The sequence below is a fragment of the Oncorhynchus mykiss genome, chromosome 18 (assembly GCF_013265735.2).
Source record: "Oncorhynchus mykiss isolate Arlee chromosome 18, USDA_OmykA_1.1, whole genome shotgun sequence".
Lineage (NCBI taxonomy): Eukaryota > Metazoa > Chordata > Actinopteri > Salmoniformes > Salmonidae > Oncorhynchus > Oncorhynchus mykiss.
This window is the reverse complement of record NC_048582.1, coordinates 65754554-65826340: the sequence shown is the minus strand read 5'-3', so window position 1 is coordinate 65826340 and position 71787 is coordinate 65754554. Positions and strand designations below refer to the sequence as shown.

General features: G+C 43.9%; 4 protein-coding genes across 6 annotated transcripts; 2 read left to right on the top strand and 2 right to left on the bottom strand.

Annotated features, from left to right (window-relative positions):
- Positions 1 to 14710: 14710 nt before the first annotated feature.
- tmem200b (transmembrane protein 200B) lies at positions 14711 to 26318 on the bottom strand. The gene is made up of 2 exons (XM_036953550.1): positions 25931 to 26318; positions 14711 to 16729 (listed from the first exon to the last, which is right to left on the bottom strand). Exon 2 carries the CDS (start codon positions 16695 to 16697, stop codon positions 15342 to 15344), a length of 1356 nt encoding a protein of 451 aa, XP_036809445.1. The 5' UTR covers positions 16698 to 16729; positions 25931 to 26318; the 3' UTR covers positions 14711 to 15341.
- A 1338-nt stretch (positions 26319 to 27656) lies between these two features.
- LOC110496708 (serine/arginine-rich splicing factor 4) lies at positions 27657 to 45897 on the bottom strand. 3 transcript variants are annotated; one of them, XM_036953552.1, is made up of 6 exons: positions 45762 to 45897; positions 33513 to 33728; positions 31127 to 31239; positions 29764 to 29975; positions 29162 to 29233; positions 27657 to 28716 (listed from the first exon to the last, which is right to left on the bottom strand). In XM_036953552.1, the coding sequence occupies exons 2-6, from the start codon at positions 33667 to 33669 to the stop codon at positions 28170 to 28172; spliced, it is 1101 nt and encodes a 366-aa protein (XP_036809447.1). In that variant the 5' UTR covers positions 33670 to 33728; positions 45762 to 45897; the 3' UTR covers positions 27657 to 28169. The 3 variants fall into 3 exon arrangements, with proteins under 3 accessions (XP_036809447.1, XP_036809448.1, XP_036809446.1); XM_036953553.1 differs by lacking the exon at positions 45762 to 45897 and adding an exon at positions 42065 to 42291 and having other exon boundaries at positions 31127 to 31209; positions 33562 to 33728; XM_036953551.1 differs by lacking the exon at positions 45762 to 45897 and adding an exon at positions 42065 to 42289.
- xkr8.3 (XK, Kell blood group complex subunit-related family, member 8, tandem duplicate 3) lies at positions 45319 to 55426 on the top strand. Its single transcript, XM_021572744.2, has 3 exons — positions 45319 to 46016; positions 47132 to 47319; positions 52336 to 55426. The coding sequence occupies exons 1-3, from the start codon at positions 45694 to 45696 to the stop codon at positions 53082 to 53084; spliced, it is 1260 nt and encodes a 419-aa protein (XP_021428419.1). The 5' UTR covers positions 45319 to 45693; the 3' UTR covers positions 53085 to 55426.
- A 2926-nt stretch (positions 55427 to 58352) lies between these two features.
- On the top strand, positions 58353 to 71220 carry LOC110496706 (XK-related protein 8). Its single transcript, XM_021572743.2, has 3 exons — positions 58353 to 58826; positions 67612 to 67802; positions 69688 to 71220. Exons 1-3 carry the CDS (start codon positions 58507 to 58509, stop codon positions 70416 to 70418), a joined length of 1242 nt encoding a protein of 413 aa, XP_021428418.2. The 5' UTR covers positions 58353 to 58506; the 3' UTR covers positions 70419 to 71220.
- Positions 71221 to 71787: the final 567 nt, after the last annotated feature.

Here is a 71787-nt window from a genome sequence, read left to right as displayed (position 1 = left end):
TAATGCCGCCTACAGCTTCTCGGGCATTATCACTTACAATTCCCAGCATGCACCAAACACTCCCAGCATGCAGAGAGAGAGAGATAGTGAAATAGAGTGGGAAGGGAGTATACTGTAATATATTTCTGCCAAGGAAATCCATCTGTGTAAAACAAATAAAAGAGGTAAAATACTATGATAGAGCCATAATCTCTCCCGTCTCAAAGAACAGGAAAAATACCCCTGCGAGGGAACTTCTTACTATTGATCTTTGACACTAGGTTTTTCTTCAGAGGGTGAATCTCAAACCTCCTGTGTGCTTCAAGTGATGGGATTGACTGTTGACATAACCAAAGTTCTAGTAGGTTCTATTTGTTCTGTTTTTTTTGTCATGCCGTTATCTAAGGAGTCAGGAGTCACACTCCTCTCCGTGAGCCAAGTAAACGGCTGACAAGGCTCCCCTGCAACCCTACGCGTGGGCACGCATCATCAAAGAGCGCCAGCAGGCTGTCATACAAGTCAAATCATCAGTCAGAGCAGAGGGGAACAGCTGCATGGTGCATTATACTCATGGAGGATTGTCACTGCTGAAAGGTCACAGAGACTTGAGAAAGACTGCAACAAGAACGCCTAAATAAATTCAGAATGCCAACCAGGACAAAACATGAATAAAACATATATATATATATATATTTAACTAAATGGGAGTTGTGATGATATACGTTTACCAGTGGCTGTTTCATTAATGTCTTGGATAGGGTTAGGAAATCTTGGTTAAGGTTCATAACAGAACAACTACAAACACTGATGAACACAAATGAATACTGGTCATGGCTTTTTACCTTGTTGTAGTGCAGCATAGTAGAAGGGTGGGCGAAGGACATGTGTATAACTAATGGTACTATGACCTCTTAAGTCCTAAAAGCTACCCTTTTACTGAGGCATAATGATTGGTTCTTCCATGAACAGAGTGATCGACAGCTAGGGGAGGAAGGAGAAATGTGTTGTGGACAATCAACAATACCACAACCATTATTAGATAGAATCATTATTATTCCATTATCACCATTATCACATTGAATCATTATTATACCATTATTATCAGTAAACCATGCTCTATTTGTGAGCGTAAAGAATTACTCTGGAATCTACAACTCAATCATATTTAACCAATAAGTCCTTTACCTCAGTTGCATCCCCACATGCTGTTGTATAATTGGAAAATCACATTAAAATCGCATAATAGGAAATAAATAGCAGCATATCACCTAGGCTACCTTATAGACTGGGACAATGGCCCCACTGGGCTATATTAGAGACTGGGATAATGGCCGCACTGGGCAACCTTAGGGAATGGGATAATGGCCCTACTGGGCTACCTTAGAGACAGGGATAATGGCCCTACTGGGATACATTAGGGACTGGGAAAATGGCCTTACTGGGCTATATTAGAGACTGGGATAATGGCCCCACTGGGCTACCTCAGAGACTGGGATAATGGCCCCACTGGGATACATTAGGGACAGGGAAAATGGCCTTACTGGGCTACCTTAGAGACTGGGATAATGGCCCCAATGGGCTACCTCAGAGACTGGGATAATGGCCCCACTGGGCTACCTCAGAGACTGGGATAATGGCCCCACTGGGCTACCTTAGAGACTGGGATAATGGCCCCACTGGGCTACCTTAGAGACTGGGATAATGGCCCTATTGGGCTACATTAGAGACTGGGATAATGTCTTTACTGGGCTATATTAGAGACTGGGATAATGGCCCCACTGGGCTACGTCAGAGACTGGGATAATGGCCCCACTGGGATACATTAGGGACAGGGAAAATGGCCTTACTGGGCTACCTTAGAGACTGGGATAATGGCCCCAATGGGCTACCTCAGAGACTGGGATAATGGCCCCACTGGGCTACCTCAGAGACTGGGATAATGGCCCCACTGGGCTACCTTAGAGACTGGGATAATGGCCCCACTGGGCTACCTTAGAGACTGGGATAATGGACCTATTGGGCTACATTAGAGACTGGGATAATGTCTTTACTGGGCTATATTAGAGACTGGGATAATGGCCCCACTGGGCTACGTCAGAGACTGGGATAATGTCTTTACTGGGCTATATTAGAGACTGGGATAATGGCCCCACTGGGCTACCTCAGAGACTGGGATAATGGCCCCACTGGGCTACCTTAAAGACTGGGATAATGGCCGCACTGGGCTACCTTAGGGACTGGGATAATGGCCCTACTGGGCTACCTTAGAGACAGGGATAATGGCCCTACTGGGATGCATTAGGGACTGGGAAAAGGGCCTTACTGGGCTATATTAGAGACTGGGATAATGGCCCCACTGGGCTACCTCAGAGACTGGGATAATGGCCCCACTGGGCTACCTCAGAGACTGGGATAATGGCCCCACTGGGCTACCTCAGAGACTGGGATAATGGCCGCACTGGGCTACATTAGAGACTGGGATAATGGCCCCATTGGGCTACCTTAGAGACTGGGATAATGGCCCCACTGGGCTACATTAGATACTGGGATAATGGCCCCACTGGGCTACCTCAGAGACTGGGATAATGGCTCCACTGGGCTACCTTAGAGACTGGGATAATGGCCCCACTGGGCTACCTCAGAGACTGGGATAATGGCCCCACTGGGCTACCTTAGAGACTGGGATAATGGCCCTACTGCTCTACATTAGAGACTGGGATAATGTCTTTACTGGGCTATATTAGAGACTGGGATAATGGCCCCACTGGGCTACCTCAGAGACTGGGATAATGGCCCCACTGGGCTACCTTAAAGACTGGGATAATGGCCGCACTGGGCTACATTAGAGACTGGGATAATGGCCACATTGGGATACATGGCCGCACTGGGCTACATTAGAGACTGGGATAATGGCCCCATTGGGCTACCTTAGAGACTGGGATAATGGCCCCACTGGGCTACATTAGATACTGGGATAATGGCCCCACTGGGCTACCTCAGAGACTGGGATAATGGCTCCACTGGGCTACCTTAGAGACTGGGATAATGGCCCCACTGGGCTACCTTAGAGACTGGGATAATGGCCCCACTGGGCTACCTTAGAGACTGGGATAATGGCCCTACTGGGCTACATTAGAGACTGGGATAATGTCTTTACTGGGCTGTATTAGAGACTGGGATAATGGCCCCACTGGGCTACCTCAGAGACTAGGATAATGGCCCCACTGGGCTACCTTAAAGACTGGGATAATGGCCGCACTGGGCTACATTAGAGACTGGGATAATGGCCACATTGGGCTACATTAGAGACTTAGATAATGGCCCCACTGGGCTACCTTAGAGACTGGAATAATGGCCCCACTGGGCTACATTAGAGACTGGGATAATGGACCCACTGGGCTACTTTAGCGACTGGGATAATGGCCCCAATGGGCTACATTAGAGACTGGGATAATGGCCCCACTGGGCTACCTTAAGAGACTGGGATAATGGCCCCACTGGGCTACTTTAGCGACTGGGATAATGGCCCCAATGGGCTACATTAGAGACTGGAGACAGGGATAATGGCCCTACTGGGATACATTAGGGACTGGGAAAAGGGCCTTACTGGGCTATATTAGAGACTGGGATAATGGCCCCACTGGGCTACCTCAGAGACTGGGATAATGGCCCCACTGGGCTACCTCAGAGACTGGGATAATGGCCCCACTGGGCTACCTCAGAGACTGGGATAATGGCCGCACTGGGCTACATTAGAGACTGGGATAATGGCCCCATTGGGCTACCTTAGAGACTGGGATAATGGCCCCACTGGGCTACCTTAGAGACTGGGATAATGGCCCTACTGGGCTACATTAGAGACTGGGATAATGTCTTTACTGGGCTATATTAGAGACTGGGATAATGGCCCCACTGGGCTACCTCAGAGACTGGGATAATGGCCCCACTGGGCTACCTTAAAGACTGGGATAATGGCCGCACTGGGCTACATTAGAGACTGGGATAATGGCCACATTGGGCTACCTTAGAGACTGGGATAATGGCCCTACTGGGCTACATTAGAGACTGGGATAATGTCTTTACTGGGCTATATTAGAGACTGGGATAATGGCCCCACTGGGCTACCTCAGAGACTGGGATAATGGCCCCACTGGGCTACCTTAAAGACTGGGATAATGGCCGCACTGGGCTACATTAGAGACTGGGATAATGGCCACATTGGGCTACATTAGAGACTTAGATAATGGCCCCACTGGGCTACCTTAGAGACTGGGATAATGGCCCCACTGGGCTACATTAGAGACTGGGATAATGGCCCCACTGGGCTACCTTAAGAGACTGGGATAATGGACCCACTGGGCTACTTTAGCGACTGGGATAATGGCCCCAATGGGCTACATTAGAGACTGGGATAATGGCCCCACTGGGCTACCTTAAGAGACTGGGATAATGGCCCCACTGGGCTACTTTAGCGACTGGGATAATGGCCCCAATGGGCTACATTAGAGACTGGGAAAATGGCCCCACTGGGCTACCTTAGAGACTGGGATAATGGCCCCACTGGGCTACCTTAGAGACTGGGATAATGGCCACACTGGGCTATATTAGAGACTGGGATAATGGCCCCACTGGGCTACTTTAGCGACTGGGATAATGGCCCCAATGGGCTACATTAGAGACTGGGAAAATGGCCCCACTGGGCAACCTTAGAGACTGGGATAATGGCCCTACTGGGCTACATTAGAGACTGGGATAATAACCTTACTGGGCTATATTAGAGACTGGGATAATGGCCCTACTCGGCTACATTAGAGACTGGGATAATGTCTTTACTGGGCTATATTAGAGACTGGGATAATGGCTCCACTGGGCTACCTTAGAGACTGGGATAATGGCCCCACTGGGCTACCTTAGAGACTGGGATAATGGCCCCACTGGGCTACCTTAGAGACTGGGATAATTGCCCCACTGGGCTACCTTAAAAACGGGGATAATGGCCGCACTGGGCTACATTAGAGACTGGGATAATGGCCCCACTGGGCTACCTTAGAGACTGGGATAATGGCCCCACTGGGCTACCTTAAAAACTGGGATAATGGCCGCACTGGGCTACATTAGAGACTGGGATAATGGCCCCATTGGGCTACATTAGAGACTGGGATAATGGCCCCACTGGGCTACCTTAGAGACTGGGATAATGGCCCCACTGGGCAACCTTAGAGACTGGGATAATGGCCCTACTGGGCTACATTAGAGACTGGGATAATAACCTGACTGGGCTATATAAGAGACTGGGATAATGGCCCTACTGGGCTACATTAGAGACTGGGATAATGTCTTTACTGGGCTATATTAGAGACTGGGATAATGGCTCCACTGGGCTACCTTAGAGACTGGGATAATGGCCCTACTGGGCTACATTAGAGACTGGGATCATGTCTTTACTGGGCTACATTAGAGACTGGGATAATGGCCCCACTGGGCTACCTTAAAAACTGGGATAATGGCCGCACTGGGCTACATTAGAGACTGGGATAATGGCCCCACTGGGCTACCTTAGAGACTGGGATAATGGCCCCACTGGGCTACCTTAAAAACTGGGATAATGGCCGCACTGGGCTACATTAGAGACTGGGATAATGACCTTACTAGGCTATATTAGAGACTGGGATAATGGCCCCACTGGGCTACCTTAGAGACTGGGATAATGGCCCCACTGGGCTACATTAGAGACTGGGATAATGGCCCTACTGGGCTACATTAGAGACTGGGATAATGGCCCTACTGGGCTACATTAGAGACTGGGATAATGACCTTACTGGGCTATATTAGAGACTGGGTTAATGGCCCCATTGGGCTACATTAGAGACTTAGATAATGGCCCCACTGGGCTACCTTAGAGACTGGGATAATGGCCCCACTGGGCTACATTAGAGACTGGGATAATGGCCCCACTTGGCTACCTTAAGAGACTGTGATAATGGCCCCACTGGGCTACTTTAGCGACTGGGATAATGGCCCCAATGGGCTACATTAGAGACTGGGATAATGGCCCCACTGGGCTACCTTAGAGACTGGGATAATGGCCCCACTGGGCTACCTTAGAGACTGGGATAATGGCCCTACTGGGCTACATTAGAGACTGGGATAATGACCTTACTGGGCTATATTAAAGACTGGGATAATGGCCCCACTGGGCTACATTAGAGACTGGGATAATGGCCCTACTGGGCTACATTAGAGACTGGGATAATGTCTTTACTGGGCTACATTAGAGACTGGGATAATAGCCCCACTGAGCTACCTTAGAGACTGGGATAATGGCCCTACTGGGCTACATTAGAGACTGGGATAATGACATTACTAGGCTATATTAGAGACTGGGATAATGGCCCCAGTGGGCTACATTAGAGACTGGGATAATGCCCCCACTGGGCTACCTTAGAGACTGGGATAATGGCCCCAATAGGCTACATCAGAGACTGGGATAATGGCCTTACTGGGCTATATTAGAGACTGGGATAATGGCCCCACTGGGCTACATTAGAGACTGGGATAATGGCCCCACTGGGCTACCTTAAGAGAACTGGATAATGGCCCCACTGGGCTACTTTAGCGACTGGGATAATGGCCCCATTGGGCTACATTAGAGACTTAGATAATGGCCCCACTGGGCTACCTTAGAGACTGGGATAATGGCCCCACTGGGCTACATTAGAGACTGGGATAATGGCCCCACTGGGCTACCTTAGAGACTGGGATAATGGCCCTACTGGGCTACATTAGAGACTGGGATAATGACCTTACTGGGCTATATTAGAGACTGGGATAATGGCCCCACTGGGCTATATTAGAGACTGAGATAATGGCCCTACTGGGTACATTAGAGACTGGGATCATGTCTTTACTGGGCTACATTAGAGACTGGGATAATGGCCCCACTGAGCTACCTTAGAGACTGGGATAATGGCCCTACTGGGCTACATTAGAGACTGGGATAATGACCTTACTGGGCTATATTAGAGACTGGGATAATGGCCCCACTGGGCTACATTAGAGACTGAGATAATGGCCCTACTGGGCTACATTAGAGACTGGGATCATGTCTTTACTGGGCTACATTAGAGACTGGGATAATGGCCCCACTGGGCTACCTTAGAGACTGGGATAATGGCCCCACTGGGCTACATTAGAGACTGGGATAATGGCCCCATTGGGCTACATTAGAGACTGGGATAATGGCCCCATTGGGCTACATTAGAGACTGGGATCATGTCTTTACTGGGCTACATTAGAGACTGGGATAATGGCCCCACTGAGCTACCTTAGAGACTGGGATAATGGCCCTACTGGGCTACATTAGAGACTGGGATAATGACCTTACTGGGCTATATTAGAGACTGGGATAATGGCCCCACTGGGCTACATTAGAGACTGAGATAATGGCCCTACTGGGCTACATTAGAGACTGGGATCATGTCTTTACTGGGCTACATTAGAGACTGGGATAATGGCCCCACTGGGCTACCTTAGAGACTGGGATAATGGCCCCACTGGGCTACCTTAAATACTGGGATAATGGCCGCACTGGGCTACATTAGAGACTGGGATAATGGCCCCATTGGGCTACATTAGAGACTGGGATAATGGCCCTACTGGGCTACATTAGAGACTGGGATAACGGCCCCACTGGGTGAGTAGTGCATTATATAGGGAATAGGGTGAGTAGTGCATTATATTGGGAATAGGGTGAGTAGTGCATTATATTGGGAATAGGGTGAGTAGTGCTTATATTGGGAATAGGGTGAGTAGTGCTTATATTGGGAATAGGGTGAGTAGTGCTTATATTGGGAATAGGGTGAGTAGTGCTTATATAGGGAATAGGGTGAGTAGTGCATTATATTGGGAATAGGGTGAGTAGTGCATTATATTGGGAATAGGGTGAGTAGTGCATTATATTGGTAATAGGGTGAGTAGTGCATTATATTGGGAATAGGGTGAGTAGTGCTTATATTGGGAATAGGGTGAGTAGTGCTTATATTGGGAATAGGGTGAGTAGTGCTTATATAGGGAATAGGGTGAGTAGTGCATTATATAGGGCCTTCAAACTCAACTCCGGATCTCCAAGACAGTTTCACTGCATTATTTCATTGTTCCCCTCTAATCAGGGACTGATTTAGACCTGGGACACTCTACCATGCACTCTGAAAGCTCCTTTTTAAATGAACCTCCCCTGGGACACACCACAGTGTCATTCTCATCCCTGACTGTTGCTTTTCTCCACTCCTTTGGTAAATTAGTATCCCTTGAAACCATTGTGTTGTGTTCACACCTGGATCCCATTGAGTCCTGCATGCAGGCCAACGAGGCTGTGCCTCTGGGAGTGACTGCAGTAAAACACAATTACAACCAGCTTTAAGCCGTTTACTCAGCTCCCTGCCTCCCTTACACACACACAGAGACACACACACACACCACACTATACTACACTAATTGCGAGGATCTGTTGGGTTGAGTTGGGCGACATGTCCTCCCCACCCATCAGCATTTAATGTCTTAAAGTTAATAATGAGTTCTACCTAAGTTAATACTGAGTTCTAACTGTAAGTTAATACTGAGTTCTAACTAAGTTAATACTGAGTTCTAACTGTAAGTTAATACTGAGTTCTAACTGTAAGTTAATACTGAGTTCTAACTAAGTTAATACTGAGTTCTAACTGTAAGTTAATACTGAGTTCTAACTAAGTTAATTCTGAGTTCTAACTAAGTTAATTCTGAGTTCTAACTGTAAGTTAATACTGAGTTCAAACTGTAAGTTAATACTGAGTTCTACCTAAGTTAATACTGAATACTGTAAGTTAATACTGAGTTCTAACTGTAAATTAATCCTGAGTTCTACCTAAGTTAATACTGAGTTCAAACTGTAAGTTAATACTGAGTTCTACCTAAGTTAATACTGAGTTCTAACTGTAAGTTAATACTGAGTTCTAACTGTAAGTTAATTCTGAGTTCTAACTGTAAGTTAATACTGAGTTCTAACTGTAAGTTAATTCTGAGTTCTAACTGTAAGTTAATACTGAGTTCTAACTGTAACTTAATACTGAGTTCTAACTGTAAGTTAATACTGAGTTCTAACTAAGTTAAAACCTGTTGTGACTATCCATCCCGTGTCCGGGATCGTTGTCATCATCTGACACTAATTAGCATAACGCAACGGACATAAATATTACTAGAAAATATTCCTATTCATGAAATCACAAGTGAAATATATTGAAACACAGCTTAGCCTTTTGTTAATCACCCTGTCATCTCAGATGTTGAAAATATGCTTTACAGCCAAAGCAAGACAAGCATTTGTGTAAGTTTATTGATAGCCTAGCATAGCATTATGTCCAGCTAGCAGTAGGCACCTTGGTCACGAAAATCAGAAAAGCAATCAGAATTAAATCGTTTATCTTTGATGAGCTTCGGATGTTTTCACTCACGAGACTCCCAGTTAGATATCAAATGTTCCTTTTTTCCAAAAATATTATTTTTGTAGGCGAAATAGCTCCCGTTTGGCTGAGAAATCGACCGGAAATTGGAAATTGCGGTCACGAAAACACCGAAAAATATTCAAAATTAGCTCCATAATATCGACAGAAACATGGCAAACGTTGTTTATAATCAATCCTCAAGGTGTTTTTCAAATATCTATTCGATAATATATCCAGTAGAACCGAGAGGAAAAATGGCTACCTCTGTATTTTACGCAAGAATCCCTCTGAGAGCCATCAGGTGACCACTTGCGCAATATAGTCGCTTACGCTCATTCTTCAACATAAATGCATGAAACTACGTCAAAATGCTGTAGACACCTTGGGGAATACATAGAAAAAGGAATCTGGTTGATAGCCCATTCACTGCTCAATAGGGACGCATCGGAACGCAGAGCTTTCAAAACATGAGTCACTTCCGGATTGGATTTTTCTCAGGCTTTCGCCTGCAATATCAGTTCTGTTATACTCACAGACAATATTCTTTACAGTTTTGAAAACTTTAGAGTGTTTTCTATCCTAAGCGGTCAATTATATGCATATTCTAGCATCTTGTCCTGACAAAATAGCCCGTTTACATTGGGAACTTTATTTTTCCAAAAATGAAAATACTGCCCCCTAGTTACAAGATTAATACTGAGTTCTAACTGTAGGTTAATAAAGTGACAATGCCTGAGAAGCCGGTGTTTGGAGGATATATTGGCACGGGTGTTATTAGGCCCGAGACGAAGTCAAGCCAATCTATCCTCCAAAGACTGGCTTCGCGGGCATTATCACTTGTATACAACGGGTTACCAACATATTCAAATAATGATTTATATATTTTCATTAAAAACGTAATTTTGATTCATTTATTCATACTATTTCATCCTTCCACAAGATCAAATCTAGTGTTTCTGCTCAAGCTGGCAAGTTGTTCGTTCTAGCGATTTGGTTGCCAGAGATGTGACCCAGTCATTAAGTCTTTTTGTTCTGTATCTATGGGCGCGACCATACTGCCATACTGCCTGGCAACGTTCTTATCCCTTGCTTGCTAGCTAGCCAACTACGGCTAATTTAGAAAGTGCAGCCAGAATAACAACAAAGTGGCTGCATTTGCGTTTGTTTAAGCTGTTTTCTAGTGACGTTTATTTGGATACATACATATCAATGAGCTAATGAGGCGCGATTTCACCTGGCATAGAAAATGTGCTCTCTCGTCAGGACACTGTTGTTCAGAGGAGCTAGTCAACAACACAGCTAACACAATCACTTCAAACTGAAGCTGGAAAGACTGCAAACTAGCTGCACTTCGTTTTGTTTGACCTGTTTTCTATTCATATTTCTTTGTGTATATCCATACAAATGATGCTGATTCATGATTTCGACTGGCTGAGAAAAGCTATCTGCCTGTCTGTCTCATCTCGACTGCTGACAATTTCATTACTATGCTACAGCTGGAGATCGAATTTGAATATAGAAACGATGTTGCAAATGTCGGAGAAACAGACAGCAAGGTTTATACAAATCTCCGCTGTTGAAAACTAAATGTTAGTCTAAAAGAAATGTGAGATAATGTCTAGATGCTTTTTATAGTGGAGATCAAGTTTATAAATTGCCTGGCTGGGCTGATGAGATAGTGGATTGTGTAGTCAGACGGAACAGAGTAAATAGGCATTTTAACGTCATAGATTTAGCCGGTGGTACCAAGTGGAATAGACACCGTCTGGAATGCGGTTTTAACCAATCAGCATTCAGGATTAGACCCACCGTTGTATAACACTGAGTTATAACTGTAGTACTTGAGTAACGATCGCTTTATTCTAAAAGACCTTAGAAAGTACTCAACAACACGATCGCATTATTCTAAAAGACCTTAGAAACTCCTACACACATTTCAGTGTTCTTTCTAAAATCACAAAACTCTGATCACCCACAGGGTTACATAAATTGCTGTAGTTTCCTCTAGCATGATAAATGGATAATACTAACGAGAGAAAGACTGAGGACTTTGGAGAGCATCGTCTGTGACTAATCAGCTGGAAAGGTGATAGACCGATGCCTCGGTTTGCTGTTGATCTTTAACCCCTAACATCATGCAGACAGCCAGAGAGACCTGGGTTACATCCAAATGGCACCCTAATCCCTACATAGTGCGCTACTTTTGATATAGGGATTAGGGAGTCATTTGGGACACAGCCTGGATAATCTCTGCTAGCCAGATGCTAATGCATCAGAGGTAGTACTTGGGCAGTACCTTGTGCCAATGGAAGACCATTTATATGCATTTTCACCGGACAAATCATATTATGGACGGTTTGCAATTTTCTCACTGGCATTGAACCGAATGTAAATTCTTCCAACTGGACTGACAGACAGTTTAGCAGATAGAAATGTGGAATGTGGCCTAGCACAATGTGGGCCAGCACAAAGTGGGCCAGCACAATGTGGGCCAGCACAATGGCTTGTTGGTGGTGTAATCACCGTGCCCCCCTAACCCCTCCCACATTATGTCATCCTCCACCTAGTTGTGATTTTGGCAGGAGAAGGCCCGTGGGTCTTGCCTGCTGGCTTTATGAGCTGTTAGAGTCGCAGAAGCCATCTTGTAAACAGCCAATTAAATGAGAAAAGATCACGAGAGACTGCATACCTACCCGGAATAAACCATCAAATCTAATAAGGGGAGAAAAAGTTGGCCTGGGAGAGAGGCTCTGCTGAGGATAATTACAGCTGGGGAATTTCTCCTTCCTCCCCCCCTCAGGAGGACTGCTCCAATATGAGGCTGTGATGTGGGGACAGATCTGATCTACACAGACACACAGAGGAACTTGTGGTTTTGTAGATGTACTGTAGGTGAGTGTTATCTAATTCAAGGTCATAGGATGTCCTCTGTCGAAGTCTTTAGCATAGATTAGAATAATAGTAGTGGAGAAAGTAGATAGGAAAGTGCTTGTGATACGAGAGATTCCAAAATTCTGTTCAGACTTCCATTTTGTTCCATTTGAATGCCTTGTGTCGTGGTAAACCCATGCTGATTGGCTCTGGTGACAACTAGGAGGCTCATTGGTTCACATCCCAGCAGAACGTCCTCAAGCTGGGAGGAACAATGAGACGCGAAGCCCCTGTCGAGTGAGGAATAGGGTCATCAGTTTGGCACACACAAATAATGATACCATATAAATACCCCATCGGAAGGTTGTAACCTTGCCAAGGTGAACCAATGAAACCACTGACAACACAAGGAAGGGTTTTTGTTGTTGCTTTGCCTTATATTTGTAACACAGGCATAGTATGTGGGTCTACGGGGTCAGACACAGACAATAATTGTTCTGTCAGACCTACTGATATTGCTTGGTAATACATTTAGAACACAAATTGTCACACTGACATGGCATACAAAACAGGCAACACTGACGAGAGAGAGAGAGAGAAAGAGAGAGAGAGAGAGAGAGACAGAGAGAGAGAGACAGAGAGAGACAGACACAGAGAGAGAGAGAGAGACAGAGAGCGAGAGAGACAGAGAGACAGAGAGACAGAGAGAGAGAGAGAGACAGACAGAGAGAGACAGAGAGAGAGAGAGAGAGAGAGATAGAGAGACAGAGAGAGAGAGAGAGACTGTGGCATTGAAAATACAATGGAGCCTTCTCTCCACATCAGCCTGTGTGTGTGTGTGGTGTGTGTGTGTCTTGTCCTAAGGGAACCAGACATGTCTTAATCACGTAGCCCCACACACCCCAACTGCATGCTAAAACATTGATAATTTCATTCCACTAAATCAAACAGACTGAGACAGTGCTGTCCTCCATTCCCTCACCTCTATTGGACGAAGAAAGGGGTGACCCCCCTCCTCGTAAACATTAGGGTCCGCGTCCCAAATGGAACCCTAGTCCTTATATAGAACACTACATAGGGAATAGGGTGTCATTTGGGACGAACACAAGATGCACTCTGAGAAGGAAGCAGTGAGAGAATCAACAGGCCGGTAGACAGGAGGGAGGGCTTTCTCCTCACCGCTGATTCCCACTGGTGAATTACCTGGGGATGCATCTCAAACAGCACCCTATTCCCTATGCCAGGACTCCCCAACCCTGTTCCTGGAGAGTTACCGTCCAGTAGGTTTTAACTCCAACCCTGTTCCTGGAGAGTTACCATCCAGTAGGTTTTAACTCCAACCCTGTTCCTGGAGAGTTACCCTCCTGTAGGTTTTAACTCCAACCCTATTCCCTATGCCAGGACTCCCCAACCCTGTTCCTGGAGAGTTACCATCCAGTAGGTTCTAACTCCAACCCTGTTCCTGGAGAGATACCCTCTTGTAGTGAAATCCTACCGGATGGTAACTCTCCAGGAACAAGGTTGTAGTTAAAACCTACTGGATGGTAACTCTCCAGGAACAGGGTTGGAGTTAAAACCTACTGGATGGTAACTCTCCAGGAACAGGGTTGTAGTGAAATCCTACTGGATGGTAACTCTCCAGGAACAGGGTTGGGGAGTCCTGGTATAGGGAATAGGGTTGGAGTTAAAACCTACAGGAAGGAGGGTAACTCTCCAGGAACAGGGTTGGAGTTAAAACCTACTGGATGGTAACTCTCCAGGAACAGGGTTGGAGTTAAAACCTACTGGATGGTAACTCTCCAGGAACAGGGTTGGAGTTAAAACCTACTGGAGGGTATCTCTCCAGGAACAGGGTTGTAGTTAAAACCTACTGGATGGTAACTCTCTAGGAACAGGGTTGGAGAGCCCTGCCCTATACAGACCACTACTTTTGACCAGAGCCCTATGAGTGCAGGTCAAGAGTAGTGCACTATATAGGGAATAGGGTGTAATTTGGGACACAACCTTGGTAATAACCAGGAGAAGGACAGCAAACGGACAACATAGTACGTGAAGGGATTTATTACCCATTCATAAGCCCTACATTACCCATTCATAAGCCCTACATAACCCATTCATAAGCCCTACATAACCCATTCATAAGCCCTACATAACCCATTCATAAGCCCTACATAACCCATTAACAAGCACTACATAATACTTAATCAATGCTTATGTACTGTTTATGAATGTGTAATGAAGTCTTTATGTAGGTAACCTTCAAATAAAGTGTTATCAACCTATCATTAACTATGTGTTTATCTGCTCCACAGCCAATTAAAGCATTATTCTGCATAACTATGTAGATGTAGATTACACATGACATCTCTATCATCATGCACTTGTTTTGGTCTATGGAACATGTGTTTTATTTTACTAGCTGTTATCAGAAGCACATCTGAGGCTCGCCGACAGATTTGAGTAGTTTGGTTTTTAACTAGATTACACAGTGAAGACAGTCCCTCGTTAGAATGCGTTTTCCACCTCCAACATTCGGATGTGCTTGTTGTGTCCTGGAAACAAGCAACGCCTTGGCAATGAAAGACAAATTGATTCCTTCAGTGTTGCCAAGTGTCAAGGCCTAACTGCCACCCAGTAAACAGACTGGGAAATGTCTTTGACAGTATGGAGTATTGTTCCCCTCTTGAAACAGAACGTCTGCCAAGCCGATCCAATTGGTCTGCAGTCCTCCGACACTTGTGTTTATATATCCACGCCACGGGAAGTCCGAGTAACAAGGTTTCTAAAAGGTTTGTATCTTCAGATGTGGAAGCTGCTCGACGCCGTGGAGAGGAATTCGGTGTCGTACAATAAAAGAGTTTCTCGGTTTCAGGAGTCAGTGAAAACAGAGTTATAATCCAACGGAAAAAGCTCCTACTCCTGGTCGTCGATATATCAGCATCCGTGAGGATCTTTCTTCATAAGCTGCTTTTAACAAACAGACAGAGGACCCTGATATGGGGCCCTTACTGGGTCTCATTGGAAAGGCCCTGAGCCGAAACTCTTATCCCACTGAGAACACTGCTGCTCCAACTGGTCTAGCAGTCTGTCCACCGAGTCCTCCTTATTGTCCAGCTTCAGGTACCTGCGGGCACAGCCCAGGTCTAACCGGGGCCAGCTGCGATGCTTCTGTTCCTCTACGGGGGTGAGCTCCGGGGTCTCCACACATCCAACCATGTTCACACACACGTCCAAGCTGCGTTCCCTCCGCGGGGGCTTGTGCTGCACTATCTGTGGGTCCGCCCCAGGTCCCCCGGGTCGCATGGCCCCTTCCTGTAGACGTATTACAGTCTGGGGCCCGTGGGGGCCTGGGTTAGTCCTGTAGCTAAGACTGTAGGAGCGCCTGGGAAGCATGGCTGTGACCTCCGACCTCTCCCAGTCGTCCCCTCCCAGAGTGGACATGGAGCTGGCTGACACCAGACAGTTGTGGAGCTTAAAGAGGTGAGCGGGCTGGGGGTCTGGGCTGGAGCCCCCTACGCCTGGCTCACCACCGCCCCACAGCGTGTTGAAGTCCGTCTTGCTGGAGTTGCAGGAGTTGGAATGGGAGGAGTGGAGGGAAGGGGTGGAGGCTGACTCCTGGTGGTGTAGAGCCTCCGTCTGTACGGTGGCCTGCTGGTACGTATAGTCAGCCCTCTCCTCCTCCTCCCTGCTGTCTCTGGTCGTCTGCAGCAGGGGCTCTGAGCTGGCCAGCTGCTGCAGACAGAGGATGTTAAGGTGGGTGGCAGGCAGACTGCTCACCCACTGGTAGTGTTTGGCCATGGAGTTGGCTGCTGACATGTCTGAGAGGTCGGCCGAGGGCACGGCCGCCGACACCGAACAGATGACGCTCTGCATCTGGGCCAGCAGCATCTGGGTCTCCCTGTCGCGGTTCTCGTACAGCACCGTGTTGGCACAGATGAGGATGAACAGCCCCACGCCCATGATGACTGGTCCCAGGAGCTTCATCCGCTCACTGTGGATCAGACTGGCCGTGGTCAGGAGTCTCTTAGCCCCCAGGTTCCAACCGGATGACTGGGGCTCAGAGACACCCTTACCTCTACCTCCTGCTGCTCTGTCCACAGAACCAGAGCCTTGTTGTCCAAGTCCAAGGAGCTGTGATGATCGGTGGGACCGGTAGGGCCAGTACCCAGCCACTGCCAGAGCCGTGCCCACCACCACCACAATGACCCCCAGCACTAGGAAGGCTCCTGGCACAGAGCGGATCCGCAGCTTGCCTTGGATCAGGCCATCCTTCTTCTTCCGGCCCCGCAGGCTGAAACCAGACATCCGTTGGCGTGGGGAAGGAGAGCTTGGCGTTGGGCCCCCGGGGGCCCCTGCCTTCTGGGTCTTCATGGTGCGACTCGGTCCAGCGCCCTATCGGAACACTGTGGAAGAACAGCAGGTTAATAGAAGAGACTACTAACGTGGCTTCTGCTTCCTGTATAGTTTTATACTGTTGTTGATATTGTTCACCTCCCTCCCTCCCTCCCTCTCAGCCTCCCTCTCACCCACTCTCTCCCTCCCTCCCTCCCTCCCACCCACCCACCCACCCACACTCTCCCTTCCTCACACCCACCCACCCTCCCTCTCACCCACTCTCCCTCCCTCCCTTCCTCCCACCCACCCACCCACACTCTCCCTTCCTCCCACCCACCCACACTCCCTCTCACCCACTCTCCCTCCCTCCCACCCAACCTCCCTCTCCCTCCCTCTCACCCCCTCCCTCCCTCCCTCCCTCCCTCCCACCCTCTCCCTCCCTCCCACCCACCCACCCTCTCCCTCCCACCCACCCTCCCTCTCACCCCCTCCCTCCCACCCACCCTCTCCCTCCCTCCCTCCCACCCTCTCCCTCCCTCTCACCCCCTCCCTCCCTCCCTCCCACCCTCTCCCTCCCACCCACCCACCCTCCCTCCCTCCCACCCTCTCCCTCCCTCCCTCCCTCCCTCCCTCCCTCCCTCCCACCCAACCACCCTCTCCCTCCCACCCACCCTCCCTCTCACCCCCTCCCTCCCTCCCACCCACCCTCTCCCTCCCACCCTCCCTCCCTCCCACCCAACCACCCTCTCCCTCCCACCCACCCTCCCTCCCACCCAACCACCCTCTCCCTCCCACCCACCCTCCCTCTCACCCCCTCCCTCCCTCCCACCCACCCTCTCCCTCCCACCCACCCTCCCTCTCACCCACCCTCTCCCTCCCTCCCTCCCTCCCACCCAACCACCCTCTCCCTCCCACCCACCCTCCCTCCCTCCCACCCACCGAGGATCGTAGGTTCTGTTCTCACTTTCATACTGCGGAAGCTGCACTGTATCCTGTAAACAATGAACTCCTTATCCTCGTAGAGACGAGGATCGTAGGTTCTGTTCTCACTTTCATACTGCGGAAACTGCACTGTATCCTGTAAACAATGAACTCCTTATCCTCGTAGAGACGATGATCGTAGGTTCTGTTCTCACTTTCATACTGCGGAAACTGCACTGTATCCTGTAAACAATGAACTCCTTATCCTCGTAGAGACGAGGATCGTAGGTTCTGTTCTCACTTTCATACTGCGGAAACTGCACTGTATCCTGTAAACAATGAACTCCTTATCCTCGTAGAGACGAGGATCGTAGGTTCTGTTCTCACTTTCATACTGCGGAAGCTGCACTGTATCCTGTAAACAATGAACTCTTTATCCTCGTAGAGACGAGGATCGTAGGTTCTGTTCTCACTTTCATACTGCGGAAACTGCACTGTATCCTGTAAACAATGAACTCCTTATCCTCGTAGAGACGAGGATCGTAGGTTCTGTTCTCACTTTCATACTGCGGAAACTGCACTGTATCCTGTAAACAATGAACTCCTTATCCTCGTAGAGACGAGGATCGTAGGTTCTGTTCTCACTTTCATACTGCGGAAACTGCACTGTATCCTGTAAACAATAAACTCCTTATCCTCGTAGAGACGAGGATCGTAGGTTCTGTTCTCACTTTCATACTGCGGAAGCTGCACTGTATCCTGTAAACAATGAACTCCTTATCCTCGTAGAGACGAGGATCGTAGGTTCTGTTCTCACTTTCATACTGCGGAAACTGCACTGTATCCTGTAAACAATGAACTCCTTATCCTCGTAGAGACGAGGATCGTAGGTTCTGTTCTCACTTTCATACTGCGGAAACTGCACTGTATCCTGTAAACAATGAACTCCTTATCCTCGTAGAGACGAGGATCGTAGGTTCTGTTCTCACTTTCATACTGCGGAAACTGCACTGTATCCTGTAAACAATAAACTCCTTATCCTCGTAGAGACGAGGATCGTAGGTTCTGTTCTCACTTTCATACTGCAGAAACATTGTTGCTCTTTTGTTCTACTGTAAAAACAGCTTCTCGGGTTTTTGATATGTCACACAACCAAATGTTTCCCTGTTGAAACACTTTGTTCAAAATGTTTTATCTAAGAGGGAGATGATAAAAGGTATTTCGTTAATGTTTTTATTCCTTTGGAGATTGACAGATTTATTACCACGTTTTGCATCACAGCAACCTTATTTTTTTCTCCATTTTAATCTTCACAGAAAATCATTAAAGTTAGATAACTATTTTGAAACAAACCGTTCCAAACCTTTCATGTCGTTGGCGAGCTTGTAAATTGTAAAGGTACAAACAAAACCCGGGGAAAACACTCTCTCACGTGGCGTTCTACTTGAGTGCACACATGACCATAAACAAGGTGAAACAGCTTAAAACGCTTTAGCTGCAATTAAGCTGCTAAGCAACAATTCTTTTAAAACCTAGTGTCTCTAGTACCAAGATGATCTGATAACACTCAAAACACATGAAAGTCAAGTACATTTTTTAAACATTGATTCCTTGGGCCTCCCGAGTGGAGCAGCGGTCTAAGGTACTGCATCACTGAGCTAGAGGAGTCACTACAGACCTTAGTGGGGCAGCGGTCTAAGGTACTGCATCGCAGAGCTAGAGGAGTCACTACAGACCTGGGTTCGATCCCGGGCTGTATGACAACCAGATGTGAACGGGAGCACATAACTGGACCAGCGTTGTCCGGGTTAGGGGAGGGTTTGGCCCAGCATTGTCCGGGTTAGGGGAGGGTTTGGCCCAGCGTCGTCCGGGTTAGGGGAGGGTTTGGCCCAGCGTCGTCCGGGTTAGGGGAGGGTTTGGCCCAGCGTCGTCCGGGTTAGGGGAGGGTTTGGCCCAGCGTCGTCCGGGTTAGGGGAGGGTTTGGCCCAGCGTCGTCCGGGTTAGGGGAGGGTTTGGCCCAGCGTCGTCCGGGTTAGGGGAGGGTTTGGCCCAGCGTCGTCCGGGTTAGGGGAGGGTTTGGCCCAGCGTCGTCCGGGTTAGGGGAGGGTTTGGCCCAGCGTCGTCCGGGTTAGGGGAGGGTTTGGCCCAGCGTCGTCCGGGTTAGGGGAGGGTTTGGCCCAGCGTCGTCCGGGGTAGGGGAGGGTTTGGCCCAGCGGCGTCCGGGTTAGGGGAGGGTTTGGCCCAGCGTCGTCCGGGGTAGGGGAGGGTTTGGCCCAGCGTCGTCCGGGTTAGGGGAGGGTTTGGCCCAGCGTCGTCCGGGTTAGGGGAGGGTTTGGCTCAGCGTCGTCCGGGTTAGGGGAGGGTTTGGCCCAGCGTTGTCCGGGTTAGGGGAGGGTTTGGCCGGGGGGGCTTTACTTGGCTCTTCGTGCTCTAGCGACTCCTTGTGGCGAGCCAGGCGCCTGCAGGCTGACCTCAGTCCGTCAGGTGAACAGTGTTTCCTCCGACACATTGATGCGGCTGGCTTCCGGGTTAAGAGGGTGGGTGTTAAGAAGCATGATTTGGCGGGTCATGTTTCGGAGAACGCATGACTCGACCTTCGCATCCCGAGCCCGTTGGGGAGTTGCAGCGATGAGACCAGATCGAAATTGGAGAGAAAAAAGGGGGTAAAATACCAAAAAAATACAACAAAAATAAGAAAAACGTTAATTCCTTTGTCACATAATCAACATGTCCTGTTCATTTAACAAAAAATCTTCGGCATCCCAAATCTTACCGTATTCCATACAGTGTGTTTCATACAGAGCCCTGTACAGTGAATAGAGAGCAATAGTAATGGCTCTTTTGTAGTAACTCCTTTTTGTAGGCACCAACTCCTTTTTGTAGGCACCAACTCCTTATTGTAGGCACCAACTCCTTATTGTCGGCACCAACTCCTTATTGTCGGCACCAACTCCTTATTGTCGGCACCAACTCCATTTTGTAGGCACCAACTCCATTTTGTAGGCACCAACTCCTTATTGTAGGCACCAACTCCTTATTGTAGGCACCAACTCCTTATTGTAGGCACCAACTCCATTTTGTAGGCACCAACTCCTTATTGTAGGCACCAACTCCTTATTGTAGGCACCAACTCCTTTTTGTAGGCACCAACTCCTTTTTGTAGGCACCAACTCCATTTTGTAGGCACCAACTCCTTATTGTAGGCACCAACTCCTTATTGTAGGCACCAACTCCTTATTGTAGGCACCAACTCCTTATTGTAGGCACCAACTCCTTATTGTAGGCACCAACTCCATTTTGTAGGCACCAACTCCTTATTGTAGGCACCAACTCCTTATTGTAGGCACCAACTCCTTATTGTAGGCACCAACTCCTTATTGTAGGCACCAACTCCTTATTGTAGGCACCAACTCCTTTTTGTAGGCACCAACTCCTTTTTGTAGGCACCAACTCCATTTTGTAGGCACCAACTCCTTATTGTAGGCACCAACTCCTTATTGTAGGCACCAACTCCTTATTGTAGGCACCAACTCCTTATTGTAGGCACCAACTCCTTTTTGTAGGCACCAACTCCTTATTGTAGGCACCAACTCCTTATTGTAGGCACCAACTCCTTATTGTAGGCACCAACTCCTTATTGTAGGCACCAACTCCTTTTTGTAGGCACCAACTCCTTATTGTAGGCACCAACTCCTTTTTGTAGGCACCAACTCCTTCATGGTTCATTGGACAAAGCCTATGGGAAATGAAAATAGAGTCTTTGTGGGTTTTTTGGGATGAACTCCGAAAATTAGATCTTATTCGTTTTGTTTTATGAGATCATCTTCATCAGCTAACGTCACTTTTTGTGAATTTTGAGGCATTTTTGTCATTAAAAAAAACAACACAAAAAGACTTCATTGTCCATAAAAGTCATGTTACGTGACTGATATGGTCTCATAGAACAAAACGTCTAAGATTTCCTAAGCCCGTGTTAACCTCAGACCTTATTTTCTAAGTTTATCCCAAAAAACCCCATTCTTTCCTCATTCCTTTTCCCCATAGGAATGGCTAAACAAACCAGAGGTAACTCGTTTCCATTTTTTTTTTTTTTTAGGACCGCAAGCAAACACGCTTTATAGGGTGTCGTTTGGACTCAGCCTCACTGTGGCCAGATAACACAGAGAAAAACAGCAACGCTGGACTGAAATGGTGGAACTGGCACATGGCGAAGACATGTCTTTTCCACTGTTAGGTAAATATTCATACACAGAGACAGACGGGGGCCACGGGGCCACATCCTTTGGCTTGAGTTCATCAAAGCACTTTAGATATGGTTTAGAATGAATGATGAAACCCGGCACAACTTCATAGGCTCCGTACTGGTCTCCCAAAGGACTTCTTTAGTCATAAACTATATGTAAATGAAGTGGCAGAGTCTGGTAACAGCAGTTGTGATGTGTGTGTGTGTGTAGCATGAATGTGTATGTGTGTGTGTGTAGCATGAATGTGTATGTGTGTGTGTCTGTGTATTTCCAGTTCAAGTGTTCAGCAGTCTGAAGGCTTGTAGATAGAAACTGTCTCTGAGCCTGTTGGTATGAGACATCATGCTCCGATACTGTCTGTCTGACAGTAATGGAGAGAACAGCTCGTGGCTGTGGTGTGAAGGGTCCTTGATGATGCTGCGGGACTTCCTCAGGCATCGTTATGATTAGATGTCCTGGGTGGGTGGGAGCACGGTCCCAGTGATGTCCTGGGTGGGTGGGAGCACGGTCCCAGTGATGTCCTGTGTGGGTGGGAGCACGGTCCCAGTGATGTCCTGGGTGGGTGGGAGCACGGTCCCAGTGATGTCCTGTATGGGTGGGAGCACGGTCCCAGTGATGTCCTGGGTGAGTGGGAGCACGGTCCCAGTGATGTCCTGGGTGGGTGGGAGCACGGTCCCAGTGATGTCCTGGGTGGGTGGGAGCACGGTCCCAGTGATGTCCTGGGTGGGTGGGAGCACAGTCCCAGTGATGTCCTGGGCTATCTTCACCACTCACTGGAGGGACTTGCGGTCGTGGAATTAATAATTCCCGTACCAGGCCGTGATGCAACCGGTCAGGAGACTCTCAATGGCGCAGTGGTAGTATTTGGAGAGGACCGGGGTGACATGCTGAATTTCTTCAGCCGCCTTAGGAAGTAGAGACGGTGTTGCGCCCTGTTGACAAGAGTGGTGGTATTGTCGGTACATGACAAGTCTTTTGTGATGTGGACACCGAGGAACTTAAAACTTGTGACTCTTTCTACTGCAGTCCCATTGATATGGAGTCTCAGAGCGGGGGTACTGGACTCTCAGAGCGAGGGTACTGGGCTCTCAGAGCGAGGGTACTGGACTCTCAGAGCGAGAGTACTGGACTCTCAGAGCGAGAGTACTGGACTCTCAGAGCGAGAGTACTGGACTCTCAGAGCGAGAGTACTGGAGTCTTCAGAGCGAGGGTAGTCCCTACTGTGGCATGTAATTTACAACACTACTTTGAATCCCATCCTCATTTAGTTTGGCTTATTTGACCTCAGTGGAGACGCAGGGCTGGTTTTGACAGCCACTACATCCTAAATGGCACCCTAATGCACTATAAATGGAATAGGGTGCAATTTGGGACACAACAAAACAGCAATTCAGTTCAGTCAGAGATGTGGATCAGAATTCAGTTTTCAATTATCAATTTAGGCCCTGTGCACACTCAGATTGTACAACTGATGCACAACACATTAAGGCCCTGTGCACACTCAGATTGTACAACTGATGCACAACACATTAAGGCCCTGTGCACACTCAGATTGTACAACTGATGCACAACACATTAAGGCCCTGTGCACACTCAGATTGTACAACTGATGCACAACACATTAAGGCCCTGTGCACACTCAGATTGTACAACTGATGCACAACACATTAAGGCCCTGTGCACACTCAGGATGTGCAACACATTTGACACAATCATTGTGATGCAACGGAGACTTTGGTATGAACCAAGATGTCTACAAAATCATTGTTTCCACAATGTTTGTGTAGGGCCTAATATTGTTTTTGTGTAGAAAAACAACCATTGTGTAAAATGAGTTGAACTTGTGTCCAGACCAGAGAGTTACAAGTTCAAATGCCATCTGGGTGATCTGGATAGTTAAAGATGCACTATGCAGAAATCGCTCCACCATTTCCTGGTTGTTAAAATTCTAATAGTTCACCTAATTTCAGTTTATGTGACAAAACAAGCAAGTATAGTTTAGAGCACCATTGTACCATCTAAAACTCTGTGAAATATATTTTCCAGAAGCAAAAATATTGTATTTTCAGCTGTTTGAATCTGGTGGACAAAACCCAAAGTAAATGACGCAAAAACAAAACATTAGGACGGGAATTGTAGAAATGGAGCACATAGAATAGCTCTACCGCTTCTTAGACGTGCGTTCAATGAGAAGATCTATAACTAACATGTCTATGTGAATTTGGTCTGGTTGCCCAAAAGTGTACATATAGCAGCTTTAAAATCATGTACGGCTGCTAATTCCACTCTCACTGAGAATAGTTCCCTGGCTGCGTGGAGAAAGAACATTCACTATAGTTGCCTGGCTACCTGGAGCAAAATCATTCCCTCTAGTTGCCTGGCTACCTGGAGCAAGAACATTCCCTCTAGTTGCCTGGCTACCTGGAGCAAAAACATTCACTCTAGTTGCCTGGCTACCTGGAGCAAAAACATTCACTCTAGTTGCCTGGCTACCTGGAGCAAAAACATTCCCTCTAGTTGCCTGGCTACCTGGAGCAAGAATATGCCCTCTAGATGCCTGGCTACCTGGAGCAAAAACATTCCCTCTAGTTGCCTGGCTACCTGGAGCAAGAACATTCCCTCTAGTTGCCTGGCTACCTGGAGCAAAAACATTCCCTCTAGTTGCCTGGCTACCTGGAGCAAGAACATTCCCTCTAGTTGCCTGGCTACCTGGAGCAAGAATATGCCCTCTAGATGCCTGGCTACCTGGAGCAAAAACATTCCCTCTAGTTGCCTGGCTACCTGGAGCAAGAACATTCCCTCTTGTTGCCTGGTTGCCTGGAGCAAAAACATTCCCTCTAGTTGCCTGGCTACCTGGAGCAAAAACATTCCCTCTTGTTGCCTGGTTGCCTGGAGCAAGAACATTCCCTCTAGTTGCCTGGCTACCTGGAGCAAAAACATTCCCTCTTGTTGCCTGGCTGCCTGGAGCAAGAACTATCCCTCTGCTCATATGGCCACTGATCATAAATGAGTGAGGCAAACCAGACCTCACCTTTCATTTGCTAGCTGTTTTTTCCACTCTCACTTTTAATGAGTCAGGAACAAGCAGTACCACATGACAGTGGAATAAACTTAATATTTTGTTTAAATTATATAAGAGATGTATTAAGTTATATAATTATCAGGTAAAGTGACTTTGGTCCCAAGACAGACAGTCTCTTATAGCAGGGATAGAATAAGAACGTACCTTTGACAGTCCACTCTCAAAATGTAAGTCACGTGACCGTTTCTGCGTTTTTACTGTTTCTCTTAATTCCCCTCTTGGTAATCGACAAAACACTCAGGGCAATATTCTTCTACTGAATCCTGTTCCTAGGCATGTATGACGCACGGTAAATAATTATTTTGATGATTGCCAAGCTCATTGACTATGCAAAAGAGGTCCACATACTATTTAGGAGTAGGTCCATGCGTCGTGCTTGCAATATCTTTCCGTTATTATATTATTTTTTTATCTGCACTGATTAGCTTACAAATTTTGCGAGCAAAACGCTATTATGCGCACTCCAAATGAACTATATAATACTCGACTACTTTATCAATTAACTGTATAATAAATTGAGTACAATATACCTTGAAGACCCATATTGGGATCATGTTACAGATATCCAACCCCCTTGCAAATAACGGTTTTATATCGGTCGCGTCATAGCAGGCTACGGGGGAGAAAACGATGGAGCGCTGCTACATTCCTTCAGTCCATTGCCCAGTCTCATTGTGCACTGGTCAGGGTTTGCGGGGAAAAATGTAATCTTGTTTTTATTTCCTCTAAATTACAGATCAAATCTCCCAAATATCATACAGTTGAAATAGGCTAATGGGTGAGGGGAAACCAGACAGTGACAGTTTCACTGATTGTCTCGAACTTCAGTAGGTGCACGGTGGCAAAATATAATATTTTCCTTCTGACCTACCAGAAAAGTCTACATTTAACGTGAATTGTCTGAAGTTGGCGCTCTCCTCCAAAGATTCCGCAACACTGTAACAATAATCTTTCCACAACCAGTTGAGTGATGATAGCCTACTTTTGAATGTTTATACCGGGGAAAGTTATAGCCTACTTGCCTTTGACGCAGAATTCTTCGGTTATATTCATTGTCCCCCGACACATATCGATACAGTATCGTTTGGTTTGTTCTGTCATGTAGCCTTAGGATCTTGTCCGTGAAGAGGCAATTAAATTTGCCTATAATTTAAACCAAAACGGAAGGATCAAGGATGAGTGTGGTTCTGCTGCTCGCCGTCTCCTATAAACTCTATCTCTTATTCAATACGTTTTCTAGATATCCTTGTCGTTCGTTACTGGGGAGAAAAAAAAATGCATTTTCAAAAGCATTAGCCAAAAATGACGCTACATGTGGCCGCCCTCCTCACAAGACAGACCGAACATTCCCACCTCTACTTTTCTTTCACGCTTCCATTCCTTCTCCAGCCGTGATGCTATGCGCACTGCACTTCCCGTGGAAATGGAGCAGTGGAGCAGGCTGCTCTTGAAGGATTATTCCATATGCGCACTGTTGACTGACTGACCGACGATCTTAATCGTAGCCAACCATTAGAAGTGGTCTCAAAAATATTTAAATATGGAAGGCTAAACTCATTTATAAATTGGTGGTCAAGTTGTTGTGCCTGGTAATTCGATCAGATAAATATGCCAATTTAGTATGGCCCTACAACTTTTTGTAATTAACTTTAATTGCTGCAATTGATGTGATAATTGAAACCAAAACATTGGAAGGGAATATATTTTATTCCCATGGTTACTCATTGCTAATTACCATTGCTAGTGAGGGCATTTATGTTAGCATGAATACAGGAGTCAAATTACTACTGCCATCTTGTGGATAAACAGGGGCACATACCCCAAACCTTTATGGTCCACCATAGAGCCCCACCGTGGAGATGTCATAATACCCATAAAACCGAGAGGTCAAACAGGGAAATGGTTCCAATCGTTTTCCCACCATTCCAGAGGATTTTTAGAAACACTTAAAATAAGGGCTGTGTTTCATGTAGGCTTACCCTGGCGTGATGTATTGATAACCATGTAAATCTCTCTCGGAGAAGGTGACTTTAATATATTAGTCTTTATTTACTCCGATTCAAAAATGCTAATTAGCATCAAAGTAGACCATGCAAAACTACAAATTCCTGCACATCAGTTCTGACAAATTTGCTAACAGGTATTTTGTCAATTTTAAAACTTGCACCAAACAGTTCACAGAATTGTCCACTTAAAGAAATTGAGCCTATTTATTCATTACTACATTTTAGATAATCAATCTCTGGATTAACTGAGTCGGCAGTGGCATCTATAATTTATTAATGATAGTCACATTAGTATTTCATTTTTTTTTGGGGGGGGGGGGGGGGTAAATACGTTGAAGTCAGCTCGTTCTAGAGAGATTTACACGGTTATAAAACCACCACGCCAAGTTAAACCTACATGAAACACAGCCCTTATTTAAAGTGTTTCTAAAATCCCCCATGGGAACAATGAATGGTGGAGAAACAATTGGAACCATTTCCCTTAATGACCGCTAGGTGTTATGGTATTATGACTCCCAACTGTGGGACTCTATAAACAGACATTCTTGTTGCCCCTATAGTGGTGTAGCGTTTCTCTGGTTCACGGTGTCATGTGCTGAGTGGAGGAACACGTACTCCGCCCTGGAGCAGAGAGAGGTTGGTTCCAACAGTACTAATCTCAGTACCCAGAACTGCACCAATTTGATCAGTATGACATGTTCATGCAACCCAACTTATATTTAGAAACCAAAAGACAACTCCATTTGAGATCAGGATTATTTTATTTTATTTTTTTTAAAAGTGGTAAAAAGGATTTTCCACAAAATGAGAAGATACAACAGAACAAAACAACCCCCATCCTTGCACAACATTGACAGCTCGGTATGCTTAAGTATGTCATTAAGGTTAACACACTTACTACAGCACTTGTAACTTAATTTCAACTTACAAAAAATCTATCCAAGCAAATACCCTCCAACTTAGGTCGCACATTTTCATATTATTTTTTTAATTTTTACAAACACCTCAATTAAGAGACAACACTACTGGGAAAAAGATGCTGAATGACCGACAAGCACTGTATATTTAAAATAATTGGGGAAGACACCTTGAGCGTGAGTGCCTGGGTTTTTCATACAACCATTTATCAAAAATACTAAAAGAAAAGTGACCAAAAACGAAAGTGTGGGGGGGGGGGGGGGGGGGGGGGGGGGTTGCTGGGGACGAGAAGAAACAGAGGGGGAAAACGATGGATGAGAGCTGTTGGTATCCTAACTCAGGACTCTGATAGAGAGCGGGAGCGAGAACGAGATGCGGAGCGAGATTTGGAGCGGGACTCTGAGCGAGAGACGGAGGGGGAACGGGAGCGGGCTTTGGCCGGGGAGGGAGATGGAGATTTGGACTTTGACTTGGATTTAGGTTTGGATTCAGTGGGCGTATGGGAGCGAGAGCGGGGAGCACCCTTCTCTGCTGCAGCTGCCTCGTTGTCGCTCTTGGCCGGCTCACGGCTCTTGGAGCCCGACTTCCTGGAGCGATCCTTGGCTGCTGATCTAGAGCGAGAGCGGGAACGAGACCTGGACTCATCCTTCCTGCTCTTCTTCCCTTCTTTCTTGCTGGTCTTTTTGCTCTTACTGCGACTCTTACTGCGGCTCTTACTGCGGCTCTTACTGCGGCTCTTACTGCGGCTCTTACTGCGGCTCTTACTGCGGCCCACATCCTTGGCCTTGTGTGCACCGTTGGTGCGCTCCTCCTCTCTGCGGCCCTTGGTCTTGTCCTTGTCCTTCTTGCTGTGGGAGCGACTACGTGAGCGGGAGGCAGCACCCCTGGGGAACAGGAAGGAGCAGACAGACAACCAGTCAACTAAAATGTAATTGAACTACGGCCATGTAAAAATGGCCGACACCCCAAGCAATAGCTGGTCACGACATCTGCTAGGACATCTGGGTAGCAAGAAAAAAAAGGTGTGGGGGGGGGGGGAGCAAAGTCCATATTGGAGTCAAGAGCTCTGGGTAAGTGGACATTTACTACACAGTGACTTGAGATACGGGTGATGTCCCTCAGAAAACGACTAAGTACAGTCGCAGTAGATAAGGGCAGAAGTAGAGAGTAATAAATGGCACCCTATTCCCTATATAGTGCACTAATTTTAACCTAAGCCCCAGTCAAAAGTAGTGCACTGCATAGGGAATATGGTTCTACTTGGGACACATTAAAAAGAGGTCAGGGGATCACCCACGAGTTAAACGTTGCCTGCGCTCTGGGACTCACCTGGAGCGGGAGCGACTGCTGCTCTCACTGCGGCTGCGGCTCTTACGGGACCTGCGGCTCCTGGAGCGAGACCTGGAGACAGAGGGGGGTGAGCAGAAGTTGAAAAAGGTAAGCCACGTGCATGAAAGATGCTTGAGGGGTTAGGGTGAAGTGCAGTCAAATGGAAGTGTGAACCTTAAAATTGTGAACTGGTGGGAAAAGCAGTGCATTGAGGGGGGGGGGGGGGGGCAACTGAAATAACTAGTCCTTTGTTTTAATGTATTTTGCTCAGTCGCTGATTAAAGATGGTCCTTTAAATAACTACTCGTTATGATTTGCAGATCGTTCTCATATACAGTGGAAATCCCATCCTCTTCTAGAAGGCCTACTCCGTGTTGGACACGACCAATTAGGCTGTGTTTACACAGGCAGCCAATTCTGATATTTTGCCCAATTATGGGTAACAAGATCCGATTGGTCAAACGACTAATTAGTGGCAAAAAAAAAAAAAAAAAAAAAAACAGAATTGTGAATTCAGCCTTAGCTTTAGTCACTGATCAGACTGATCACCTTGCATCAAAAATAACTATGAGACTTGTAAATAATAATACTGATTTAGCTACCTGGAGCGGCTGCGAGAGTAAGAGCGCTTGCTGCGCTTGGCCCCGGGGCGGTCCTCAATCAGCCGGATCTTCCTGCCGTTCACCTCTGTGCCGTCCAGCTTCTCCAGGGCTCTCTTCATGTCAGAGTACAGCCTGAACTCTATCACTCCCTCGTTCCTGCGTCCTTTATTGGTGTCAGCATACGTCACCTCACCCGCCTGCCTCATGTAGTCCTGGTGAAGGAAGGGAAAGGGTTGGGATTTGGCCAGCAAACCACAAAGATATTAATGAATTAATAAATATAGGTCATTTTATATGGTATACATTATATACACGTTTCATGTTATATATGTATTTTGTGAACGGCTAGAAATTTAAATAAAGTTAGTTCAAGCATGACAATTATGGGCATTTAATTCAATGACGAAGGTGCACAAAGATGGCGGATTTCAGCTATGACGTCGTTGTTTAAGCACTACCCACAGAGTTAAAAAAAAATACGTCTCACGACATGGTAAAATGTCTACAATCTACTGTCGTTTCATGTTTTCCAAATTGCCGCCATCTTGGGTTCACGTATACCGTGACAATGAACATACAAAAACAAGCGTCACGGAGAGCAGTACGATAGGGAGAACACAGTAAACTAGGCGTGTGTGGTAAGTGCATGGGGACCTCCATCTTTATACACCTCCGCTATTATAAAACCATTGGGTCTTATGACTAAATGTACATGTAATAAACATGAACATAGGATGCAGAAATCATAATGAAGAAGAGTTATTTTTTTAACCTTTATTTAACCTTTATTTAACTAGGCAAGTCAGTGTAGAGGCGGCAGGGTAGCCTAGTGGTTAGAGTGTAGAGGCGGCAGGGTAGCCTAGTGGTTAGAGTGTAGAGGCGGCAGGGTAGCCTAGTGGTTAGAGTGTAGAGGGGGCAGGGTAGCCTAGTGGTTAGAGTGTAGAGGCGGCAGGGTAGCCTAGTGGTTAGAGTGTAGAGGCGGCAGGGTAGCCTAGTGGTTAGAGTGTAGAGGCGGCAGGGTAGCCTAGTGGTTAGAGTGTAGAGGCGGCAGGGTAGCCTAGTGGTTAGAGTGTAGAGGCGGCAGGGTAGCCTAGTGGTTAGAGTGTAGAGGGGGCAGGGTAGCCTAGTGGTTGGAGTGTAGAGGCGGCAGGGTAGCCTAGTGGTTAGAGTGTAGGGGCGGTACCTTGTCAGCTCGGGGGATTTGAACTTGCAACCTTCCGGTTAGTAGTCCAACACTCTAACCACTAGGCTACCCTGCCCCCTCTACACTCCAACCACTCCAACCACCCTGCCGCCCCTCTACTCTAACCACTAGGCTACCCTGCCACCCCCAACATTCCTGAATAACCCGTCTCCACCATACCTTCAGGTCCTGCCAGCTGCAGCGACTGGACAGGTTCTCAACGATCAGCCGATAGTCTGTCCTTGCCGGTGGGCCATATCTGTCTCTGCCACCACGCCCATACCCGCCCCCGCCTTCAAAAGTAACAAGGATAGAGCAACAGCAATTAGGGCAAGGGGGCACACCGAGAGGACAGCCTCAACACTAATCTCCAAACTACATTATGTAAACAATGGCCACATAAACAATCTGGGAGAAATTTAAATAGATTACAGACGGGGGAAAGTAATGACAAAAACAAGCTAACCAAAAAGAAAGAAAAAAAAGAAATGAAATCCTGTGTGTAGGCTACATTAATTAACCTAGAAACCTGCACATTTCCATCAGGAACACTGACATAATCTATTCCTCATCTAAACTACTAAATCGTTAACTGATGAGTCACGCTTGGGTAGAACTGAATACAAAACTCTACATAAAAATTTAAAAAATGAAAACCTAAGATTAAAAATACTACATAAAACCTGACTGAAAACAGTACTTACGGTGACACTAATGTTTAAGTTAACTAAGCACATCTAAATATATAGACATTTCACATTTGTTTCAGGCACCTATAAGAGCTCAACCCACATCTGTTCCTAACCCAATGGCATCCTCACCACCCGGCCTGGGACTAATGGGACAAGCGGTCTTCATTCACATTGGCTCCCCTTTTTTGGTTCTGCCCAGGGGCCCAGAATGGTCAAACCACACTCTTGGTTGGAAAGGGGACACCATGGCCAGGCCAGCAATAGGGGCAGGCAGTCAGCAAAGGACTCTTTCAATTAAAACATTGGAGGTTCTTTGTTAAATCTTTACCTTTATTATTCAACATTCATTTAATTAATTAAAACAAAATAAAAAATAATCCTGAATAAAACAAGCAGATTACACGATTCTCAAATTACTCAAACAAAATGAGCTAGTTAATTTATTCTAGTCAAAAAAAATCACAGAATTTTATCAGCAAATGTTCTAAAATGGTAGTGAATCTCAAGCTAGATTCCCCCTGACAATTTGAATGAATTTGAGTGCATTTGTTTCTCCTGTGATAGTTTCAAATCAAGCACACCGTTTCCCCAAGATAACAGCATGTCATTTGGTGGTTGTGGTTCATGTCATTTTAATTCCAATCATCAACTCAAATATACAAAAAAAATCTGTTCTCTACACCCATTATTCAAACAATTACTGTTAAGTACCATAAAAGGGTTGAATTCAGTAGTACTAGCTCGTCCGTGATGTGACACCGTCTGCAATACAATACTGGTGTTGTCTTAAAAAAAAAAAAAAAAGAGGATGGACCCTCCCGGGTGGCGCAGTGGCTCTGGGTTCGCGCCCAGGCTCTGTCGTAACCGGCCGCGACCGGGAGGTCCATGGGGCGACGCACAATTGGCCTAGCGTCGTCCGGGTTAGGCCGGTAGGGAAATCCTTGTCTCATCGCGCACCAGCGACTCCTGTGGCGGGCCGGGCGCAGTGCGCGCTAACCAAGGTTGCCAGGTGCACGGTGTTTTCTCCGACACATTGGTGCGGCTGGCTTCCGGGTTGGATGCGCGCTGTGTTAAGAAGCAGCGCGGCTTGGTTGGGTTGTGTATCGGAGGACGCATGACTTTCAACCTTCCGTCTCTCCCGAACTCATGGATACCATTTTTCATGCCCGTGTTTCAGCAAGCCAATGCTAACTAGTGTTAGCGCAATGCCTGGAAGTCTATGGTTTCTGCGAGCATGCAACGTGTACGCTAACCTAATAGGCCGGATTTAGAACAGAACCCTGGGCAGCCACTCGTCCCAGAAACTAGGGGAAACTACAACAAATAAGTTAAATATGTCCTCTTAAAAAGTCACAGAAAAACAACTTGAGATGCAATTAATCAAAATCATAAAAAGGGATGGAATCAGTGCGGTGGGAGCATGGAGTGAACAGAGCCTGCGGTGACCATGGATACCAACATGGTACCATTTCTACAAATTACCATCTCTACTATCCCCAAGAAAGCAACAATCATTTGAACAGAGGGTACTCCGATTAAACATAAAACCACCTGGTAAATGAAGGTAAAAAAATCAGACATATCGTCACAGGCAGCACTAACAAATAGTTGAAACACAAAGTAGTTGTTTTATTAACTAAGATATGTGGTCGTCTTACCCAACGACATTAAGTTGAATGCACTGACTAAGTCACTCTGGATAAGAGCGTCTGCGAAATTACCAAAATGTAACGGAACACAATTATATGAACTACAACCACCAAGGACAAACTTGAGATGTTATGCAGTAGTCTCCTATCCTACATCTACTGCCATGTTGGCCTCCTCAATCACATTTCAAATCATGTTAAAACACCACTGCATAGTAAACTTACTTCTTCCACCACCACCACCTCCTCCTCCTCCTCCTCCCCCCCCCTCCGCCGCCGCCTCCTCCTCCTCCTCCTCCTCCTCCTGAGCCGTAGCTGCCGTCCCGCCGCGGCCCCTTTGTGTGTTCCACAATAACCCTCTCCCCACACAGGTCTTTCCCATTCAGGTCATACACAGCATCATCTGCATCGCGGGGGTCATCAAATTCAACAAACCCATACCTTTACACAGAGGAGACAGAGCATGTTAGGCCAGAGACAAGGTACAGATTTGGGATCCAATTATTTGACTAAATCTACTGCCAGACTCAAATGTACACGATACTTTTCATAAATCACAAAGTAACATTTGAATCGGTCCCACTCAGACACATTTGATTTGATAAAAACAGAACATTTCCCCCCAATTCCAACGTTCCACCTGCAACTAGTGATGGGCGTTGAGAAGACTGGCAAGTTCCAAGTTGAGAATTAAGCAGGGGTGAAGTGTAAAAAAAAAAAAAAGTTAAAGTAGATTATATTTCTTCCCAGTACGGGAGCTCTTTGCGAAATATTATTAAAATCATAGAATCCCTATTAATTTTAACTTTTAAAAATGCATTACCTTTTATTAAGGTGGCATAAACTAGAGCTGACCCATTTAGTCGACAGGCTGTTGGTTGACCGAGATTTCTTTAGTCGAGCAGACAAATTCTCTCTCTTCTCTTTTTCAAACTCTCATGGTGTACAAGACACCCGTCTGATTCACACTGAGTGGACTTATCCATTGTGGAGGCCGTGGTGGGGGTGGCACAGTCCATCAGTCTAAGACATGTGCTACTGAAATTGTATATGGTTACATAAGAACAAATGGTGCAACACTAATAAAAATAATTTATATCAAATGCACTTTCTCCCTCGATGAATAGTGGTCTCTGTCCACGGATCTGAAACACTTCAGTGCGCCTGTTGAATTGGCGCCTTTTCCTAGACCATATTCCTATGTGCATAATAGCAAAGTTAACCAAGATATTGGCGTTGAGAACAATACAGTGGAGGTAGCAGCAGAATGAGATGAGAAAAACAACCCTTTGCCTTATTGTCTAAGAAAAGTGAGAAGAGGGGAAACCAACTTAAGTGTATAAATCAATAGCCTAACTGTTAAAAATGTGCCTGGCTTTATAAATCACTATATCTACAGAAAAAAAGAAAGATCCTGCTTGTTATGTGTGTTTGTTTAAAAGCCTACTGATTCCGTGAGCACTAAGCCTCACGCAACGTCACGGCAAGTAAACAATTCCACAGCTGTTTTTACTTTTTTACATTTTTTTTTGCGTTTTGCTGTAGCAAATAAAAGGCGTTAGAATTCTTTGTGTTGGAACAGCCTCTGCGGTATTATCGATTTAGTTGTGTTCTTTAACGCGGTTCCAAATTGCCTGGAATATTCTATAACAATGCTACATTTTCTTGATCTCCTTCTTGCCGTTATTATGGTCATACGTAACAAACTAAAACAATTTGGCATGGGTCCTGAGATCCTCCAAAAAAAGGTTCTACAGCTGCAACATCGAGAGCATGTGGCTGGCTACTGGTTGCATCACTGCCTGGTACGGCAACTGCTCGGCCTCTGATCGCAAGGCACTACAGAGGGTAGTGCCATCCAGGACCTCTACACCAGGCGGTGTCAGAGGAAGGCTCCCAAAAAAATGGAAAGAAGACCCCAGACACCCCAGTCTAAGACTGTTCTCTCTACTACCGCATGGCAAGCGGTACCAGAGTGCCAAGTCTAGGACAAAAAGGCTCCTCAACAGTTTTTTTTTTTACCTTCAAGACATAAGACTCCTGAACAGGTAAATCAAATGGCTACCCGGACTATTTGCATTGTGCATTTTAGTTTGAAAATAAAGCAAGCCTTGACTAATTAGCTTATACAATAAATAAAAAACGGTTCCATTTCAGAAATTGCATTCACGAATGAATGTTACTGTTAAGGTCTTTGCTGTAATAAACGCTTCATAAAAAATAAAAAAAAGTGTTACAGACTCTGGTACATTTATACTTTAGTGTTGTTTATACAGCACCTGTTTGGCACAATATGTACACAGAGCTGGCTCCTTACCTTCTTTTTCCCTTTACCTCCTGAGCAACCAGTAAACATACCCGTTTCTCGAGTTTGTAACGTCCTCTGCATCCATTTTGCTGTCACGTGTGTTACGTTGTTCAAAGTTTGTTTAAAACCAATTTATTGACGTGATTATGATGCTATAGGTCAGGGCCTATTCAGACGGGATAAGTTTTACAATGGGAGGTTGGGTAATGTAATTATGTGCACAAAACATAGGTCATTTTAGTCCCATCCGAAACTGCCACGTCAGTCATTTTTATATGGCAGGAGTGTAATAATCCCAGCCAGAATAACCTACTGTTTTTTTGGGGCAAACTCCAATTACTATCCCCGTGACAGTCGACATCCCTGTGTTTTAAGAGAAATATCTGAGTATGACCAGTGTTGATCAAGGTTTTCGCAAGAAAACAATAACGGATTTGATAAATTGACATAAGTGCTGCGAATAAGCTACACATACACACACACACAGAGTTGGAAGTCAGAAGTCTAAATACAGTTAGGTTGGAGTCAGTAAAACTCGTTTTTCAACCACTCCACAAATGTCTTGGTAAACTATAGTTTTGGCAAGTCTGTTAGGACATCTACTTTGTGCATGACAAGTAATTTTCCCAACAATTGTTTACAGACAGATTATTTCACTGTATCACAATTCCAGTGGGCCAAGAAGTGTAATAAAACTAAGTTGACTGTGCCTTTAAACATCTTGGAAAATTCCAGAAAATTATGTCATGGCTTTAGAAGCTTCTGATAGGCTAATTAAGATAATTTGAGTCAATTGGAAGTGTAACTGTGGATGTATTTCAAGGCCTAACTTCAACACCAGTGCCTCTGCTTGACATCATGGGACAAAAATCACAAGAAATCAGCCAAGTGGTAGAGCTCCACAAGTCTGGTTCATCCTTTGGGAGCAATTTCCAAACGGCTGAACGTACCACGTTCATCTGTACAAAACAATAGTACGCAAGTATAAACCCCATGGGACCACGAAGCCGCCATACTGCTCAGGAACGAGACGCGTTCTGTCTCCTAGAGATGAACGTACTTTGGTGTGAAAAGTGCACATCAATCCCAGAACAACAGCAAAGGACCTTGTGAAAATGCTGGAGGAAACGGGTACAAAGGTATCTATATCCACAGTAAAACGAGTCCTATATCGACGTAACCTGAAAGGACGCTCAGCAAGGATGAAGCCACCGCTCCAAAACCACCATAATAAAGCCAGACTGCGGTTTGCAACAGCACATGGGGACAAAGATCATACTTTTTGGAGAAATGTCCTCTGGTCTGATGAAACAAAAATAGAACTGTTTGGCCATAATGACCATCGTTATGTTTGGAGGAAAAAGGGGGAGGCTTGCAAGCCAAAGAACACCATTCCAACCGTGAAGCACGGGGGTGGCAACATCATGTTGTGGGGGTGCTTTGCTGCAGGAGGGACTGGTGCACTTCACAAAATAGATGGCATCATGAGGTAGGATAATTATGTGGATATATTGAAGCAACATCTCAAGACATCCGTCACGAAGTTAAAGCTTGTTCACAAATGGGTCTTCCAAATGGACAATGACACCAAGCATACTTCCAAAGTTGTGGCACAATGGCTTAAGGACAACAAAGTCAAGGTATTGGAGTGGCCATCACAAAGCCCTAACCTCAATCCCATAGAACATTTGTGGGCAGAACTGAAAGAGTGTGTACGAGCAAGGAGGCCTACAAACCTGACTCAGTTACACCAGCTCTGTCAGGAGGAATGGGCCAAAATTCACCCAATTTATTGTGGGAAGCTTGTGGAAGGATACCAAAAACATTTGACCCAAGTTTAAATTGTTTAAGGCAATACTACCAAATTGGGTGTATGTAAACTTCTGACCCACTTGGGAATGTGATGAAAGAAATAAAAGCTGAAATAAACCATTCTCTCTACTATTATTCTGACATTTCACATTCTTGTGGTGATCCTAACTGACATAAGACAGGTAATTTTTACGAGTATTAAATGTCAGGAATTGTGAAAAACTGAGTTGAAATGTATTTGGCTAAGGTGTATGTAAACTTCCGACTTCAACTGTATGTATGTATGTATGCATGTATGTATGTATGCATGTATAAATAAATGGCCTACACGTAGCCCATTAATGCTTTTATTTTTATGTATTACGCCACCACTATAGGGAAGATGGTTCAGAAACCAAGCTGGAGTTCAGTGTGGCCCCATCACTCGGACATGTTGAATCTGTATCCTCACTCCACCAGGCTTCTGTCATAACAGTCAAATTTGTGTGTGAATATATATATATATATTATATATATATATATATATATATTATATAATTTTAGGGGGGAGTTCTGAAAAAAACGAATCCCGTCTAAACTGTTTTCTGGAATAATGGACATTCTGGAGTAATTAATGCACAACCGTTCAAAAGTTTGGGGTCACTTAGAAATTCCCTCGTTTTCCATGAAAACATACATGAAGAGTTGCAAAATGAATAGGAAATATAGTCAAAACGTTGACAATGTTATGTATATTTTTTAATAAGTGGTCAAACTTTGCTTTCGTCAAATAATCAATTTGCAACAATTACAGGCTTGCAGACCTTTGGCATTCTAGTTGTCAATTTGTTGAGGTAAATCAAGAGATTTCACTCCATGCTTCCTGAAGCACCTCCCGCAAGTTGGATTGGCTTTTCTTACGTACCATACGGTCAAGCTGCTCCCACAACAGCTCCATAGAATTGAAATCTGATGAATGTTCTGGCCACTCCATTATAGACAGAATACCAGCTGACAGCTTCTTCCCTAAATAGTTCTTGCATAGTTTGGAGCTTTGCTTTGGGTCATTGTCCTGTTGTAGGAAGATATTGGCTCCAATGAAGTGCCGTCCACAGGGGCATGGCGTTGCAAAATGGAGTGAGCCTTCCTTGTTCAAGATCCTTTTTACAAATCTCCCACTTTACCACCAACAAAGCACCCCCAGACCATCACAATGCCTCCACCATGCTTGACAGATGGCATCAAGCACTCTTTCAGCATCTTTTCTGCCTCATACGAATATTCTTCTTTGTGATCCGAACACATCAAACTTAGATTCGTCTGTCCATAACACTTTTTTTCCAATCTTCCTCTGTCCAGTGTCTGTTATTTTAAGCCGATCTTAATATTATATTGGCCAGTCTGAGATATGTTTTTCTCTTTGCAACTCTGCCTAGAAGGCCAGCATCCCGGAATCACCTCTTCACTGTTGACGTAGAGACTGGTGTTTTGCGGGTACTATTTAATGAAGCTGCCAGTTGAAGACTTGTGAGGCGTCTGTTTCTCAAACTAGACACTAAAGAACTTGTCCTCTTGCTCAGTTGTGCACCAGGGCCTCCCAATCCTTTTTCTATTCTGGTTAGAGACAGTTTGCGCTGTTTGGTAAAGGGGGGTAGTACACAGCGTTTTACGAGATCTTCAGTTTCTTGGCAATTTCTCACCTGGAATAGCCATCATTTCTCAGCACAAGAATATACTGACGAGTTTCAGAAGAAAGTTCTTTGTATCTGGTCATTTTGAACCTGTAATCGAACCCACAAATGCTGATGCTCCAGATACTCAACAAGTCTAAAGGCGGCCAGTTTTATTGCTTCTTTAAATCAGAACGGTTTTCAGCTGTGCTAACATAATTGCAAAAGGGTTTTCTAATGATCAATTAGCCTTCTAAATTATAAACTTGGATTAGCTAACACAAAGTGCCACAAATGCTGATGCTCCAGATACTCAACAAGTCTAAAGGCGGCCAGTTTTATTGCTTCTTTAAATCAGAACGGTTTTCAGCTGTGCTAACATAATTGCAAAAGGGTTTTCTAATGATCAATTAGCCTTCTAAATTATAAACTTGGATTAGCTAACACAAAGTGCCATTGGAACACAGGAGTGATAGTTGCTGATAAATGTCGATATTCCATTAAAAACAGCCGTTTCCAGCTACAATAGTAATTTACAACATTAACAATGTCTACACTGCATTTCTGATCAATTTGATGTTATTTTAATGAGGGATTATTTTCTCTTTTAAAAAAAAAGTGTTTCTTTCAAAAACAAGAAAATTTCGAAGTGACCCCAAACTTTTGAATAGTAGTGTAGATAACCAGTGTAGTCTAGTAATACTAGTACCATGCGAATAGGTCTCAACTCTTGCTCACTTCACGTGACACGTTTGTAATGCAATGTCACGTGAAAAGAGCAAGGGTTAAAAGGAATAGGGAATGTTTTTCCTAAACAAAGGAGGGATTTCGGAAACATAACTTTTCAGTCAGATAAGGCTATAATTATGTTGCAGCTTCAGCAACACGGACAACGAGATACACACTGATTTTCTGTGGTCGCTGCAGCAGGGAGTCCAATTGCAGCAAGCTTTACACCACTCCAGCCGACACTTGGCATTGCGTATGGTTATTTTAGGATTGTGTGCGGCTGGATACCCATTTCATGAAGCTACCGACGAACAGTTCTTGTGCTGACATTGCTTCCAGATGCAGTTTGGAACTCGGTAGTGAGTGTTGCAACCGAGGACAGACGATTTTTACACCCTTCAGCACTCAGCGATCCCGTTCTGTGAGCTTGTGTGGCCTACCACTTTGCGAGTGAGCCATTGTTGCTCCTAGACATTTCCACTTGACAATAACAGCAGTTGACCGACCGGTGCAGCTCTAACAGGGCAGAAATTTGACGAACTGACTTGTTGGAAAGGCGGCATCCTATGACGGTGCCATGTTGAAAGTCACTGAGCTCTCCAGTAAGACCATTCTACTGGCAATGTTATGTTATGGAGATTGCATGGCGGTGTGTTTTTTTCTTTTCTTCACCCGTCAGCAACGGGTGAGCTGAAAAAAAATCTATCTACAAATTTGATGTCTCCACAAACACTATGCATACAAAAGTATGTAAATTATTACTGTTATTGTCGAACCACACCGTATTTTGGAGGGTATTTCCACATGTTTAAGTCCATTTGTACATTTTCCATGCAACTGACATGTGGCAATGATGTTTTAATTATTGTGATAAGCTAACATTTTACCAGTAGGTCATATCCCCACTATTTATTTTGCCGGTATGGCTTACTTTCCCCTCTGTAGTAATCAGCATGAAACGGTTAGTTGAAAAATTGCTGCCGTTGCTAAGGTGTACCGGCTGTATGGAAGCATGAACTTATCACCGTCACAATATATGGCTATGCTGCTGCTATAGTTGTGATACTTTGCGGTCCTGCCTATGTGTACTAGGGTTGAAGGGTGGGAACCCGGTTACTGAGATTTACCACCCAAAACCACTCCCTTTTCCCGGGATAAATAACAGTGAAATAATATAACTAGACTAGACAGTTAAGAACGAATTCTTATTTACAATGACGGCCTACCCCGGCCAAACCCGGACGACACTGGGCCAATTGTGCACCGCCCTATGGGACTCCCAATCACAGCCAGATGTGATACATTTCATTTAACAGTTGAACGTGAGGAAGGAAGCAACCATAGAGAAAGAGAGTAGAGAAAGAGGTAAGCGGCAGCCTACTAATTACACCAATAGGCCCTATTATATTTAACTAGGCATGTCAGTTAACAAATTCTTATTTACAATGACGACCTACCCCGGCCAAACACAAACGATGCTGGGCCAATTGTGCGCATCCCAATCACGGCCGGATGTGATTCAGCCTGGATTCGTACCAGGGACTGCAGTGCCTTAGACCGCTGCGCCACTCGGGGGCCCAGGTCTGAAATCAATGCAGGGTGCTAACTAAATTCCATCTGCAAGCATGGTGCAGTTTTGAGTACAGTTAACGTTAGACTGACTAGCCATGTCGAAATAGTGAGCATTTTGTTTGTATAAACCCATGTAATATTAGTAACTGGTTTTGCAAATGGGGTCTCATCTGATCCACCAGACACCAAATATCACCATTATGTTGGCTGTACAGCAAACTAAGTTACAGAAGAGAGAAAGTGTACACGTTGCCAGCTATGGGGGTAAGTTAACTATCATAACATCGTTAGCAGATAGCTAGCATGCCAAACGTCTTTCAAGGTGCCTGCTAACGTTACCTAATTAAGATTTTGGCTATAAAACGTGTAACTACCTCTTATTTTAAATAGGAAGCGTCTAGTACTCAAAACAATTAGACGCTAACGTTAGCTAGGTGCTAACGACAGCTAACGTTAGCTAAAACTCGTTAACCGAAATTGGTTAACAAACTTTGGTTGTCTAGCAAATATCTTATAAATTACAACCCATACAAATAAACAATACGTCAATCGGGTTGCCAAACTCAAACAATGTACGAGAATTGTCAATAAACGGCACTTCAACAGGCCTAGCAACTAGGCCACGAACTCAACGCGGTAAGCTAGCGGCTAGTTCGCGGTTAGCTAGCACAGAACAACGACACGGGGAGCGGCGTTCATTTTGTTACCCGTTTTTTAGGTCAACTTCAAGTATCTTCCCATAGCCTTTGAAGAACTTCTCGACGTCCTTTTCCCTTGCTCGATAGCTCAATCTTCCGATGTAAACTCTCGACATTTCCCCTGTGCTGATTTTGTGTCACAGGAACAAAGACACAGTTGCGCGGTAGTGGGAAAAGGCACATATATTATACACGCTATTCTGAACACTGTAGGACCAAGCGCAGAAGTGGGCGTACCATCAATAGTAGGTCCAAGGATCTTTATACTGCGTTAGGTCATTCACTTTCCAATGTTTAGTCCATATATAACAACATTCCATTTTTATTTATTTTTAGGCCAGATTGATTGCCATTGGGTCTTTTGTATGTCAATGGTGTCAACATGAATCCCAGTTTAATTCCAGAATGACCTTAACATGTAAATGCGATAACTGTGTGAATAAACAAGGTGAAGTTGACTTGTCTACCTAGTAGTGTCAATGATTTCTATATAATTGTGTAGTATAGATGATTATACAGTGGCTTGCGCAAGTATTCACCCTCTTGGCATTTTTCCTATTTTGTTGCCTTACAACCTGGAATTAAAATATATTTTTTTTTTTGGGGGGGGGGGGGGGGGGGAGGTTCCTATAATTTCATTTACAAAACATGCCTACCACTTTGAAGATGCAATTTTTTTTTTTGTGAAACAAACAAGAAATAAGAAAAAAAAATGATAACTTGAGCGTGCAAAACTATTCACCCCCCCAAAGTCAATACTTTGTAGAGCCACCTTTTGCAGCAATTGCAGCTGTAAGTCTCTTGGGGCATGTCTCTATAAACTTGGCACATCTAGCCACTGGGATTTTTGCCCATTCTTCAAGGCAAAACTGCTCCAGCTCCTTCAAGTTGGTTGGGTTCCGCTGGTGAACAGCAATCTTTAAGTCACCCCACATATTCTCAATTGGATTGAGTTCTGGGCTTTGACTAGGCCTGTAGAAAAGGCCCATGGAGTTGGTGGAATAATCCTTTAATTCATTGCCATTTACTCAGCTGGGCCAGGGGCGCTTTAATTAGGTCAGGTGGAAATGTCCGACAGATCTCAACTCCATAAAAGGAGGAAATTGCCATCGCCTGATCTCGCTGCTTTCTCTTCCTTAACTCCGTCTGATCCAGAGGTTCTGTGCGTCCATGAATCCACGTAAATCCACCGACTCTGTTACCTTTCATCTGAACTATCTGTGGCGATCGGGGGAGTGGGCCATCAGTTATTGCTTATAGTTATTACCGCGGAGCGTGGATTGGAGCACTCGCTTCAAACATATTGTGTAATGGGAATTGTCAATGATCACAGATCCTCATAGGCCAATTATGCAATCGATATGGTTAATATGAAATGAATTATATGTACACATGAAGAGTGAAATGAGAAACGTCATTGTTTGCTAAGTGATCGACTTTGATACCAAACTAATGGGGATTATAGATTGAATAACCATTCACTGTTTGTATTTTTTCATGATTTATGATAAATAGTTACAAGCCTAAATGACTCATGGATGATTACTATTGACTTCTTAATGAACTGGATTGTTGACTTCCCTAATTATGTTAATCATGAATGATTGTCATGTGATCTTTGGGATGAGGAATTTGATCAGATACATGTTATTTGTTTCCTTTGTGATGCAGCACAGACTACTCAGTAAATATACCACTTTATGGTTAAAGGAATTCCTGCCTCAGTCTCATCCATTCCTCTGTCACCTGACCACCTGTTCACCTTCACTGTCAGTCATCCTACCTGTCCAGCTACCCACACAGATTCCACTAATCTTTCAAGGCCATTCCAAGACATTTAAATGTCCCCCCCCCCTTAAACCACTCAATTGTTGCTTTAGCAGTATGCTTAGGGTCATTGTCCTGCTGGAAGGTGAACCTCCGTCCCAATCTCAAATATCTGGAAGACTGAATTTCCCTGTATTTAGTGCCATCCATCATTCCTTCAATTTTGACCAGTTTCCCTGTACCCTGCAGATGAAAAACATCCCCACAGCATGATGCTGCCACCCATGCTTCACTGTGGTGTTCTCAGGGTGATGAGAGGTGTTGGGTTTGCACCAGACATAATGTTTTCCTTGATGGCCAAAAAGCACAATTTGAGTCTCATCTGACCAGAGTACCTTCTTCCATATGTTTGGGGAGTCTCCCACATGCCTTTTGGCGAACACCAAACGTGGTTGCTTATTTTTTTCTTTAAGCAATGGCTTTTAACTGGCCTCTCTTCCATGAAGCCCAGCTCTGTGGAGTGTACGGCTTAATGTGGTCCTATGGACAGATACTCCAATCTCCGCTGTGGAGCTTTGCAGCTCCTTCAGGGTTATCTTTGGTCTCTTTGTTGCCTCTCTGATTAATGCCCTCCTTGCCTGGTCTGTGAGTTTTGATGGGTGGCCCTCTCTTGGCAGGTTTGTTGTGGTGCCATATTCTTTCCATTTTTTAAAAAAAATAATGGATTTAATGGTGCTCTGTGGGATGTTCAAAGTTTCTGATATTTTTTTTATAACCCAACCCTGATCTGTACTTCTCCACAACTTTGTCCCTGATTGGTTTGGAGAGCTCCTTGGTTTTCGTGGTGCCACTTGCTTGGTGGTGTTTTTATTTTTTTATTTCACTTCACCAATTTGGACTATTTTGTTTTTGTCCATTACATGAAATCCAAATAAAAATCCATTTAAATTACAGATTGTAACGCAACAAAATAGGAAAACCGGCAAGGGGGGTGAATACTTTTGCAAGGCACTGTATATGTTTGCTTAATGCATAGTTGTTCACACATGTGTATTTGTTCATAGCACATGGGAATAATCTGATATGGGATGGTCAATGCAAAGATCGTTTTCTTTCATTTGTACCCCTATAAAGTCATCCATCTTCTCTGGCCACCAGATTAGACTACAATCACCATTGTTGTCTAATCGGGTTGCACAGGCACTCCAGATGATTCCTACATGTTGTTGTGGGAGGGGCTTCTATACATTTGAATGCTGATCGTTGTGTGGGACACACGACACGGGCGTCAATTCAAACTGGGCTGCGTTCAGTACGAAGAACCGTACTGCAACATTCAATTCAACGGAAACGTTGCTGTTCAGAACGAACATTTCAAAAACGGGGAATGGCTGAATTGTGGGTTGGGGAACACTGTCAGCATGGCCGCTGCCCTTAAAACGCGTCACACTTTGCTTCAAGCCACACCCACCAACCGGAGCAAACGTACCTCCAAGTCTGTTCAAGAACTTTGAACCTTTTGGGGAAACTTGTCGTTCAGTATGAACCGTTAAGCTACGTAGCAAACGTTCAATCCAACTGAACTCACCTCTTGAGATCAACTTTACAATGGAGATGTGATCGTTAGCTACAATGCCTGTCCTCGCTTCATTGTTGCATTCAAATGTAACTACAAGTTGTGTTCCATGTTTACTTTTCCTAACGGATGCATTGGACAACATGCGAGAGCTGTCATTATTCTTTAGACTTGTAAAATTCGACAGCTCATGATATAGCGGATAGCTTTCGCTAAAGATGGTACAACAAATGCATGAAGCAAGACAAGCTAACGGAAAAACATTAGAGAGCGGCGGGACAGGGGGTATTTAGCTATGGATAGCCCAATGTTTTCGAAGTACTCATGGCTCGATTTTCTTTTCTCGGTAGTCGGTGTGTGTACCTTCTTGTTTGACGTGGGATCCGACATTTGGGTCGCTACGGAGTTGTACTCGCGTGGGGATTTCTTCTGGTTCGGGGTGTTGATCGGCCTTATGGTCCTGTCTTCGGTAGTGGTCCAGATGTTTAGCTGGTTCTGGTTCAAATACGACCGCGAACTGGAGGGCTTCGATGAGCAAACTGCCAAGAATGTCCTCTTTGGAGGCTGCGTCAAACTTTCATTCCTGCTACACGTACTTCAGCTCGGATTCTTTTGCAGGTACTGTAGATAGCTTTTTAGTTTGACACTTGATCGCATGCACGTCATTCTCACGTGGACCATCTTTGTTAACTACACCTCGTTTATCACAGTGTACTAGACACAGTCGTCTAAAAATACATCATCTACATTGATTGAGAAATACATAGTCATTTATTTGTTCTATGGCTACAGTGTAGTGCATCATTTTTTGGGCTTCATGAAACTATGCATTGTATAATCTTTTTATTATTTGGTCATATAATAATTTGGTCATATTATTATTATTATAATAATAATAATAATAATAATATATATATATATATATATATATATATATATATATAATTTCCTCAGAAGTTTTTTTTAATGTAGCCTATGAAATTGATTTCCTTAGTCTCGTTAATACTGAGAGGCTCGCTGAGCAGCTCATGTACAGCTAATAACATGCGACTTGTGTAGAAAACATCAAGTTACCCAACTCACAGGTGTGTCAGCGAGAAGAGCCAGTCACTTGGGATGGACATACAATGTAATAAGTGCACAGTAACACACATGATAGTTCATTGGGAATTCAAACTATTTGGGCGAAGTACAGCAATGATCCTACAGCTCACGGTGCACATATTTGTATACTTTTCTCATTGTGGTGTGAATACTGAAGCTCACAGAGCAGCTCATGCACCACTAATAACATGTGACTTGTGTAGAAACCAATCAAGTTACCACTCCGGTGTGTCAGGTATGTAACCATACCCAGTAGGCTCTGTCTTGACAACCTCACTCCCCACCTACACAGATGTTAAGTTCCTAAGTGGAAGACATTTTTTTGAATGACATAAATGTCATTCTGCGTGTGTCTGCGTCCTGTTCTCTGACAATGATAGGTGTTTTCTGGATTATTACCGCTTAGTAACACACAAGATGGCAATTCAAACCATTTAAGTGGTATAAGGACCCTACAGCTCATGATGGTGCTCTGTTTCGTCAACTTACTCCCCACCTACACAGAAGATAAGTTAGCTAAGTGGAATACAGCTTTTAGAATGATGCCCATGTGCGTATGTTCTATTGTCCCTGACAGGTGTTTCTGTTGGTTATTGCTGCTCACACTAACAGACAGTGTTTGTTCACAGACACATCTCAGCCATATGGCAGGGCTTCCGTGTGTGGTGGCGACAGGAGCAGGGCTCGGGGTACGTCGTGTACCTGACTCACGACCTGAGCATGCTGCGCCTCATCGAGACCTTCTGTGAGAGCGCCCCGCAGCTCACCCTCATGACCCACATCATGCTGCACACCAACAAGGCCAGGACGGTACAGTGTGAGTCGCTGTCACCACTACACAGTACACACACCTCTACACCTGGGGTTCGTTCCAATTGGCACCCTTCACTTTAATAAAAACAATAAAAACCTTAAAGGGTTCTTCGGCTGTCGCCATAGGAGAAACCTTTGAAGATCCCTTTTTGGTTGGAGGTAGAACCCTTTTGGGTAACATGTAGAACCCTTTCTACAGATAGTTCTACATGGAACCCAAAAGGATTCTCCTATGGGGACAACCAAAGAACCCTTTTTTTCTAAGAGTGTATTCCATTATTGTGCACTACATTTGAGCAGGGACCATAGAGCTCTGGGGGAAAGTAGTGGACTAAATAGGGAAGAGTGCCAGTTGGGATACATCCCTGTTATTCTGGACACCAGACTGCAGTAAAAATCACCACTGATGCTGTAGGTCAGGGGTCCCCAGTTACATTCAGAGGATGGTTGAGGGTCAGAAAATAGTTGTAATTAATTTGTGCACAGCAAATTGACGACAAGAAGCCTAAACAGATAGGGAAATACAATCAGACGGAATGGCATAATCACATACTATGCCTCTCTATGTATATGTGTGGGAATACTTGGGAACATATTTCCTAAATTAAAATAATTTTAGATAATCCCCCCCCCCCAAAAAAAAAAAAAAAAAGTAATAATAATAACATATTTGCTCAGAATGTTTTTTGCGGAGGGGATGGGGATTCGGCAAATAAAATCACCCGTGAGCCGAATTAGGCCCGCAGGTCACCTTTTGGCGAACACTGCTGTAGGCTATTGAGAATAGAGGTTGACCGGTTAATCGGAATGGCCGATTAATTAGGGCTGATTTCAAGTTTTCATAACAATCGGAAATTAGTATTTTTGGACACCGATTTGGCAGATTTTAAACATTTATTTACACCTTTATTTAATCTTTATTTTACTAGACAAGTCAGTTAAGAACACATTCTGTTTTTCAATGACGGCCTAGGAACGGTGGGTTAACTGCCTCGTTCAGGGGCAGAACGACAGATTTTCACCTTGTCAGCTCAGGGGATTCAATCTTGCAACCTTACAGTTAACTAGTCCAACGCTCTAACCACCTGATTACATTGCACTCCACGAGGAGCCTGCCTGTTACGCGAATGCAGTAAGCCAAGGTAAATTGCTAGCTAGCATTAAACTTATCTTATAAAAAACAATCAATCATAATCACTAGTTAACTACACATGGTTGATGATATTACTAGTTTATCCAGCGTGTCCTGCGTTGCATATGCGTATTGTTGCTCCAATGTGAAAGGATAAACGTCTTGTTTTCGAGATGATAGTTTCCGGATTTGACCATATTAATGACCTAAGGCTCATATTTCTGTGTGTTATTATGTTATAACTAAGTCTATGATTTGATAGAGCAGTCATTCAAACAGCACTTTCGTGCGTTTTGCCAGCAGCTCTTCGCAAGCACAGCGCTGTTTATGACTTCAAGCCTATCAACTCCCGAGATTAGGCTGGTGTAACCGATGTGAAATGGCTAGCTAGTTAGCGGGGTGCGCGCTAATAGCGTTTCAAATGTCACTCGCTCTGAGACTTGGAGTAGTTGTTCCCCTTGCTCTGCATGGGTAATGCTGCTTCGAGGGTGGCTGTTGTCGTTGTGTTCCTGGTTCGAGCTCAGGTAGGAGCGAGGAGAGGGACGGAAGCTATACTGTTACACTGGCAATACTAAAGTGCCTATAAGAACATCCAATAGTCAAAGGTTAATGAAATAGTCCTATAATTCATATAACCTAAAACTTCTCACCTGGGAATATTGAAGACTCGTGTTAAAAGGAACCACCAGCTTTCATATGTTCTCATGTTCTGAGCAAGGAACTGAAAGGTTAGCTTTCTTACATGGCACATATTGCACTTTTACTTTCTCCTCCAACACTTTGTTTTTGCATTATTTAAACCAAATTGAACATGTTTCATTATTTATTTGAGGTTAAATTGATTTTATTGATGTATTATATAAAGTTAAAATAAGTGTTCATTCAGTATTATTGTAATTCTCATTATTACAATTTTTTTTTTTAAATCGTCCAATTAATCGGTATCGGCCTTTTTTGGTCCTCCAATAATCGGTATCGGCGTTGAAAAATCATACTCGGTCGACCTCTAAATGAGAACAATCTGAATCCAAGGGCAACACTTAGGTTTGGGATTCTTTACTATACTGTAGTCCTGCTGTATGTCCTTATACCAGGGGACATGTAATATAAGTTCCTCATACCTTCATTGTGTCCCTCAGTAAGTTTAGCAATAGTTTACACAATGACATAGCTACATATTGTGTTTACACAACTTCCTCTCTATATCCCCTTCCTCTCAGGTTTCAGTTTATTTTTGACTGTATGCTAGTGTTGAGCGATTAACCGACATTTCTGTTATTTTTTTGTTTTTTAAACAACTAGTTGACCGACGTTGGTTCAGTTATTTGAATTATATTTTTTCTGTCAGCTCTGTGTGCAATTTCTGTAAAGATAAATCAGATGAAGCCTGAACTGTGCCATGTAGTAGGGAGTTGTAGTTTCCAACAGGCCAATATTCTACATAGTTTAGCACAGAAAAAGTGGTAATTAACTACAATGACCAATTATCCATTGCGCGTCCGCTTAAACTTGTCTGGTCGGTGTGGAGCCGACACGGAGACTGAGAGAATAGAGAACCGCGATCGAGAGGGACAGAAAGCTGTTGCTTCGTGAGCCTGAAAGTACACGGATCTAAGTGATTGACAGTTGGTATTCAGCCGTTTATAATAAATAGTATGCCTTATTTACTTTGAAGAACTATTAAAATAGTGCTTTTTGTCAGGCAACAGCTCTGTAGAGATGAGATGACTTGGAATGAAATAATAGTCATCAAATTAAACAAATATTTTATTAAAGTAAAGTTTTTAAAAACATTTTTGTTTAACCTTTATTTAACCAGGCAAGTTAGTTAAGAACAAATTCTTATTTACAATGACGGTCTAGGAACAGTGGGTTAACTGCCTTGTTCAGGGGCAGAAGGACAGATTTCTACCTTGTCACCAAAAGGCCTCCTGCGGAGACAAAGTATTGTGATTAACTGTAATGCTCCGGGTGTCGTGGGTGTGGAGTCAGACGCAGGAGACAGAGAGTGCAATGCTGTGCTCTTTAATTGCACCAACGCACCACAGGGTGCTCACAATAATAACGGCCCCAAACACGGGGAATGAAAAATGTACAACTGAAAAATGCACGACCAGGAACAAACACGTTCCTCTACTACAGAGCCGAAGGTTACAATGAATAATCCCACACAACAAACAGGCGGGCCGGCTGTCTAAAGAAGCCCAACTAATCATCACAAACAGGTGCTACCAATAAACATACAAGGAGGGGGAGGAAAGACAATCAGTGGCAGCTAATAGGCCGGTGACGACGACCGCCGAGCGCCACCCGACCGGGAAGGGAAGCCACCCTCGGTCGGACTCGTGACATTAACTGATGGTTGATAAGCGATAAGTACTAACGGGCAGTCGCTACCATCGTGGGGCTTATTTTATTTTTTATTTTTTTCACCTTTTATTTAACCAGTTAGTCTAGTTGAGAACAAGTTCTCATTTACAACTGCGACCTGGCCAAGATAAAGCATAGCAATTCGACACATACAACAACACAGAGTTACACATGGAATAAACAAAACAGTCAATAATACAGTAGAACAAAAGAAAACAAAAAGTCTATATACAGTGAGTGCAAATGAGGTAAGATAAGGGAGTTAAGGCAATAAATAGGCCGACGTGGTGAACACTGGAATGGTAGATGTGCAGAAGATGAATGTGCAAGTAGCGGTACTGGGGTGCAAAAGGAGCAAGATAAATAAATACAGTATGGGGATGAGGTAGGTAGATAGATGGGCTGTTTACAGATGGGCTATGCACAGGTGCAGTGATCTGTGAGCTGCTCTGACAGCTGGTGCTTAAAGCTAGTGAGGGAGATATGGGTCCCCAGCTTCAGAGATTTGTGCAGTTTGTTCCAGTCATTGGCAGCAGAGAACTGGAAGGAAAGACGACCAAAGGAGAAATTCGCTTTGGGGGTGACCAGTGAGATATACCTGTTGGAGCACGTGCTACGAGTGGGTGCTGCTATGGTGACCAGTGAGCTGAGATATGGCGGGGCTTTACCTAGCAGAGACTTGTAGATGACCTGGAGCCAGTGGGTTTGGCGACGAGTATGAAGCGAGGGCCAACCAACGAGAGCGTACAGGTCGCAATGGTGGGTAGTGTATGGGGCTTTGGTGACAAAACGGATGGCACTGTGATAGATTGCATCCAGTTTGTTGAGTAGAGTGTTATAATTTTATAGATGGCATCACCGAAGTCGAGGATCGGTAGGATGGTCAGTTTTATGAGGGTATGTTTGGCAGCATGAGTGAAGGATGCTTTGTTGCTATATAGGAAGCCAATTCTAGATTTCATTTTGTATTGGAGATGCTTAATGTGAGTCTGGAAGGAGAGTTTACAGTCTAACCAGACACCTAGGTATTTGTAGTTGTCCACGTATTCTAAGTCAGAGCCATCCAGAGTAGTGATGCTGGACGGGTGAGCAGGTGCGGGCAGTGATCAGTTGAAGAGCATGCATTTAGTTTTACTTGCGTTTAAGAGCAGTTGGAGGCCACCGAAGGAGAGTGGTATGGCATTGAAGCTCGTCTGGAGGTTAGTTAACACAGTGTCCAAAGAGGGGCCAGAAGTATAGAGACTGGTGTCGTCTGCGTAAAGGTGTATCAGAGAATCACCAATTGTCTTATTCTGTGTTAGTGTTCAACCCACATAATGCATAGTGCATTTAAAAAAATAATAATCTAAAGTTTAGATTCTAAACCAAAATCGCATAGCCATGATTATTTTTGAATAATCAAATCAGTACCAAACCGAACTCAAAAAGCATCGCCCAGCACTACTATGTGATCAACTGTCTTTGGCCCATAAACTTCCTCTTTGTAATTTCTCTGATAGTTTTACGTCTCTTTTGTAGGTGTGAGTGTCGTGGCGTCAACTACCTCCATAGCCTGGATGGTGGTGGATTATCACCGCTCCCTGCGTTCCTTCCTCCCAGACAAGGCCAAGCAGGGCTGGGGCTCCGCCTTGGTCTACTTCCTGTGGAACCTGCTCCTCATCGCGCCGCGCGTGGCAGCAGTCGCCCTCTTCGCCACAATTCTGCCCTCCTACTTGGCTGCCCACTTCCTGCTTATCTGGCCAGTGCTGGTGTTCTGGGTGTGGCGGCAGGAGACAGACTTCATGGACAGCGCCGGCGGAGAATGGCTCTACCGGGCCACCGTAGGTCTCATCTGGTACTTCAGCTGGTTCAACGTGGCGGAGGGAGGGACCAGAAGGAGGAGCATCATCTATCACTCCTTCATGGCTACGGATGGAGGGATTCTGCTTGTCACATGGTGGTTCTACAGAGACCCGGTCCTGACGCAGTCCTACGCCCCCATCCTGCTGGCCACTCTGCCCCTCACCTACCTGATGGGAGTCCTGTTTAAAACACTCTACTACTACTGTTTCCACCCCACGCTGTGGATGCCCTCCGTCAGGGAGGCAGGGTTAGAAGAGGAGCTGCCTGATGGTCAGGAGATGGTGTTCAGATCCATCGCCCCACAAACTGGTACTCCCCGGTTCCATAACAAGAGGATGGCAAGCCATGCCACTCACTTCTACTCCGAGGAGGAAGCCAGGAAGCCCAGTAAGATAAACGGGCGCGAGGCCAACGCTGTTGTCTGACTGGATGTGCTTGAACGAAACTCTTATTTACATGCAATGATGGAGTGATGGAATGTCTGGTGTCTCTTTCTACACCATCCTGTTTTTCCATGCTGCATTTTTGTATAAATAAGATGCTGCACAACTTATTGTAAATCATATTCTGTGAAACAGTGATAAGGTCACTGAAGTTTTGTCCCAAATGGCACCATATTCCCTATATAGTGCACTACTTGTGGCCAGGGCCCATAGGGATATGGTCAAAAGTAGTGCACGATGTAGAGACTAGGGTTCCATTTGGGATACAAGTCTGAGCAGGTTCCATTGATCAATATTGGAGTTGTCATGAAACAGCTATTGGTTTATTCAACGAAATTAGTCCTTTTTGGGTTCTGTAACTTAGTGGGAGAAAAACAATGTTTAATTTCACTTAATTGTAACATTCTGTCACAAAGAGCACATGTTCAACTTAATAAAAACATATTTTCCCCATCTCAAGAGGTTAAATAACATTTTTAAAACTATATTAAGTGGCAAATAAAGTAACAGGGTTGACGACTTTATGTTAAATCAGCGATAGTTCCCCTTGTGACAGGGGGAATGGAAGCTTGTGTGCAACAGGGAGAGGCAATTGAATGCAAGCTTCACAAAACGCTTCACAAAACAAGTGAAACTGTAAAACATTTCTAGCCTGTCTATCCATGGGTAACAGGGTTGACGTCTTATCCTCGAACCGCTCAGTTTTCCACCACAAAACACCAGAAAATGGCCAAAACAAGTAGATTCAGCTCACCTGCTCTTACACTATTAACGTTCAATGTAAAAATATATATATATATAAAAAAAAATGTTTTCATCATATTAAAACGAGAGTTCAGATCAAATAACAGTATTGACCTTAAAATGAGGGAAAGAAAAGTAAACAATCTTATTTGATGTCACAAAATGCTTTTGGATTTTCGCAAGTCTTCATTTATAATTAAAGCTCAGAGTTGATAGAATTTTCTATTCGGTCAATATTAAAGGTATACTTTGGGATTTTGGCAATGAGGCCCTTTATCTACTTTCCCACACTTAGATGTGGATACCATTTTTTTGTATGTCTCCATGTCCAGTATGAAGGAAGTTAGATGTAGTGTCGCCAGTCAATGCTAACTAGCGTTAGTGTAATGAATGGAAGTCTATGGGTATCTTAAGTTAGCATTTGCACTAGAGCTAGTTAGCAACTTCCTTTAAACTGCACACAGAGACATAAAAATGGTATCCCACGAGTTCATCCGACTCTGGGGAAGGCGATAGAGGGCCTCATTGCCAAAATCTTGAAGTATCCCTTTAAAGGACACTTAATTTAATATAACAGGCTTGTAAAATTCAATATTGGTGCACCGTTTCTACTTAAAATCTCAAAATACCTAATTGCGCGTGAAACAACTCTGCTACCGTTCATGATGCCAAAGGTAATTAGAAGAATAAGTAATGGTACATTTGTATCCGTTATTATCATTGTGTGAAAAGTTTGTATTTTTATTTGGGAGATTGTTACCCATCTACAGCGTTCTGAAAGTTATTTTACATTTTTGTTATGTACGATGAATGTACGATGAACTATCACGTTCCTCGCTTTCCTGTTGTAACTGTTGTGTTATTTTTAAGTCTTTGTCAGTGTCTCTGCCGACAGTGCATCCACCAATGTCTGTGACGGTCACTCGTCCACCAGCTTCATTCGTCTTTTTTTCTATACACAGCATCAAATCTATGTAGGCCACACTGTACGTACACATGGATGGAACGTCAGTACAGTTTGATTAGAGTCCCAAATGACACCCTATTCCTGCACTACTTTTGACATTATGTTGTGGACAATGTTCTGGATGTTCCGGCTCCCGAGTGGCGCAGCGGTCTAAAGGCACTGCATCTCAGTGCTAGAGGCGTCACTGCAGACCCTGGTTCGATTCCAGGCTGTATCACAACCGGCCGTGATTGGGAATCCCATAGGGCGGCAAACAATTGGCCCAGTGTCGTCCGGGTTTGGGTTTGGCCCAATGAAGGCCGTCATTGTAAATAAGAATTTGTTCTTAACTGACATGCCTAGTTAAATAAAAAAATGTATAGCCATACCTGTGGCCTTGTGAAGTTATGTTCCTAGAATGTTAAGATTTCTGTGTGAAACATTATTGGATACTGCAGAATGGAATCAAATATTCCATATTTTAACTGTCATCTCATTCGTTCTGCACATGATTGTTATTACAGTGTGTTGTGGGAACCTATTCCCCTGAAGGTCAACCATTCAGCCTTTCTCTTATCTCATCATTTAAAGGGCATGTAATGCTGGGCTATTAAAATCATAAGACCATCACAAAGTTATGTAGTTTCATGACTTATCTTTTGTGTTGTTTATGTCCGTGGTTTCAATGTTATTTTCTTAGAAGTTCCTCAAGTGCTCTTCCGGGGCTTCTCCTATTGACATCGTCAATACATGAGTATAATATAATCTCCTATGAGTAATGCTCACACGTATCTGTCTTCAAACAGGATGTAAGTGGAAGTGTACTAGATAGTATTGCATTGTTGTACTTTAACTTTTTATACCTGAGGACCCATAGTGATGTCAGTAACGTTATCTACCTGAGGACCCGTAGTGATGTCAGTAACGTTATCTACCTGAGGACCCGTAATGATGTCAGTAACGTTATCTACCTGAGGACCCATAGTGATGTCAGTAACTTTATCTACCTGAGGACCCGTAGTGATGTCAGTAACGTTATCTACCTGAGGACCCGTAGTGATGTCAGTAACGTTATCTACCTGAGGACCCGTAGTGATGTCAGTAACTTTATCTACCTGAGGACCCGTAGTGATGTCAGTAACGTTATCTACCTGAGGACCCGTAGTGATGTCAGTAACGTTATCTACCTGAGGACCCGTAGTGATGTCAGTAACGTTATCTACCTGAGGACCCGTAGTGATGTCAGTAACGTTATCTACCTGAGGACCCGTAGTGATGTCAGTAACGTTATCTACCTGAGGACCCGTAGTGATGTCAGTAACGTTATCTACCTGAGGACCCGTAGTGATGTCAGTAACGTTATCTACCTGAGGACCCGTAGTGATGTCAGTAACGTTATCTACCTGAGGACCCGTAGTGATGTCAGTAACGTTATCTACCTGAGGACCCGTAGTGATGTCAGTAACGTTATCTACCTGAGGACCCGTAGTGATGTCAGTAACGTTATCTACCTGAGGACCCGTAGTGATGTCAGTAACGTTATCTACCTGAGGACCCGTAGTGATGTCAGTAACGCTATCTACCTGAGGACCCGTAGTGATGTCAGTAACGTTATCTACCTGAGGACCCGTAGTGATGTCAGTAACGCTATCTACCTGAGGACCCGTAGTGATGTCAGTAACGTTATCTACCTGAGGACCCGTAGTGATGTCAGTAACGTTATCTACCTGAGGACCCATAGTGACTTCAGTAACTTTATCTACCTGAGGACCCATAGCGATCAAATTGTATTTGTCACACACAGTGAAATGCTTACTTTACAAGCCCTTAGCCAACAATGCAGTTTTAAGAAAAATACATATTTTTATTTGTTTAACACTTTTTTTGGTTACTACATGATTCCATATGTGTTATTTCATAGTTTTGATGTCTTCACTATTATTCTACAAAAATAAATAAAGAAAACACTTGAATGAGTAGGTATTCTTAAACATTTGACCGGTAGTGTGTGTTTAATATATACACAGGGCTGTGAAAAAGTATTTCCTTCCTTTATAATTTTCTCTAGTTTTGCATATTTGTGATTCGTACTGTTATCAGATCTTCAACCAAAACCTTTTATTTGAAAAAGGGAACCTGAATGAACAAATAACACAACAGTGACATACTTATTTCCTTTATTTCATAAACTAAGTTATGCAACACCCACAATGCCCCTGTGTGAAAAGTAATTGCCCCCTTACAAATCAGTAACTGGTTGTGCCACCTTTAGCTGCTTCAACTCAGTGACATTTATGGGTTTTCAAGCATGAACTGCTCTTTTCAAGTCCTGCCACAACATCTCAATTGGGATTAGGTCTGGATTTTGACTAGGCCATTACAAAACTTCAAATGTGTTGCTTTTTAACCATTTTCATGTAGACTTGATTGTGTGTTTTGGATCATTGTCTTGCTGTGTGACCCAGCTGCGCTTCAGCTTCCTCTCCCTGACTGATGACCTGACATTCTCCCGTAGAATTCTCTGATACAGAGCAGAAATTATGGTTCCTTCTATTGAGGCATGTTGTCCAAGTCCTGAGGCAGCAAAGCATCCCCAAACCATCACACTACCACCACCATGCTGACCCCAAACCATCACACTACCACCACCATGCTGACCCCAAACCATCACACTACCACCACCATGCTTGACCGTTGGTATAAGGTTCTTACTGTGGAATGCAGTGTTTGGTTTTAGCCAGGCATAATGGGTCCCATGTCACGCCAAAAAAGTTACTCTTTCGAATCCTCTGTCCATAGAACATTCTTCCAAGAGTCTTGATGATCATCCAGGTGCTTTTTGGAAAACTTGAGTCAACTTTTTGGATGACATTTGTCCCATTAAAGCCCAATTTGACTCCATTGCTTCCCAAAGTTGTATCACGTTGGCTGGATGTCCTTTGGATGGTGGACCATTCTTGATACACACGGGAAACTGTTGAGCGTGAAAAACCCAGCAGGGTTGTAGTTCTTGACACAAACCGGTGCGCCTGGAAACTACTACCCTACCCTGTTCAAAGGCACTTAAATCTGTTGTATTGTCTATTCACCCTCTGAACGGCACACATACACAATCCATGTCCACATTGTCTCAAGGCTTAAAAAAATATTCTTTAACCTGTCTCCTCCCCTTCATCTACACTGATTTAAGTGGATTTAACAAGTGACATCAATAAGGGACCACAGCTTTCACATGATTTCACCTGGTCAGTTTGTCATGGAAAGAGCAGGTGTTCTTAATGTTTTGTACACTCCGTTTAAAATGGTGTGTAGACATTGACAGTTTATGACTAGAAAAGGTGTGGACAGCAGTATAGAATCATATAGAATGAGCCATGACTAGAATACAGTATAATGTATACTATACATACAAAGTGTGTAAAACAGTATGTTACAATTATTTTACTATCTCATCATGTTGCCTACAACTTGAAATACTTTGTTATATGCAAAATGTCTCTTGTCCCTCCCCCAAAAGCATTTGGGAGGCGGGAGGAATGAAAACCGGCTGTACTTCTGTCGTTTGCTTACTTTCAGTTTCACAGTGCAAGGGTTCCTCCACAGTGAGGAGACGTCAAACGTAATGCATTCTTTCTCTCTCTCTCTCTCTCTCATTGGGTTGATAAGTGCTAGAGCCAACGCAACCGTGTGAATTTTCAGTTTTACACAGCCACCATGGAGGAGGACGCGGGACAATCTATCCCATTCAAGTACCCCGCCTCTGACTTCTTGTTGACTGTCGGAGGTATGTTGTTTTTTCTCCTGGATGTGGTACTAGACGTGTGGGCGGTGGTGACTTTCTATCAACAAGAGGCCTACGTGTTCATGGGACTGCTGATGTTTCTACTACTAGGCTCCTCAGCCCTGGTCCAGGCTTTCAGCTGGCTGTGGTACCACTATGACAAGGACAGCACTGAGACCAGGACAGAGAGCCTTGTGAAAAGCCTTCACTCACTCAAGATCCTTCATGTGTTCCAGATGGGAGTCTACCTCAGGTTCAGTTAAACTTTTGTTGACTTGGATTTGTTGAACTGGGAAAAGAAACAGTCACGGACTGTGTTGATATCCTAAGGAACTTGTATATCCAGTGTTGGAAAAGATACCCAATTGTCATACTTGAGTAAAAGTAAAGATACCTTCATAGAAAATGACACAAGTAAAAGTGAAAGTCACCCAGTAAAATACTACTTGAGTAAAAGTATTTGGTTTTTATAGATACTTAAGTATCAAAAGTAAATGTAATTGATAAAATATACTTAAATATCAAAAGTAAATGTAATTGATAAAATATACTTAAATATCAAAAGTATAAGAGCCATTCTGAATCGGTGTCTTTTCTGTCCCCAGGACATTACGTGCGTACATATTCATGAAAAGTGTCTGTATAATACATTATATTATCAAGAAAAGTGTCTTGCACTTTGTCCTAATTGCAATTTGAAGATACATCATGTAAAACCTTAATTAAAAACGACCTAGAACACTGAAAAAAATGGATTTTTAGCCTGTCCCCACTCTCTAACACTACACTTCACCATGAAATATAAGGATTAGAATCCTTCAGAAATCTTTTATTTTTATTTTTTTAAGGTATTATTGTGTGACTCTATTTCCAATTTAGACTCATCGGAAATTCATAATATGTTAGTTTAAATACACATTTTAGTTGTGTCCCCAGGATTTCAGTCAATCCTGTTACCCTGACCCCCCCCCCCCCCCCCCCCCCCCCCCCCCCCCCTCCCCCCTCTAAAAACGTGGGACATTCCACAAGTCACATGATCAAGTAGCATCATTTGGATGGAAGTAGCATAATTTGAGTCTCCTGAAGGCCAACTTCTTGCAAATTCTTTAAATAATAGTTCCTTTACAAGGTATTTCCATAGCTGGTAAAGAAATGATTATAAGCCAGCTGGCTGACGACACTACACTTTTTCTGAAAGACGCTAACCAAATTCCCATATCGATCAATGTGATACAATCCTTTTCCAAAGCGTCTGGTCTATATCTTAACATTAATAAATGTGAACTCATAGCTGTCAAAGATTGTGTGACACCTTCATATTATGGTATTCCAGTAAAAGAAGAACTTACATATTTAGGCATAACCATTACAAAGGATCAGAAGTCTAGAGGCTTACTAAATTTGAACCCTCTTATTAAAAAAACCCAGAAGAAACTAAATCAATGGCTACAGAGGGACCTATCTTTAAAAGGTAGAGTCCTAATAACCAAGGCTGAAGGTATCTCTAGACTAACATACGCTGCTATCTTTATATCTTGACAGTAAAATAAGTAAGGAGATAGGCCAGATGCTTTTCAACTTTCTTTGGAGAAACCGTATTAGGAAAACTGTTGTAATGAACACTTATGAGAATGGTGGACTGAATTTTCTGGACTTTAAATAATACTTTAAATAATACTTTTAAGGTCAATTGGATAAAACAATTCCTAAGAAGACCCACTTCTATCTGGAATTTTATTCCTCATCATGTCTTCTCTACTTTTGGTGGCCTTAACTTCATGTTGTTTTGCAATTATAAAATTGACAAAGTTCCAGTGAAACTTTCTGCTTTTCATCGGCAGGTTTTCTTGTCATGGTCCTTAATTTATAAAAACAATTTTTCTCCACGCAGATATTATATATGGAATAATCAGGATATATTGTATAAAAATACCTCTCTGTTTTTAGAATATTGGTTCCGAAATAATATCCTATTGGTGAGCCAACTGGTAAATACAGAGGGTTTTTTACTCAGTTATAAGGAATTCTCATCCCTTTACAAGGTCCCTGTAACACCTAAAGATTTTGTAATTGTTTTAGATGCCATTCCCTCAGGTGTTGCTCTGTTATTCAGGAACGTGTCAAGACCTGACCCTCAACAACAGAGCGATACGAACCTTGTTTCAGCAGGATGTTGTATACCTTATGTCATGCCTTATTGGAATGGATTTATTGATAATATCTGTTGGAAAAAAGTTTGGATATTGCCACACACATACCTACTTGTTAACAAAATTAAGGAAGTTTCCTTTAAAATTATTCATAAATATTATCCTGCCAACCACTATATGAAGAAGTTTAAGGAAAACATCAATTCAAATTGTACCTTTTGTAATGACCACCCAGTAACAGTGTTGCATCTTTTTGGGGGGATTGTATTCATGTAAGAGAACTGTGGCAAGACATCAGTAGATTTCTAACTGAACACATTTATGAAGATTTTAAACTATTGTGGAGAGATGTACTACTTGGATTCTTTACCTACGATAGAAATAAGCTGAAACATTTTTATGTCATTCATTTCATTGTTCTTTTGACCAAATTTCATATTCATAAATGTAAATTTACAATGAAAAAAACACATTTTCTTACCTTACAAAAACTGTATTGAACTGCATTTTAAGACAATTAAATACGCTACTAACAAAAAAGCTGTTTAGAATTACAAGTGTGTGTATGTACAGTGCCTTGCGAAAGTATTCGGCCCCCTTGAACTTTGCGACCTTTTGCCACATTTCAGGCTTCAAACATAAAGATATAAAACTGTATTTTTTTGTGAAGAATCAACAACAAGTGGGACACAATCATACAGTGGAACGACATTTATTGGATATTTCAAACTTTTTTAACAAATCAAAAACTGAAAAATTGGGCGTGCAAAATTATTCAGCCCCTTTACTTTCAGTGCAGCAAACTCTCTCCAGAAGTTCAGTGAGGATCTCTGAATGATCCAATGTTGACCTAAATGACTAATGATGATAAATACAATCCACCTGTGTAATCAAGTCTCCGTATAAATGCACCTGCACTGTGATAGTCTCAGAGGTCCGTTAAAAGTGCAGAGAGCATCATGAAGAACAAGGAACACACCAGGCAGGTCCGAGATACTGTTGTGAAGAAGTTTAAAGCCGGATTTGGATACAAAAAGATTTCCCAAGCTTTAAACATCCCAAGGAGCACTGTGCAAGCAATAATATTGAAATGGAAGGAGTATCAGACCACTGCAAATCTACCAAGACCTGGCCGTCCCTCTAAACTTTCAGCTCATACAAGGAGAAGACTGATCAGAGATGCAGCCAAGAGGCCCATGATCACTCTGGATGAACTGCAGAGATCTACAGCTGAGGTGGGAGACTCTGTCCATAGGACAACAATCAGTCGTATATTGCACAAATCTGGCCTTTATGGAAGAGTGGCAAGAAGAAAGCCATTTCTTAAAGATATCCATAAAAAGTGTTGTTTAAAGTTTGCCACAAGCCACCTGGGAGGCACACCAAACATGTGGAAGAAGGTGCTCTGGTCAGATGAAACCAAAATTGAACTTTTTGGCAACAATGCAAAACGTTATGTTTGGCATAAAAGCAACATAGCTGAACACACCATCCCCACTGTCAAACATGGTGGTGGCAGCATCATGGTTTGGGCCTGCTTTTCTTCAGCAGGGACAGGGAAGATGGTTAAAATTGATGGGAAGATGGATGGAGCCAAATACAGGACCATTCTGGAAGAAAACCTGATGGAGTCTGCAAAAGACCTGAGACTGGGACGGAGATTTGTCTTCCAACAAGACAATGATCCAAAACATAAAGCAAAATCTACAATGGAATGGTTCAAAAATAAACATATCCAGGTGTTAGAATGGCCAAGTCAAAGTCCAGACCTGAATCCAATCGAGAATCTGTGGAAAGAACTGAAAACTGCTGTTCACAAATGCTCTCCATCCAACCTCACTGAGCTCGAGCTGTTTTGCAAGGAGGAATGGGAAAAAATGTCAGTCTCTCGATGTGCAAAACTGATAGAGACATACCCCAAGCGACTTACAGCTGTAATCGCAGCAAAAGGTGGCGCTACAAAGTATTAACTTAAGGGGGCTGAATAATTTTGCACGCCCAATTTTTCAGTTTTTGATTTGTTAAAAAAGTTTGAAATATCCAATAAATGTCATTCCACTTCATGATTGTGTCCCACTTGTTGTTGATTCTTCACAAAAAAATAAAGTTTTATATCTTTATGTTTGAAGCCTGAAATGTGGCAAAAGGTCGCAAAGTTCAAAGGGGCCGAATACTTTCGCAAGGCACTGTATGTCCCTTAAGATCCTTGTGTAATGTGATATTGTACCCCCCAGCCCCGCCCTCTATCCCCCCTAGCCCAATTGTCCTTTGTATATTAGTTATATATACTTGTGTTCCCACATGTACTTCCTGTATTGATTCGTTAACAACAACAAAAAAGCATGGCTCCCGTTGATGACATCACAGCATTAACATAATTGTAGAAAATAAATACAATAAAATAATTCACTCTTGAAAGTAATGTAATACATCTTTAAAACAACCTTAATAATAAATTAAAATAAATATGAGGGATTTTTGGTGAAATACATAAAGTATATTTTACATACACCGATTAATTATAATACTATTCTCTTCATTTTAAGTTTTGCAGTTGGAATTACTAAAGGTGTTTTCAGTTTAACTTTTTGGACGACATGGGACCCACTATGCCTGGCTTGCATAACTTAGTTTATGAAATGAAGGAAATAAGTATGTCATTGTTGTGTTATTTGTTCATTCAGGTTCCCTTTTTCAAATAAAAGGTTTTGGTTGAAGATCTGATAACAGTACGAATCACAAATATGCAAAACTCGAGAAAATGACAGTACCAGTCAAGTTTGGACACACCTACTCATTCCAGGGTTTTTCTTTATTTGTACAATTGTCTACATTGTAGAATAATAGTGAAGACATCAAAACTATGAAATAACATATGGAATCATGTAGTAACCAAAAAGGTGTAAAACAAAATCTTCAAAGTAGCCACCCTTTGCCTTGATGACAGCTTTGCATACTCTTGGCATTCTCTCAACCAGCTTCATGAGGTAGTCACCTGGAATGCATTTCAATTAACAGGTGTGCCTTGTTAAAAGTTCATTTGTGGAATTTCTTTCCTTAATGCATTTGAGCCTTATTTGGTAAATCCCATGTCCATATTATGGCAAGAACAGATCAAATAAGCAAAGAAAAATGGCAGTCCATCATTACTTTAAGACCTGAAGGTCAGTCAATCTGGAACATTTCAAGAACTTTGAACATTTCTTTTAAGTGCAGTCGCAAAAACCATCAATCGCTATGATGAAACTGGCTCTCATTAGGACCGCCATAGGAAAGGAAGACCCAGAGTTACCTCTGCTGCAGAGGATAAGTTCATTAGAGTTACCAGCCTCAGAAATTGCAGCCCAAATAAATGCTTCATGGAGTTCAAGTAACAGACACATCTCAACATCAACTTTTCAGAGGAGACTGTGTGAATCAGGCCTCCATGGTTGAATTGCTGCTACGAAACCACTACTAAAGGACACCAATAATAAGAAGAGACTTGCTTGGGCCAAGAAACATGAGCAATGAACATTAGACCGGTGGAAATCTGTCCTTTGGTCTGATGAGTCCAAATGTGAGATTTTTGGTTCCAACCGCCGTGTCTTTGTGAGACACTGGTGACACTGTCTGTGATTTTATTTAGAATTAAAGGCATATTTAACCAGCATGGCTACCACATAATTCTGCAGCGATACAACATCCCATCTGGTTTGCACTTAGTGAGACTATCATTTGCTTTTCAACCGGATAATGTGTAAGGTCTATTTGACCAAGAAGGGGAGTGGTGGAATGCTGCATCAGATGACCTGGCCTCCACAATCACCTAACCTCAACCCAGTTGAGATCGTTTGGGATGAGTTGGACCGTAGCCAACAAGTGCTCAGCATATGTGGGAACTCCTTCAAGACTGTTGGAAAAGCATTCCTCATGACAATGGTTGAGAGAATGCCAAGTGTGCAAAGATGTCATCAAGGCAAAGGGTGGCTACTCTGAAGAATCTAAAATATATTTTGATTTGTTTAAAAAAAAATGTTGGTTACTACATGATTCCATATGCGTTACTTCACTACAATGTCTTCACTATTATTCTACAATGTAGAAAATAGTAAAAAATAAAGAAAAACCCTTGAATGAGTAGGTGCATCCAAACTTTTGACTGGTACTGTATGTGTACATTTATTTTGCCAAGCTGCACATGCAACGCGAGCGGTGTGATCAGAAGTAAAATAACAACCCAATGTTTATATCCCAGGACAAATTAGCTAGCAACAGCAAGCTAGATAGCTAATTTGCCATAAATGTTTAATGCTTTTTGACCTGTCCCCAAGTTAATATAGTTGGTTCAGAGTTCGTTTTGATATTTCATCCTGCGTGTTCTGATCATGTCAGGTGTGGGTGGACAAAATCAGCAAGCGCGCCTACAGATCCGGGTTGTGTCGCAGCCGGTCTCGACCGGGAGACCCATGAGGCGGCGCATTATTGGCCCAGCGTCGTCCTGGTTAGGGGAGGGTTTGGGATGGCCTTGTCCCATCTCGCTGTGGCGGGCCTGGCGCAATGCACGCTGACACGGTCGCCTGTTGGACGGTGTTTCTTCCGACGCATTGGTGCGGCTGTCTTCCGGGTTATGCGGTCAGTGTGTCAAGAAGCAGTGCAGCTTGGCAGGGTCGTGTTTTGGAGGACGCATGGCTCTCGAGCTTTGCCTCTCCTGAGTCCGTACGGGAGTTGCAGCGATGGGACAAGACTGTAACTACCAATTGGATATCACGAAAAAGGGCTAAAAAATAAATAATTTACAATTGAAGCATTTGTGTTTATTGAATCTGCTAGATCAGAGGCAGTAGGGATGACCAGGGATGGGAAAGGGGGATACCTAGTCAGTTGTCCAACTGAAATGTGTCTTCCGCATTTTACCCAACCCCTCTGAATCAGAGAGGTGCGGGGGGCTGCCTTAATCGACACCACGTCTTTCGGCGCCCGGGGAACTGCCTTGCTCAGGGGCAGAATGACCGATTTTTACCTTGTCAGCTCGGGGATTCGATCCAGCAACCTTCTGGTTACTGGCCCAACGCACTAACCACTAGATAAGTGTGTGAATTGGACCACTTTTCTGTCTTGCTAACAAGTAGTTTTTGGGTGTCAGGGAAAATGGATGGAGTAAAAAGTACATGATTTACTTTAGGAATGTAGTGGAGTGAAAGTTGTCAAAAATAGTGAAGTGCAGTACTTAAGTAGTACTTTAAAGTATTTTTACTTAAGTACTTTGCAACACTGGTTTTCACAATCCTTGTCAGCTTTAAGTCTGGCAAGCAAGGCTCCTTTAAGAAACTGTTTGCCTTTCTGCCGACTGCTCCCCTGATCGCGTCGCAGTCGAAATAAATATGTAAGCAAATACCATTTCAAACTGCCACACGTTTAAGAGGATACAGCAACATTGTCGTAGTGAGTAGTACATGAGTAGTACATTGTCGGAGTAGTAGAATCTTGGTGTAGAACATTGCAGTAGTGGAAAAAGTCCCCAGTTGTCATACTTGAGTAAAAGTAAAGATAACCTTAATAGAAAATGACTCAAGTAAAAGTCACCCAGTAAAATTTTACCTAAGTATATTTTAAACCAAATATTTTTACTCAAGTAACAAAAGTCAAAGTGTAAATAATTTCAAATTCCTTATATTAAGGTAACTTGACGGCACCATTTAAAATAATAATAATATATTTATACATTTTTTTAAATTGTTAAATTACGGATAGCCAGGGGCATTCTCCAAACACTCAGGCGTCATTTACAAACGAAGCATGTGTTGTTTAGTGAGTCCGCTAGATCAGAGAAAGTAGGGATGACCAGGGATGTTCTGCTGATTAGTGTGTGAACTGGACCATTTTCCTGTCCTGTTAAGCATTCAAAATGTAACGAGTACTTTTGGGTGTCAGGGAAAATGTGTGGAGTAATGTAATTACATTTAGTAATGTAGTGAAGTAAAAGTAGTCCAAAATATAATTAGTAAACTACAGATACCCCAAAAACCTACTTAAGTAGTACTTTTACTTAGGGACTTTACACCACGGGAACATTAGCAGGGTAGCCTAGTGGTTAGAGTGTAGAGGCGGCAGGGTAGCCTAGTGGTTAGAGTGTAGAGGAGGCAGGGTAGCCTAGTGGTTAGAGTGTAGAGGCGGCAGGGTAGCCTAGTGGTTAGAGTGTAGAGGCGGCAGGGTAGCCTAGTGGTTAGAGTGTAGAGGCGGCAGGGTAGCCTAGTGGTTAGAGTGTAGAGGCGGTAGGGTAGCCTAGTGGTTAGAGTGTAGAGGCGACAGGGTAGCCTAGTGGTTAGAGTGTAGAGGCGGCAGGGTAGCCTAGTGGTTAGAGTGTAGAGGCGGCAGGGTAGCCTAGTGGTTAGAGTGTAGAGGCGGCAGGGTAGCCTAGTGGTTAGAGTGTAGAGGCGGCAGGGCAGCCTAGTGGTTAGAGTGTAGAGGCGGCAGGGTAGCCTAGTGGTTAGAGTGGAGGGGCGGCAGGGTAGCCTAGTGGTTAGAGTGGAGGGGCGGCAGGGTAGCCTAGTGGTTAGAGTGTAGAGGCGGCAGGGTAGCCTAGTGGTTAGAGCGTTGGACTAGTAACCGGAAGGTTGCAAGTTCAAACCCCCGAGCTGACAAGGTACAAATCTGTCGTTCTGCCCCTGAACAGGCAGTTATCCCACTGTTCCTAGGCCGTCATTGAAAATAAGTATTTGTTCTTAACTGACTTGCCTGGTTAAATAAAGGTAAAAATAAAAATTGTCAGAGTAGCACGTTCTTGAAGTAGTATATTCTCTGAATGTTTCCCCTCACATCTCAAGGCAGAAACACCATTGTAACCAAACTCCTTTTTATAGAATAAAAATAAATAAATAATAACTATGTATGTGGCTGTCATTTTAGATATGCTGGTCTTGTGAGGATCTCGATATGTGGCTTCTGCTGTAGAAAGCGTTACATGGAGGGCAACGCCGTGTATCTGACCCATGACCTTAGCCTGCTGCGCCTCATCGAGACCTTCTCTGAGAGCGCGCCACAGCTTGTCCTCATGATTACCATCATCATCCAGAGGGGAGAGGTGGAGCCCATTACAAGTACGTAAAAGCAAACACAGAATTACTTAGAACGCAAAGACCTTGAGGGACAGTTGAAGTTGGAAATTTACATACACTTATGTTGGAGTCATTAAAACTCGTTTTTCAACCACTCCACAAATTTCTTGTTAACAAACTATAGTTTTGGCAAGTCGGTTAGGACATCTACCTTGTGCATGACACAAGTAATTTTTCCAACCATTGTTTACAGACAGATTATTTAGCTTATAATTCACTGTATCACAATTCTAGTGGGTCAGAAGTTTACATACACTATGTTGACTGTGTCTTTAAACAGCTTGGAAAACTCCAGAAAATTATGTCATGGCTTTAGAAGCTTCTGATAGGCTAATTGACATAATTTGAGTCAATTGGGGGTGTACCTGTGGATGTATTTCAAGGCCTACCTTCAAATTCAGTGCCTCTTTGCTTGACATCATGTGAAAATCAAAAGAAATCAGCCAAGACCTCCACAAGTCTGGTTCATCCTTGGGAGCAATTTCTAAACGCCTGAAGGTACCACGTTCATCTGTACAAACAATAGTACGCAAGTATAAACACCATGGGACCATGCAGTCGTCATACTGCTCAGGAACGAGACGCGTTCTGTCTCTTAGAGATGAACGTACTTTGGTGCAAAAAGTGCAAATCAATCCCAGAACAACAGCAAAGGACCTTGTGAAGATGCTGGAGGAAACAGGTACAAAAGTATCTATATCCACAGTAAAACGAGTCCTATATCGACATAACCTGAAAGGCTGCTCAGCAAGGAAGAAGCCACTGCTCCAAAACCACCATAAAAAAGCCAGACTACAGTTTGCAACTGCACATGGGGACAAATATCATACTTTTTGGAGAAATGTCCTCTGGTCTGATGAAACAAAAATAGAACTGTTTGGCCATAATGACCATCGTTATGTTTGGAGGAAAAAGGGGAGGCTTGCAAGCCGAAGAACACCATCCCAACCGTGAAGCATAGGGGTGGTAGCATCATGTTGTGGGGGTGCTTTGCTGCAGGAGGGACTGGTGCATTTCACAAAATAGATGGCATCATGAGGAATTAACATTTTGTGGATATATTGAAGCAACATCTCAAGACAACAGTCAGGACGTTAGAGCTTAGTCGCAAATGGGTCTTCCAAATGGACAATGACCCCAAGCATATTTCCAAAGTTGTGGCAAAATGGCTTAGGGACAATAAAGTCAAGGTATTGGAGTGGCCATCACAAAGCCCTCACCTCAATCCCATAGAAAATGTGTGGGCAGAACTGAAAAAGCTTGTGCGAGCAAAGAGGCCTTACAAACCTGACTCAGTTACACCAGCTCCGTCAGGAGGAATGGGCCAAAATTCACCCAACTTATTGTGGGAAGCTTGTGGAAGGCTACCCAAAACGTTTGACCCAAGTTAAACAATTTAAAGACACTCAGTATTTGGTAGCATTGCATGTTAACTTCTGACCCACTTGGGAATGTGATGAAAGAAATTAAAGCTGAAATAAATCACTCTCTACTATTATTCTGACATTTCACATTCTTAAAATAAAGTGGTGCTCTTAACTGACATGACAGGGAATTTTTACTAGGATTAAATGTCAGGAATTGTGAAACGGAGTTTAAATGTATTTGGCTATGGTGTATGTATGTAAACTTCTGACTTCAACTGGATATCTGGATATAAATTATATAGCTTGTAACTATGCCCCAGAATTTTCAATGGTCTTGCCCTACTCATAATTTAAGAGGTGACTGACTCCAGACCTGATGATACATTTTTATAATTCCTTTCATTGACAGATAACTTGATTGTCTGTTATTTAACATGCCGAGTTCATTGACAGTTTTACCTGATATAATATCCTGAATTTGTTTTTTTTCTCTCCCTCAGTCTTGAAGGCACTTGGTTCAGTGTCTGCCATCGCCGTCAGCGTGACCATGTATCACCGCTCCCTGCGTTCCTTCCTCCCAGACAAGGCCAAGCAGGGCTGGGGCTCCTCAGTGGTCTACTTCCTGTGGAACCTGCTCCTGATTGGTCCACGTGTGGCAGCAGTCGCCCTCTTTGCTTCGGTCTTCCCCTGCTTCATCGCTGCCCACTTCCTGTCTTCCTGGATGGTTCTATTTTTTGTCGCCTGGCAACTGAAGACAAACTTCATGGACAGCGGCGGCGGAGAATGGCTCTACCGGGCCACCGTAGGTCTCATCTGGTACTTTAGCTGGTTCAGCATAGTGGAGGGGCACACCAGGCAGCGGAGCACCATCTACCACACCTGGATAGGAGTGGATATTGGGATGCTTTGTGGTTTTTGGGTGTGGCAGATGATGAAGAACCCTCCAAATCTTGAACTGCCACTAGATCCCTATGTCATCTTTGTCATTATGATCTCACTCTACATAGCTGGACTCTGTCTCAAGGTGACATACTACAAGTTCTGTCACCCAAAGATTACAAAGCAGGAAGAAGTTGAGTGTCATCTCGAGCTGATGTCGGAGTCTGTGGTGGTCCCCCCAAATGGGGAAGATGTGGTTGACTTTAGGTTTATGGGTCATACAGAGCGTCCAGAACCGTCCGTCAGGGTCAATAAAAGGATGAGGAATTTAGCTGGTAATTTTTACTCTTAATCCAGATTATCAGATGGCTCCTACGCATTGAGAAGACTGTATGGGCTTGTTCAACATTGCAGCCGATAACCCAGCCAGGCAACTGCCAACGGACTGATCTACAAATGACCTTGGCTCATAAATAACTACTCATTATTTGTTGATCAGTCACAATTTAAACACACAATGAGTGAAAGGTCTGTCTGTTTTCAAATCCATCCTTGTACTTGATTGATGAATTCATGTCAGTAATTAGTAGGGAACTCCCCTCACCTGGTTGTCTAGGTCTTCAGGGAAAGGGAAAAACCAAAAACCCACACTCAGCTCTCCGTGGAATGAGTTTTACACCCCTGCCCTACTTAAACGAACCAGCTCTACAGCTTGAAACACTGAGAAATGTTGACGCTTTCATTAAAATGACTGGAATGATTTGTTCTATGAAGACGAGGATGGCGATATGAGACAGTCCTGTTTGGCACAGTGCATTTCTAAATATGAAGGTAAACAGTGCATTTCTAAATATGAAAGTAAACATTATAGTAATGTTTATCATGGTCATGAACTTGTCTCATTAATGTGACCTTGTGAGTACAGCTAATCAGGGTTACTTATTGACAGTGGTGGAACAAAATAATAAATTGACATACTTTAGACTTTAATAAACGTAAAGATACTTTTACTTTAGTAATTTTCACCCAGTAAAATACTACTTCAGTAACTCTAGAAGTATTTGGTTTGAAATATACCTAAGTATCCAAAGAAAATGGAATTGCTAAAATATAGTTAAGTCAAAAGTAGTTCATTATTAAGCAAACCAAACAATGTTTTGTATTTATTTATTTATTTATTTATAGATAGCCAATGGCACACCAACATTGTTTAGCGAGTCCGTCAAATCAGGTAGTAGGGGTGACCAGGGATGTTCTCTGTTTAGCGAGTCCGCCAGATCAGGTAGTAGGGGTGACCAGGGATGTTCTCTGTTTAGCGAGTCCGCCAGATCAGGTAGTAGGGGTGACCAGGGATGTTCTCTGTTTAGTGAGTCCGCCAGATCAGGTAGTAGGGGTGACCAGGGATGTTCTCTGTTTAGCGAGTCCGCCAGATCAGGTAGTAGGGGTGACCAGGGATGTTCTCTGTTTAGTGAGTCCGCCAGATCAGGTAGTAGGGGTGACCAGGGATGTTCTCTGTTTAGCGAGTCCGCCAGATCAGGTAGTAGGGGTGACCAGGGATGTTCTCTGTTTAGCGAGTCCGCCAGATCAGGTAGTAGGGGTGACCAGGGATGTTCTCTGTTTAGTGAGTCCGCCAGATCAGGTAGTAGGGGTGACCAGGGATGTTCTCTGTTTAGCGAGTCCGCCAGATCAGGTAGTAGGGGTGACCAGGGATGTTCTCTGTT

Bases quoted from the DNA above. Each gene is read 5' to 3' on its own strand.
- LOC110496708 (XM_036953553.1), bottom strand. From the start codon at position 42,171: ATGTCGAGAGTTTACATCGGAAGATTGAGCTATCGAGCAAGGGAAAAG. The intron at 29,976-31,126 runs GTATGGTGGAGA...TTCCTTCACCAG, and splicing joins GCAGCTGGCAGGACCTGAAG to GACTACATGAGGCAGGCGGG. The intron at 28,717-29,161 runs GTGAGTCCCAGA...CCTGTTCCCCAG, and splicing joins AGCAGTCGCTCCCGCTCCAG to GGGTGCTGCCTCCCGCTCAC.
- LOC110496706 (XM_021572743.2), top strand. From the start codon at position 58,507: ATGGAGGAGGACGCGGGACAATCTATCCCATTCAAGTACCCCGCCTCT. The intron at 58,827-67,611 runs GTTCAGTTAAAC...CTGTCATTTTAG, and splicing joins CAGATGGGAGTCTACCTCAG to ATATGCTGGTCTTGTGAGGA. The intron at 67,803-69,687 runs GTACGTAAAAGC...TCTCTCCCTCAG, and splicing joins AGAGGTGGAGCCCATTACAA to TCTTGAAGGCACTTGGTTCA.
- xkr8.3 (XM_021572744.2), top strand. From the start codon at position 45,694: ATGGATAGCCCAATGTTTTCGAAGTACTCATGGCTCGATTTTCTTTTC. The intron at 46,017-47,131 runs GTACTGTAGATA...GTTTGTTCACAG, and splicing joins CAGCTCGGATTCTTTTGCAG to ACACATCTCAGCCATATGGC. The intron at 47,320-52,335 runs GTGAGTCGCTGT...TCTCTTTTGTAG, and splicing joins CAAGGCCAGGACGGTACAGT to GTGTGAGTGTCGTGGCGTCA.
- tmem200b (XM_036953550.1), bottom strand. From the start codon at position 16,697: ATGAAGACCCAGAAGGCAGGGGCCCCCGGGGGCCCAACGCCAAGCTCT.